Genomic DNA, 72,089 nt, shown 5'->3' with positions numbered 1-72,089 from the left:
TTTTCAAGTGGCTAGGAATTATCTCTTCCTTGAATGTCTTTCCAGAAGTCCTTCCTGCTTGTGGTTAGGCAAACTCCTCCCTTGTGATGTCCTCCGTAATCCTGATCACAGATAGATGTCTACTTGCTGCCCTCTGCCTCTTTTCTACCTTATTTATACCTTTCTTTATGGGCAAAGTGCACCATTTTAGTCTTACGTCTTTACATGGCTCTCTACTCCCCTTCAACTGTTAATGTTTTAGGCAGGCTTTGTGTGTGGCACACAGTGAGTAGTTTGTGTGCCACAGAAGTGATTGCCAACAAGTCAAGAGCAGAGGTTGCCAGATAGACATATCAATCTAGGGTAGAGTTAAGGAATGGGGTCCTGGGTCACTCAGTCTAATTTAAATGCCAGGGATATGAGTAAGAGTGTCTGGGTTCAAATCAGGGCTTGAGTTAATACATAAAACAGAATGCCTGACTAGTATGTAGTAAAAATTCAAAAAATTTTAGCGACTCTAATCATTCTTGTTATTATTACTATCATTCTGTTTGTCAGATCTCATAAAAACCTTTGATTTACTTTTCTGTTCATTAATTACACTGTCTTTCTGAGAGCAGAGGCTAGTCTTATTTAATACAAGATGCCCAGAGCCTTTCAATATACTGGCACATAGTGGATGCCTTCCTCTGACTGTTGAGTAATTTAATTGAATGTATCCAGGTGTGAAGGAGGTACTGTGAGATGAGAGGTCAGAGGCCTCTTTTGAACTGTTTGCTCCAGATGTGTATTTTGCTGGAAGAGTCTGGACAGAGGAAGCAGAGCTGTGCCAGGTGTGTTATAACACGTCTGGCAAGATAAACTGAGGGTACAACTGGATCATATTTGGCAGAAATTTTTCAGCAGTAGTACTATGGGCTTTTATTATGCCTTGTCTCTTGGCATACAATTTGAAGTTTAACTGACCTTCACACACAAAATCCTAGTAATGAATTCAACTCATTTTTGAACAGAAGGTGATAAAAGCAATACTGTGCATCAGGAAAGTAAGAGAATTAATGAAGTAATTAACCTTAGCATGTTATATGACCCTGGCCCAAGGAACAGATAACAAAACAAGGAAAAGTGCCTGAGCCAAGAACTTAGTTTATGATCAGCAGAAAAAAAATAGAGATACTTGAAAACCATGCTAAAAGGGTACTGATAGAAAAAAAGCCTTATGGGACTAGTACTCAGCAACTGTTCTCATTGAAAGGAAGTGGTTTGAAATTTGGGCTAATGACAACCAGAGCATTGCAAGGACAGTTCTGGTAAAAAAACCATGCCCTCCACCCCCAACCTCGAACCCAATAATTCTTTTTTTGTTGTTGTTCCCTCTTCTTCTTTTTCTTTCCTCTCTCTGGTTTCTCTCCTTGTTCCAGCTTGAATATTTGATCTAGCATACAATATTGGAAGCTCTGTGGAGTCATCCTCTCATGCATGATCATCCTTCCCTGGATTCCACACCTCTGCTGGCATGAGTCAAGAGAGAATCCCTGAAGTAAATGTAATTCAGGAAATATCCAGAAATCTGGGTGGTCCAGATATGACCCTCCTTCGACTTCCATGTTCCCATCAACGGATAGGAAGACAGTACCCCTGGGCTCTGTGTGTTCCTAGCTAGATCCCTGACCTTTCTCTACCTGTCTCTTTCTGCCTCACCTTTGTTATCTTCCTTGAGAGCATCATCAGTAGTCTCGGGTTCATTTGAAACACATAGGCAGAATATTTGACCTGGAGGAGCTTTGACTTTCTAAACTTTCTGCTGTTATTAGGTAGTATGGGAATCAGCATATCCAGTAGACATCTTTCAGGCATTCCTATGACTATTCAACAATATAGATTGAGTATCTATAATCCATATGGCCTATTTTGCACTGAACATAATGCTGGGTATATGAGTAAGTTCTCTGCTCACATGTTGTCCACAATGTGGTCAAGGGAGATAGGCATGGAAACAAATGAAATCAATACAGTGACTTTATTGCTGAGCTAGAAATCTCTTCAGGATATACCAGGGGCACAGAGGAGGGAGAAATACCTTCTGCAAGGAATTGGATGGTTAAGAAAAGCTTCTCAAGTGAGGTGACATTCTGAAAGCTGAGAGGTGTTTACCAGGTGGAAAAGAGAGCACAGGCATTCAGATCAGCAGGAGATGTTTGGCTGCATGGCCGGGAAACTTTAAGTAGCTCAAATAGTTCAGTGTGTCTTGAGAGTGCACTGTGTGTGGGTCACTACTAGAGATCAGGGCTAAGGGATGGGCAGGGGCTGGATCATTAGATGTACCTGGCTAAGAAGTCTGGACTTAATTTGGCAGTGGGGAGATATTGAAGGGTATTCAGCAGAATGGCAACATGTTCATTAACTTGTTTATTCATTGTTTTATAGGATAAATGGGTATTAAATATGTTACATGCCAGGGATTCTTCTAAGCATTAAGGACACATAATAAACAAACAGATAACAATCTCTGCCCCTGTGGAGCTTACTTTTTTACTGGGGATGGGGGATATATGTTATCAACAAGTAAATTATACAGCACGTCAAAAAGCCATATGTACCATGGAAAAATATAGAGGAGGTTAAGGGGTGTCAGCACTACTGGGGTAGAGGAAGAGTTGCAGTTCTAAATAGGGCAGCCAAAGATTGGAAAGAGATAAAGGAATAAGTGATGAAAATTGTATGGGAGAGGGGAGAAGATGTCACAAGAAGAGGGAGCTGCTGGTCCAAAGGATCTACAGTAGGAAGAGACTTGGCATGTGTGGAGTATCCTGAAGAGGCTTGAGAGGCTGAGTTAAGTAAACCGCGAGAAGTGGAGGTGGAGGTGACATCAGGAAAGTAAGGGAAAAAAGGTCATTGACTGTGCAGGGCCTTGGAGACCACTGTAAGGACTTTGATGTGTACTTGTAATGACATGAAGAGTTGAGAGAGAGAGGGAAAGAGAGCACAGAGTAGTGACATAATCCAACTTGAAATTCAAAAGGATCACTTGGCCGTTGGGTTAACAGACCAATTCGGAGTCTATTGTAATAATCCAGGGCAGGTGATGATGGTGGCTTGGACCAGAATGGTAGTAGCAGAAGAGATGGGAAGTGGTGGATTCTGGGTGCATCCAGATTTTCACTGTAGAATGATCAGCCTTAGAGAAGCATAGAAGATAAAATTTCATATGGGGTTAACATTTACTGAGAGCTTACTATGTGCCAGACACTAGTCTAAACAGTTTCTATGTAGTCACTCATTTGTTTTTCATAGCAATCTATAAAAGAAGGTGCCATCATTATTCTCTACTTTACATACAAAGGAAGTGAGGCAGAGAAATAATATTGGAGTCAGGAAAATCAGTTAGCAGACTATTCCATGCATGAGATGATAAGGGTGTGAGTTAAATAGCATTGGAAATGAAGTGGGAAGTCAGGCTGTGAAGGGGTGGGGGGCAGAGATTATCTTTTCCATCTTTAGTTATTTCCTTTTTTCTGAGCAGGACATTTCATAAGTCCCTATTAACAGGGTGAAGACAGCTTGAATCTCTTCCCTGGACAGAAGGGCTTTTGGAAACATTTTCTCTGAAAAGCCGTGACAGACATTTATTGTTGGCAGAGCTATCATTTTGATTCATGAGGGAAAGTATTTTAGATGTTAATAAAGGAGATAGTTGAAAATAACTGCAGTGTAAATAATACACTTAAACTGAGAGAAATGATGGAAGTATAAAAATTGAGAGAGTTGAGGGAAGTTTTTTTTTATAATAAATGATTTAATTTCTTTTCCACAATATCTTCTGCTAAGTAAATTTCTAAAGAAGGGCATAATTTTTTTTCTTATCCCTGAGATGTTAGGCAATGACAATTTGCAAGTCTGGATTGACTTGAAGGGTTTTATTAATGAACTTGTCATCCCTAAGGTGGGAGAAGATTGTAGTGTGCTAGATTACATATTGGGTCTGGTCACAAAAGACCTTGATTCTGGTTCTAATGCTGAGACTTCACTTACAAAACTTATTTGTGTCTTATTTATAAAACAAAGGCCAAAGACGGCAATAGAGATGAATACTTCCCAAGCCTTATTGAGGATGAAGAAGATGTGAAATGAATAAAAGGTACATAATGAAAAATTAAAAACCCAAATTATATATATTTGAAGGGAGAGAATTAAGGTTATTTAGTCACTGGTGTATTTTCTGAGGAATTTACCATTTTGACAAGGGATATAGCAGTTAGAAGTTATTTGGAAAAAAGGGATATAGCAGTTAGAAGTTATTAAGATTTATAAATATCATTTGTCATCACAGCTGGAAGTCTCAAAACAGCTTTTCAGTGTAGACTACATTTAAAATCTCATCCTTCATCTTCTTAGGGCATTGATTGAAGTTATTATAGAAAGAATCCTTCCTTTAGATTCCTTTGTTCCTGGGAATATTTACTCTGCTTAAATGCAGTCTTATGTTCTTATTATGGTGTCAAATCTCCATGTTGTGCCCTCAGCCATACATTTAAAAATATATTCTAGATGGCTTAAAGATGTTGATATGGACTGCATCAAAATTTAATGTGATCTAATTCACATTTAAGTGCTTTAATAATTGATATTAGCTTGTAATTGTTGATAGGCTACAGAATGCAGAAATTGTTAAATTGTGTCCTTTATGTCCAGTGATGATGAGCATTTTTTCATGTGTCTTTTGGCTGCATAAATGTCTTCTTTTGAGAAGTGTCTGTTCACATCCTTCACCCACTTTTTGATGGGGTTGTTTGTTTTTTTCTTGTAAATTTGTTTGAGTTCATTGTAGATTCTGGATATTAGCCCTTTGTCAGATGGGTAGATTGCAAAAATTTTCTCCCATTCTGTAGGTTGCCTGTTCACTCTGATGGTAGTTTCTTCTGCTGTGCAGAAGCTCTTTAGTTTAATTAGATCCCATTTGTCAATTTTGGCTTTTGTTGCCATTGCTTTTGGTGTTTTAGACATGAAGTCCTTGCCCATGCCTATGACCTGAATGGTATTACTTAGGTTTTCTTCTAGGGGTTTTATGGTTTTAGGTCTAACATTTAAGTCGTTAATCCATCTTGAATTAATTTTTGTATAAGGTGTAAGGAAGGGATCCAGTTTCAGCTTTCTACATATGGCTAGCCAGTTTTCACAGCACCATTTATTAAACAGGGAATCCTTTCCCCATTTCTTGTTTTTGTCAGATTTGTCAAAGATCAGTTGGTTGTAGATATGCAGCATTATTTCTGAGGACTCTGTTCTGTTCCTTTGGTCTATATCTCTGTTTTGGTACCAGTACCATGCTGTTTTGGTTACTGTAGCCTTGTAGTATAGTTTGAAGTCAGGTAGCATGATGTCTCCAGCTTTGTTCTTTTGGCTTAGGATTGACTTGGTGATGCGGGCTGTTTTTTGGTTCCATATGAACTTTAAAGTAGTTTTTTTTCCAATTCTGTGAAGAAAGTCATTGGTAGCTTGATGGGGATGGCATTGAATCTATAAATTACCTTGGGCAGTATGGCTGTTTTCACGATATTGATTCTTCCTACCCATGAGCATGGAATGTTCTTCCATTTGTTTGTATCCTCTTTTACTTCATTGAGCAGTGGTTTGTAGTTCTCCTTCAAGAGGTCCTTCACGTCCCTTGTAAGTTGGATTCCCAGGTATTTTATTCTCTTTGAAGCAATTGTGAATGGGAGTTCACTCATGATTCGGTTCTCTGTTTGTCTGTTATTGGTGTATAAGAATGCTTGTGATTTTTGCACATTGGTTTTGTAAAAAAAAAAAAAAAATTGTGTCCTTTATGAGACCAATAGACCACAATTTGTAATAAAAACACTTTAGAATTTATTTTATATTTCTTTAGGAGCAGATGAGCATATGAATATTACAGAATATTACAGACCATAAATCAAAAGTACTAGTTTTAAATAAAGTTGCAATTAGAGAATAGTTTAGAACATAGGAAATTCTCAGCCATTAGTATGTTAATGAATTTTAAAAATTATTATTATTTTGCTTTATTTTTAAAATTTGTATAAGTTTAAGGTGTTCAGGTGCAATTTTGTTACATGGTTATATGGTATACTGGTTAAGTCTGGGCTTTTAGTATATCCATCACCTGAATAATGTACATTATGCCCATTAAGTAATTTCTCATCATCCATCCCCACAGTCCCCAAAATTATTTTTTCAGTGGCTGGTTTCATGGGATATTTAAGCAGAAATAATTTATTAATGACCATTTGGTCAGTTTAAAACTGTGTTGAAGGAAGAAATCTTGACATGCATTAGCATTTTAGGGCTGAAAAGACTGTTTGAGGTCCTATAGTCGTGGAGCATCCTAATGTCCAGTTTAGGAGGGAGATGAAATTATTTTAGTTTCCTTTACAATACACAGCATGTGCACTTCCAGTGCCAGGGAACTTACTATTTCCCAAGGGAGTCTATTCTCTCATTAAAATTTTAGACAGACTTTCTTATATTGAATCCAAACTCATCTGCCTCTAAGCGCTAGGTCCTTGTTATAACCACTGGGACTCAGCAGTTATGAATATAATTCATTCTCCACATGACAACTCTTCAAATATTTGAAGACATCTGTCATGCAAGCCACTTTCCCTCCCTCCTTGCCCCGTCCTCTCTGCTTAAGGCTAAACAACCCAGAAAGAGCTGTTACTTGTGAAACAGAGGCAAGAACCCACCCCAGTCTGGTTAAGTTTAGCAACCTATCATTTATAAATACATGTTCTTCCCTTTTGGGATCACTAAAAATATATTTCTTTTCTTCAGTCTTTTGAAACTGATTTCACAGAGATTACTAAGAGCTTCTCACCAGCACCCCCCTTCCCCACTGTCTTTGGAATGTGATCCATAGGAATAAAAAATACTCAAATTCATTAAGGGAGTTGAGAGCAATTTTAAAATCTCTACACGCATCTTGAGTTTTCATACTACTTCAGGTGTTTTTTTCCTGCTCCTTTTGTTCTCCTTGGTAGAAAAAATAAAATCACAATACAGGTGAAAAATTTAAAAATGTATGTGATTCGTGTATGTTGCACCATTGGCATAGAACAGGAGCGCTAGGTCTTTTTTTTGATATTTTCATTATAAACATAATTAGGGTAACCTTTCTGTGGTCCTGAATCATTTTCACACACCTCAGCCCCTTTTGATGCTATTTTAAGAGGTCTGTGACTGCCTCTAACTGAAATTGTTAATAATTACATAATTCGAATCATGTTTTCTTGAGCACTTTTAACTCTTGAAACATTCATTCACCTCTTTTAGCTTCTTGTGTCCTATCATTTTAACATGCCTGTTTTCCCTGATATGCTTTTGCAAGTCTGCCTTCTTTCAACTGAAGCTACAGAGTGGACTACAGCTTTCCCCTATGTGGCCATCACTAATTCTAGGGTTGCATAGTCATTTTTCTTGTATAATTTATTTTGCCTTAACTGTATAACCAATTCCTCCTGTGAGTTTCAATTACAACCAAAGCAATAATTGTCCCATCTCCTCCTCTATATTGTGAAGAGATATGATTCAGAAAGGAAAGTGAAGAATTCATTAGATACACTGTTGTTCCTAAATGCAGCTTTCAGCAGGTGGTCAGAAGGCTGACCTCACCCCACACTATTATTTGAGGTCTTCAAAGTCAGAGTCAGTGATTTACTACTAGGTCATTGGATTTGAAGTGTGTGTTCAGACTTCAGAATTTGCGCATATGTAGCACATATAGCAAAGCTCTGCCACATTTTACCCACGTGATCTTGGGCGAGTTATTCAACTTCTGTTTTAGTTTTTCTCAATGGTGAAATGAGGATAACAATAGTATATAATTCACAATATATGTGGTGAACATTTAAAAAAGTTAATGTACATAAAGTGTTTAGAACAGTGCCTGGTACACAGTAAGTGTTCATTGTTGTTATTATACTAGCAGAGGAATAAGGCACTCACATACTCTTAACTGAAGGAATTCCTTCCCTACCTGTTAAGGTGACCTTCTATGGAATAGCTAGGTGGGCAGGAGCATCCAGTTTGTTCAGAATAAGTGTGTCTACAGTCTAGTGAAAGATGCTACAGGCAGAGGGCCCTCATAGATGATGTTTTCATTTGAGTAATAACAGCACTTCCTAACATAAAGCCTAGTACAAGGTAGGTATTCAGTATATATTTGATGAGCTGGAATAGGGGCAAAAGTAGAAAGAAAATCTTTTCTTTCTAACGATTTTGCCATTATATAGGTTAGGAAACTATTTTTTATCTGGCCAGTAATTTGCAAGATATTTTCACAACACTGTTACTTCTGATTTCTATCCCTCACCATCTCCCCCAGTCCCACTTTTTTTTTTTATCTTCACCGTGATATTTTCCACTGTACTTCATAAGGTCTGCTTTCAGGACCTGAGAGTCTCATACAGGTGTAAATCTCTACATCTTCTAACAAGGCTGCTTCTTTCTAATATACTCTTCCAGTGATTGCTACAATTGCACCAAATCTTGGGATAACTTTGAGGCTATCTTGTGCATAATTATAATAATGAATAGTGAATGTTTGTTATGTACCAGGCACCATGTTACAAGCCTTTAATTTCCCATTTGAATCTTACAAGAACCCTATGAGTAGTTCTGCTATAATTTTCAATTTAGGGCTGTGAAAATTTGGGTTGGATAAAGATAAGTAACTTGCTCAAGGTCACATAGCTGGCAAAGAACAATGCTAAGTTTTGAACCAAGGTTGTATCTTTACTTAAGATTTAAATTTTAAGATTATACTGTCCTCCTTGTTTAACTTTTTAACTTACTTTTCTTATGATATTAGCACATATAAAGTAGTATTTTCTAAAAACTCCTCCCAATTATTTTTTTCCTCATGGGATTTATGATAATGCTTATGAATCAATTGTTGGTCACTTACATTACTCTCTAGGGGGTGCTCTGTGCATTCTTTCTTACATCATTCCAAAGGAGGAATGTTAACATGAGTCAAGGATGTAATGGAATCCTCACAGATCCACAATTGGGCCACTGTGCTAAGAGGAGGAGCAAATAGGGCAATGTTTGGAGGAGCAAATAGGGCAACATTTTCTTCATAGTACTGTGTATTTGCTTGGAGAGGGCTCGGAGGCATTACAGAACCGGAATATGATATGGGATAAATGAGGCAGACAGGATAGGCTAGCTTTGCCCTATGTCTAGGGAATGTGGCTCTCTTGTCCTTAGGCTTTGTCTTCTTACCTCCTCTCAAAACCTGATAAAATCCAGAGAACAGGATCAGGATGTGACCTGGAGGAAAGGCACCAGGGGCAGGTATGACATTCTTTAGTGTCACTCTGCTTGGCTCATTGTAGGTTCTCTAGGAAAATTTGCCAAACAGAATAATGAAATGATGAACTAATTGTTCTGACAATTCAGGTGAACAGGAGTTTAGTGACACTTAGTGTTTTACTTCTACATCTATGTGTTCAAAGTACTCTTCTTTTTCTTGATAATGAATCTAGAAGCTGGGATGGATAATAAACTTTCTAATTTTTTATAGGTTTTTCAGAAATGTTGGTTCTTAATGGAAGAAGAACCAGTCATTGCGATTATTCTTGGTAGGTTCTCTAGATTTTAGTTTTCTTGATTTAGAACATCCCAAGCCCAGATGCATCCAGTTTTGTAGAGTCCTACCCTTTTTGTTGTAGTCTGTAAAGCTGTTCTAAGATTTCTAAGAAGCTTAACTGTTTTTCTATCATGATTGCAGTGGTAGGACGCCATACCACCAATGTAGACCTCCTGCCCTCAGGCTTAGGTGAGCAAGAAAAACATATCATGGGCCTGGAGGATTCCATTGTCACAATGTGTGTCACCACCTTCCAGAATGGAGAACTGGTTATTGCATGTATGTGGTTACCTATAATACCTCCCCTACAATTTTATTTTACCTGCACTGCTTAACATCCCAAAAGAGAAATCTGGCCTTCTGTTAGAAAATTCTACAGTTCTAAATCACAGGATCTGAGAATGAGACCAAGTTGTATCATGTACTGTCTATGTGTCTTCAAGCAAATAATTTAACTTACTTTAGCCTTAGTTTTTCCTCTTTAAAATCAGAGAAATAACATTTCACAGGGTTATGATGAAAATTAAATAAGAAAATATAGAAATAGATTTTTTGTATATTATTTCCATATAGGTGCTTTGTGAAATTATTTAGTAGAAGATATAAGCACAATTGCAATGCTAATCAGATTTTACCTTCATAAATATGAGGCAGAGAGGAAAGGTAGGGTTTGTTTCCTTGAGGTTCACTTCTACCCAGGTCCTCAGGCCAGTGTTATATCACTGAGATTTGTATTTCTAATGAGATTCTACAGATCTTTCTGCAAGAATAGAGGAGCAGAAAGAAATACTATAATGAAGGCCAAAGTGGAGTATAAACAAAATGGAGGGTAAGCAAAAATTGTCTCGGTTTTCCCTCCTTTGCCTTTTGCTGTGATTTTTTTTCCCTTTCTTCCTACTCAGCACATTTGCCTATAGTAAGCTGACCCAGCTTTGAGTTTGATTTCCCAGCCTGTAGTCTTTAATGATACTTTATGCAGCAGACAGAAATTTCCTGTCATATCTCACTAAGTGACTGCCTATCTCTTATACTAAATTAGTTCATATACTATTTAAAGGATGTTAATGTCTTAATGAGTTAGCTCTCTTGGATAACAACTTTACATTTTTTATGAGCTTCTCTAGGAAATATACTTAAGGGAGAAAATAATTTTAGTGAGAATTTTAGCAAACCAAAGAAGGGGGTTTGAGCATATATTTTGGGCCATGGCTTGTGTTGTGGTTGAAATAACACAGCTGAGGCATCAGCCAGCTCTGCCAAGAGTGCCAGTCCAGACTAGAGAATGTCAAGGAGTTTATAATTTTGAGCGCCAAATGCCATACTTTGTCTGATATAAAATACTATTGTTTATATGATGTATCATTACTTTATGGATGTTAAGGAAACATTTTTTTAATTAAAAATTAAATAATGACAAATATTTTCTTATTACTTGGAATTTTAATTTTATCCTAATTGAAAGAAATATTTTAGATTTATACATAGATTATTATATACTGGTATTATGTATGCATAAAAAGAAATAAATAGGCAAATGTTAAATACGAAGTCTTACTTTTCCTAGTTTTAACTTTGAATTATTGCTATTTTTGTTATTCCACACAATTTTTTTCATGCTTTTAAAGGTATTGGTGATATAGCATTACTTAAAAGGGTGTTCCATTTTGGTCTACAGGATTATTTGTTAAGCCTTTGAGAGTATGCTGAAGGAATAACAACTTTATTGTAACTGCTGCGTGACAACATGGAGAGATGCGTCCTGATGTCAATGATGATAAAGCATCAAAAAGTGTGCATCTTAGAATGAACAAATTCTAAGTTAGTTATGATTGTTGGGGCTAACACATTTTCAATATGTATTTTTTTTCAATGCATGAAGCTAAAATGAGAAATAATTATAACACTTCACACTTGTTTACAACTTTACAGCCTCCAAAGCATTTCCCTACACATTATCTGATTAAAATTTCAGCCTAGAACCAACACTAGCAACAGCATCGTTATCTCTGGTGGTAGATGACATTTTTAAAACCACGTCAGTGATGTTATTCTGCAAGTTTGTATTTACACACTTCTTCATTTCATTTACTAGTTGTGGCAGACTGCATGTCCACCAAAATCCATTCTCCCTTTTTTCCTGGTACAACTGGACTATATTTTCCAGGCTCCCTGAAGAGTTATGGCTGTGTGACTGAGTTCTAGTCAATGGAATGTGAACATACAAGGTATATACTACTTTCAGGCCTGGCCCATACAATTATTCAGTACATGCTCTCCCCTCCATTTAAACATTGGAGACATTTTACTGGGAGACAAATGTGAAGATGGTATAGCCTCCATCACTCTAGGTCTTTAAATGGCTTTGTAGTTCCTGTTATCCCCACCCTAAGCAGTTACATAAAAAAGTAATAAACATTGTTCTTTAAGCCATTGAATTATGAAATTTATGTGTCATCATATCTTAGCTTGCTTTTTTAATTAAAAAATTTTTAAACTTTTATTTTAGGTTCAGGAGTACATATGCAGGTTTGTTATGTAGGTAGATTGCATGTCACGGGGGTTTGGAGTACAGATCATTTCATCACCCATGTAGTAAGCATAATTTCCAATATGTAGTTTATTGATCCTCACCCTCCTCCCACCTTCCACCCTCAATTAGGCCCTGGTGTCTATTGTTCTCTTCTTTGTGTCTATGTGTACTCAATGTTTAGCTCCCACTTATAAGTGACAACATGCAGGATTTGGTTTTCTGTTTCTGTGTTAGTTTGCTTAGGTGAATGACTTCCAGCTCCATCATGTTGCTGCAAAGGACACAATCTCATTCTTTACTATGGCTGTGTGGTATTCTATGGTGTACATGTACCACATTTTCTTTATCCAGTCTACCATTAATGGACATTTAGTTGATTCCATGTCTTTGCTATTGTGAATAGTGCTGCAATGAACATACATGTGCATGTGTCTTTATGGCAGAATGATTTACATTCTTCTGGGTATACACTCGGTAAAGGGATTGCTGGGTCAAGTGGTATTTCTCTTTTAAGTTCTTTGAGAAATCTCCAAGCTGCTTTCCACAATGACTGAACTAATTTACATTCCCACCAGCAGTGTATGTGTTCCCTTTTCTCCGCAACCTTGCAGGCATCTGTTATTTTTTTGACCTTTTAATAACAGCAATTATGACTGGTGTAAGAAGGTATCTCATTGTGATTTGCATTTCTGTAACTACTAGTGACATTGAGCATCTTTTTATATGCTTGTTGGCTGCTTGTAAGTCTTCTCTTGAAAAGTGTCTGTTCATGTGCTTTGCCCACTTTTTAATGAGTTGTTGGTTTTTTGCTTGTTAATTTGTTTAAGCTCCTTATAGATTCTATACATTAGATATTTGTTGAATGCACGGTTCACAAATATTTTCTCCCATTCTGTAGATTGTCTATTTACTCTGTTGGTTGTTGCTTTTGTTGTGCAGAAGCTCTGTAGTTCAATTAGGTCCAATTTGTCAATTTGTGTTTTTGTTGTAATAAAATCTTTACCAGAGCCTATGTCCTGTCTTAGCTTACTTTAACAAATACAATAGATCGAGTTGCATGTTTTCCTCCAATGTAACCTGTATTCCATACATGACTGCAATGAAGAGCAAAGGAAAAATAACTCATACTCTATTAAAACGTGCATTCAGCAGGTGGTAACAGAGATCCAAGTTGTTTTGGATTATAGGGCAAATATAAAATAATTCCATTAATTCATAACAATATAAATGAATGATTGAATAAATAAATATAAGAGAATAGAAAAATCTTTGCAAAAAATGCTAAATAATTTATGTTGACACTCCTCCCTCAGAAAGGTGGAGCATAACTCTCCACCAGCAAGTATGGGCTGGACTTAGTGATTTCCCTCCAGAATACAGTATGGGGAGTAGGAGGAGGTAAAGAATTACTTACTATGGAGAAACCTGACAAAATGAACTCAACCAGGTGACCAAGGTCAATATCAAGAATAGTTATCATGTTGACATTATTCACCCTTCATAAAATCAGTAGAAATGATATTTTATCATTGTGGTCTTCTTCCACCAAACCAGAAAAATCTAACCATGAGAAAAACCTCAGAAAAGACACGATTGTAGAACATGCTATAACATACCTGATGAGTACTCTTTGAAACTTTCAAGGCCAGCAAAAACAAAGTCCGAAAAACTGTCACAGCCAAAAGGATCCTTAGGACAAATGACGACTAAAGGTAATGTGGTATCCAGGATGGGACACTGGAACAGAAAAAAAAATTAGACAAAAACTAAGAAAATGTAAGTAAAATATGGACTTTAGTTAATAGCAATGCACTAATGTTTGTTCCTTAGTTTCAACAAATGAGCCTTACTAAGGTAAGCTATTAACAATAGGAGAAACTACATGCAAGATGTACAGAAACTCTCTGTAATATTTTTGAATTTTTCTTTAAATCTAAATGTTTTAAACATAAAAAGATTTATTAAAAAGAAAAAAGTGGCAGAGCTAAACCTGTCTGATTCCCAAACCCAAACTCTATGTTATGAACTGAATGTTTGTATTCCCTCAAAATTTATACATTGAAGCCCTAACCCCCAGGGTGACTTGGATATAGGATTTTTAGGAGGTAATTAAGGTTAAATGATGTCATAATAATGGAGTCCCAACCTGATAGGATTGGTGGCCTCATAAGAAGAGAAAAAGCGAGATCTCCCTATCTCTCTTCATGTGAACATGATGAAAAAAGGCCATGTGAGCTCACAGTGAGAAGGTGGCCATCTGCAAGCCAGGAAAAGAGACCTCACTAGGACTGAATCACCGGATCTCATACTTCCTAGCTTCTAGAACTGTGAGAAAATAAATTTTTGTTGTTTATGCCTCCCAGTCTATGGCATTTCGTTATGATAGCTTGAGCCTTACTGCCTTTAGACCTTGATTCTAGGAGTTACTTTGAAAGTTGGACCAATCACTTGACTATGCAGACATCTATTTCCTCTCATTAAGATGAGAATAATAATACTGCCTGCCTATCTCAGCAGCTACTTTAAATTCAAATCGTTAATATATGGGAAAGTATTGTACAAATGTAGATAATTAATTCTTATTAAATTAAACAGATACTAGTTTTTCTTATCTCCCAAAAGCCTAAACATAGTAAATTTAGAGAGTAATGCTGGTTTTATTTTCTAAGGTTTAAACTTGTTTGCATTTGTGGATTATACTCCTTGGATCTCAAAACTAACTAGTTATGTGGACCATTATTAGGTGGTAACGCTGGGGACAAAATTATTAAAAGTATCTTACAGAGATTCATAGGGACAATAATAAGAACTTTCAATATACCTTAAAGACAAAGGACAGTAACTTCAGAATATTTTGTAAGCATGATATCATATTTTCTGCTAAGTCATTTCTGAAGAGTTTACATTAGTTTTAGCGTTTTAAAAATACTGTATTTATGGACAGATGGCAGGTATATATTATAGGGCTAAAGAAATATTTCCAAAAAAATTACACTATGAGAAATATAAAAGCAATTTAAATGTATCATTAAAGGAAGACATGTAGTTATCGCTGAAAAAATCTTAAATTCCAAGGATTGTTAGACTAAAGATATAACTGAATTGTTTGGGGGAATCATAAGGACCATTAAATTATTTTGAGGTTAATAACATGTATATTGATGTCACCTTAAAACAAAGGAAGGATGAGAAACGAAGATGATACAAAAGGTAGATTTCACCTTTTTTTTAACTCCTTTAACATATCATTCTGCATCTATGAAAGATTTTTCGAAGAATTATTTTAAGCTCATCCTCCCTCTCTTCTCCAGCTTTGCTGCTTCTCATTTCTTACTCTTTCCTGTCACCATTTCTCCTTACCAAGAAGTTGGGGGAAGGAGGGAAAATGACCACGTAAAGCTGTGTTAGTTTGTTGTAAACTCATTAAACATTCATTATTTGGCTGGGTGCGGTGGCTCACACCTGTAATCTCAGCACTTTGGGAGGCCAAGCTGGGTGGATCACCTGAGGTCGAGAGTTCAAGACCAGCATGGCCAACATGGGGAGACCCCGTATCTACTAAAAATACAAAACTTAGCTTGGCGTGGTGATGCATGTCTGCAATCCCAGTTACTCGGGAGGCTGAGGCAGGAGAATCGCTTGAACCCAGGAGGCAGAGTTTGCAGTGAGCCAAGATCGCGCCATTGCACTCCAGCCTGGGCAACAGGGTGAGACTCTGTCTCAAAAACAACAACAACAACAACAACAAACATTCATTTTTTGAGTTAATTTTTGAATTTATTTCTTTGCATTCTGGGAAACTAGGTAGCTCATTTATTTAAATCTTCAAATCACAGTACTTTGTTTATATTCAACACGTTTTTGTATCCTGGGTTACATGCTATCTTGGTCTCTAAAGAGAGTTGAAGGAGGAAGGAGAAATAAAAAGGATGGAGAAGGTGGTCAGAGAGGTGTAAGGGCATATGAAGAGGCAAAATTGTACCCAAATCCATGGAATTTTAGCTCAGTGTTACTTTCCCAGCAGAGCCTTGCTCTGTGCTTTTCTTTCTCTACTTCAACTATTAGTAAGAGAGAGTTAAGGATGCCTTTTCCTACTGGTTCTCTCTATGTACCATGTAAAATTTTATAATGACATAACAAGTATCAGTGGAACATGGTGGCTCATGCTTGTAATACTAGCATTTTGGGAGGCTGAGGAGGAAAGATTACTTGAAGCCAGGAGTTTGAGACTAGTCACATAGTGAGACACCCATCTCTACCAATACTACTACTACTAGTACTCCTACTCCTACTCCTACTACTATCAACTGTAATTCACTGAACAGTTTCTAATACACCAGATTTTTTCCTTGAAGATATGTATTATTGGGAATCATAAAAACTGTGCAAGTCATTACCATCACATTTTATCAATGAGGAAGCTGAGGTTCAGAGAGGTAAGTAGTTTGTGGTTCAGTCATTGGGTGACACAGATCCAAATTGAACAGACTGAACAGATTCCAAAACCAATTGTACATAATATTCCAGCTCTGTTGTCCCACCTAGAGGAGTGTCTACCTTGATGGGAGTCTGGGACCAAGTAGGAAGAGATGAAGCCGCTGTGGCAAGGACTTTAGGAAGAGATGTCTAGGGCCACATAGGTGCTTTCTCACTTAGCCTACAACTAGGGCCAGCACAAAAGCCCAGATTTTTTAAAATCAGAAGTTACTTTTTGAAGTATGTTTCAATATGGCCAAAGAAAAAGATCATCATGGTGAACTGAAACTAACAGGTATAATGTCACAGAGACAATTATTTTTGAGGTTTAATAACATATGTTAAGCTGCCATTTAAAAGAGATAGCAAGTCAGCCGGGCGTGGTTGCTCCCGCCTGTAATCCCAGCACTTTGGGAGGCCGAGGTGGATCTCCTGAGGTCAGGAGTTCGAGACCAGTCTAGCCAACATGGTGAAACCCCATCTCTACTAAAAAAAAAAAACAAAAAATTAGCTGGGTGTGGTGGCAGGTGCCTGCAATCCCCAGCTACTTGGGAGGCTGAGACAGGAGAATTGCTTGAACCTGGAGGCAGAGGTTGCAGTGAGCAGAGATCATGCCATTGCACTCCAGCGTGGGGGACAAGAGCAAGATTTTGTCTCAAAAAATAAAAATAAAAATAAAAATAAAAATAAAAATAAAAATAAAAGAGATACAAATCAAGCACATTGGGAAATACATATAAAAAGTGGATCCCCTAGACTGAAGAGGAAGATACAAGAAAGTAGGCAGGAAAAAAAATAACTACCTCCCTCAGAACAACTAGATTATAAAATACAATTACCTGAATACAACTTTTGAGCAGTGATTTTTCATTGATACATTCTTAGAAACCAATTCAGTAGTTTTAAATAAAATATTTGAAAGTTCTCTCTATGTAACTGTACCACTGATAATCTACAATGCATGATGCTTATCATTACTATAAAAATTACAATTTTAAAAATGCCTTTCATCATTTTCATTCGCCCACTCTTATTAAATTAAATAAAGTTAATGGTCATTTGGAAATTTTCCTATACTACTGAATGCCTTAAAGCCTTCATTTGGAGAATACATGTTGGCCTAGAAGGAATGCATTCCAAAATTTTCCTTTCCATCATGGCGTGTGTCTGTTTATGTATTGTGCCCTATATGTAACTACAAGTTTATTTTGTCCTGTCCAGAAGACGGGGAGGACGGTCCCAGCTCCAGGCTGTTCTGTGTGGGAAGAGAAAAAGGCTGATGCTTTAAGGCCCTCCAAAGGAATCTATTTAAGCCTCATACCAGATTTGGGAGGACTGGTTATACCTGCCTAAATCTGGCACAGGAAGAACAGCACTCAAGCAATTCCTACCTTGGGGTTAACTAGGAATACAAGTTTCACCTTGTGACTCTGGTGTAACTTTGGTTTATTTTTCTCTTAGTAACAGCTCAGCTTGCAAACGAAAGCACTGAGACGCAACTCAGTTACATGATTGAGGACTCAGGAAAATCAATTCTTACCTTCCACTCTTCCAAATGTAATGATTGTATTCCAGCTTTACCATGCCCCATAAGCAAATGACTTGAGAGAGAGTGGTGGTTGGGGGCAGGGGGAGAAAAAGAAGAAGGAGAAGGAGAGGGAAGAAGAGGAGGAAGAACAGAGAGAAAGAAAGTGAGGGAAAAAAAGAAACAAACAAACAAACAAAGACAGGAAAAGTCTCTTAACCTTGAAGAGATTGGATATCCAGTGTCAGAAAATTTGGATTTTCTTGGGAGTACTTATTTTATTTATGGTGGTAAATAAAGCCCTCAAGGAAGGTTATTAATTTATCTGTCCTATTTAGTATATTAAATTATACTACTTCATATTCTAGTGGCCTGAAAAAGTTAATTTACCACTTGAATTGCATAAATGATGAATACTTACACCAAGTCCTGGAATTTTCCAATGCTCAACAAACATTTAGTACTTTTTGTTTAGGTCTCGCTTTTTTTTTTTTTTATTAGTATCTACGAAAAAGGAAAACAAAATTGTAGCATTCTGTTGGGGCTAATAGGACAGCTGTTGGCTAGGCTAAATGCCATCTTGGAGTAAGAGATACTTTAACTTAGGGCACTGGTGCTGAGAGATGGAGAGAATATCAGAAAAGAAAAACGCAGGGTGGAAGTGTTGAGAGGGAGGGAGATGATGTCAAAATCCATTGGCTTCCAGTGTTTCTGCTCTTTTTAGCTGGGGTGCAGTAACCTTCCATCTTACAACTTTGGGTTTCTTTAAACTTCATGCCTGCCCTCTCTACCAATGTTTTATGAGCTGTCATTTGGGACTAGAATGGGATTCTGAAAATTAAGAGCTGATTTTTATTCCACCGGATATATCAGTTGCCTGGGGCAGTAAAATAATTTAGTTTTGAAATGAAATGTTATTCGTGGGAGAAAAGTGCACAACAATTTATTTAATTTAAACGATAGGATGAGGAGGAAGAGGCAGACACCCAAACTACATTTCATATGTAAAATAAGGCTTACATGACTTTTGGATGCTATAGAAATAAAATTTCTGTACTGAGGGGCATAATTATCCACATAAATCTTATATGAGGAACACAGACCAGTACAAAAGCAGCTGTACCTTTTGGTTATCTTGGAGGCAATATATAACCACATAAGGTAAAATTGGATGCTGCTTGCTTTCTCTAAAAGCTGTGAGGATGTCTTTCTGTTCCAGAAATTGCTTAATGCAAGTAAATGAAAATATACTGAATACATGAGTAAATTCATAAACAGAAATACAAATGAAATTTCTAAAGTAGGTCCTGGTGAGCCCCAATTTTACGAATTATTAGAAGACAATGCACCCAGAAACTAAGACACTAGCTTGAAGACTTTTTCATTTCTTTTCTTTTCTTTTCTTTCTTTTCTTTTCTTTCTTTCTTTCTTTCTTTCTTTCTTTCTTTCTTTCTTTCTTTTTTTTTTTTTTTGTTGCTGATGTTGTTGTTGTCGTTGTTTTGAAACAGTGTCTCACTCTTGCGCCTTGGCTGGAGTGAAGTGGCTCGATCTAGGCTCATTGAAGGCTCCATCTCCCAAGCTTAAGCGATCCTCCCCGCCTCAGCCTCAGGGAATGGATGGGACTGCAGGTGCACACCACCATACCCCGCTATTAATTTACTTTTGTATTTTTTGTAGAGACGAGGTTTCGCTATGGCTTCAAGACTTTAAAAGGCAACAATGACTCTTTTGAAATTGCCTGCATTATCAAATGCCTGACAACCACAATGAATGGTGAGTCTGGTTTCTCCATGACACTAGCAATCCTCTGAAATAAAGGAAGTTAGAATTCCAGAACACGTTTGGGTCTCTGACTCTTCCTCGGTGGCTTCCAGGAGTTTAGGTCAGCCTGCAGGCCCGACGGGAACCTCCGACACCCCTCCACGCGGATTCTTTACATCTCCCTCCCTACCTTGTTTACGCCCTAGGGGGGAGGGAAATGAACAGTCAGTCAGGTGAGACCCAGCAGGGGGAGTGGTGAGCTGGTCCGAGGGCAGCCCGAATATGTCCCTGGGTGTGGGTATGGGTGTGGGGCAATTTGGGTGGGAGCAGCGTGGAGGCTCCCAGGACCAAGTCCTGCGCCTCTTTGGCGGGGTGTGTGCAGGAGGAGCGGGGATAAATAGGAGGCTCCCTCCTCCCGGCGACATTCACAGAGCCGGCCGGCCTCCCGCCCTGGGTGTTTCCCTGCCTTGTAGCCAGGGTGCCAGCCTGGGAAGTAGTTTCGTTTCCTTCTGGCTCCGGGATTAGTTTCCAGGCACCCTCTCAGGCGCCCGAGGCCCGGGAAGGGGGCGAAGAAGGAGGGAGACTTGTCTAGGGGCTGCCCGGCCCGGCAGAGCGGGGTTGATGGACCGGGCCGCCCGGGGCAGCGGCGCCAGCTCCCTGCCACTGCTCCTGGCCCTTGCCCTGGGTAAGTGGCCGTGCTGGGCACTGGAAACCAGGAGGAAAGTCTGGGGCTGGAGTCGCGGGGAGGGCGAACCCTGGACCGAGCTGGCATCTGGACAAGAGGGCGCGCTGGGGCTGGCAGGCGCGGGTTGGAGAACTTTGAAGGCTGGGAGAGCGCGAGGTTAAAGATCTGGCAATTGGGCACCTGGGGCTGCACCTGCTGGAGGCAGTCCCTAGACGCGTGAGAAGGCCCGAGGGCGGAAGCGATTCCGAGGTCCTCGCTGCCAGTGCTGCGAGCAGGCCGCCAGCTGCTGCCTTGTGCGCACAGCAGAGGGCCTGGCGGCGCCGGCGGGCTGTCCACCGGGGTGAGGCGCTGTGCTCGCGAGTGAGGGGCGGGGGCGGGGGGGGGGGGGGGGGGGAGCGGGGGCGAGCAGGGAAACCCACTAAAGAAGCTCACGTGGGAGTATAGACCAAGAAGCATATCCTGCAGGAGGCAGAAGAACGGGAACTCTTTGACTGAAGGTGTGATCACCTGGCGTTAGGGAAGAGTGCCAGCGGGAGGAGGAGTAGCAGGATGCCTAGAGCCCTCCAGAGGGTCTCTCCTGCCTCCTTAGGAGTCAGAACTCACAAAGCAGAGCTGGAACTTCAGATGCGGCTGGAAGCAGGCCTCCCCTTCCCCTCCACCGAGGGAAGGTAGTGAGAAGGCTTCTAGGTAGGAAAAAATCCCAACTCTTCAAAGCATGCTCTCTGCATCATGGTCATTTTGCGGGGCAGAGAAGGGAAGGGAAACCAGTAACATTTTCTAATCTTAGCTGGGCCGTAGACACATCTGGGTTTGGAGCATTTATGTGGTAGGAGGAGATTCTCCACAGCTGAAGTGTCACCACGATATCACTCCTACCTTCAAGCCTGGGAAGGGGACACCACAAATGAAAAAGAATGGGAATTCCTCTTGTTGAGGAAAAAGAGGGGGAGCCTAAATGAAAACTTTCATTTGACTGTGTCCTTGGAGTAAGAGAGGTGGCTAAAAAGGTACAGTGAACTTGCTTGGAGGTGGATCAGACTTAGGACCAAGGTTAGAGAAAATAAACTTATTTAACAAACCCTGAAGAGGAAGGAGTCAGTAACAATTTAGTGGTAGAGTGAATGTGTACATTCATGAAGAAGAGCAATGGGGCTGAGACTTAACCCTAGAAATAGTACTGATGCTTTTGCCAGCATTGCTTGCAAGTAGCTCACATTCTCTTCCTCCACCGTGTCTAAACTATCCAACAGTCAAAGTATTCCCTGAGAATCTGTCGTAGTCAGCAAGGTGCTGAGGTATGTAGCAATGGAGGTGGGGAAAGGGCTCATGAGATTCCTAAAATAAAACATGATTCCTGCCCTAGAACTTGCACTGAATTTGGAAATGCAAGCCCAGCAGGGTAACCTGTGAAAAAATTCATGGAATCAGAAAAGGGAGAAAGAGCTCAACAGCGGGGGCTGGAATAGTGGGGAAAGGCTGAATGGAGGACACGAATGCGTGCCTTGAGGCTTGGGTAGAGTTTGCAATAGTAGAGAGGAAAGAGGGAACAGAGACAAGGGAAAAAGCAATTAGTAAAGGTTTGGCGATGTGAATGAGCATGCTTTACTGGAAAGAGTAGAATTTCTGAGAGGCAGACAGATTATGAAGAACTGAAAAAGCCAGATTAGAATATTTGGAAAAGAATCAATAAGCTATTAAACACACACCATCACAGGGCTTGACTGGGAGTGATATGATGCAAACAATGGTTTAAAGGTGACAAATCTGTCAGTGAGGTGCAGTATAGGAAGGGGGGGCACCTGTGGGCCAGAGGACCTGATTGTCTCATAGGTATAATCTGGGCATGAGCTACTTGGGGCCTAAATGAGGGTGATGTTTTAGCAGAAGTGTCATAGTAGAAATGACTATTGAAAGTCGATGGACATTTTTTCCCCTTTACTATCACAAAACTTGTCAAAAGACAGAAATGAAAATCAAAAAGCAAAACTCGAATCCAGTGCTATTGTACACTCAGGGTAACCTAAATGTACAACCGCCCTGTTAAATGATTGGCTTGGGAAATTGAATTTGGTCTCTAGATCCCCTTAAAGCTCTATTTCTTGCAAAATGCTAAAGAACGTAATTTGTTGGCATTGCTGTTTCCATTCAGTGGTCCTATTTCTGTCATACACACTTTACTTTTAAGTCCCCTTCCTAAATTATGTCACATGTTGTTCTATTTACTTTTTGAAAAGAATGTGAGCAATAAGATGCATGAGGCACTAGTGTGTGTGTGTGTGTGTGTGTGTGTGTGTGTGTGTGTGTGTGTGTGAGAGATGGTGGAAATGCGATGAGAGTGGGCATTGAGCAGACATGAGCCCTGGTTCCAGCTCTGCCATTTCACGACTCCGAGATGTCTGTAAGTTACAACTTTCTGGGCATTGTTTTTCTAATTTGTAAAATGAAGAGGTTTCATTAGATGGTGATGCCCTTTCCATGTCACATTCTTTTCAAAAAGTAAACAAAATAACATGTGATTTAAATTAGAAATGGCTTATGTCTATTATAAATGTAGATGCTCCTTAAATACATCTGGCATTTAGTAGATGGATCTTTACCGGATAATTTCCATTCTAACATATGCAAATTAGGTACTACTTTCTTTGAGAAATTTTATAAAGACAGAAGTGGGGTTGGAGATATAAAAAGAAGGTATACCATAAGCAGATTATATGGTACAAATACATTTAATATAAATATAAATTACATGTTTATGTGTTATCGATATTCTTTATATGCATTAATTTGGTTTAATTTTCTAAAACTGTTTAAAGGCATTTGCTAAGTCAGTAGAAATCCTGAGCCATTTAATCTTACTTTCACAAAAAATGAGATTTTCCAAAATGGGCTTGTATTTCTCTACTGTATTTTCTTTTTCTTTTCTTTTTTTGAGACAGAGTCTCACTCTTTCGCTCAGGCTCAGTTACAGTGGCATGATCTCAGCTCACTACAACCTCCGCCTCCAGGGCTCAAGTGACTCTCCTGTTTCAGCCTCTCAAGTAGCTGGGACAACAGGCACTCGCCACCACGCCCGGCTAATTTTTGTATTTTTTGAAGAGACGGGGTTTTGGCATGTTGGCCAGGCTGGTCTTAAACTCCTGGTCTCAAGAGATCGTAGCAGATAAATATTTGTTGCTGAATTAGGTAGGGAGAGATAGGACATTCAAGTGCAGAATGTCCTGTCTAGGGAGAGATAGGACACTCCAGTGCAGAGACGTTGCATTGCATATAACAGGAAAAACCAATACTGGAAACCATTTCTTTTGACTTATTTAAAAAGCATGTAAGCTCATCCTAGCTGTCTCCTACACCTTTGCTTTCCCTACTGCCTACCCATACATCTGTGCCATCCCTGGCTCTGGCTATTCTCTGACAGATTCTTGGACTCCTGGCTCTTCCTTGCTTCCAGGAAACCCTGCTTCTCCTAGCTCAGGGCCAGGCTAGCCTGACTAATAATGTTCAGTTGGTATTGGTCAGACCAGGTGCTTTATTTTGGACTGTGTCTTGCCTGTGTCACTCAGTGTCTATTCTGATTCTATTCTAGTCTGACTCTATCCTTGAATTTGTGGGTGACTCCTGTATATTCTCTAGTCTGCTTAGTGCACCAACACCTAGGGGATGCTCCTTTGGGTAGATGGAGAAGGGATGACATTGCTTCATAGTCTCCCTGATAGAACCCACATGGCAGTTACTGAAAATGGGTAAAAAGAGCATATCTTGAGGCAGGGTCATGTAGTGGTCAAGCCTGTAGACTCTGAACCAGACCTCTGGGGCATGGCCCCCTGGTGCTGTGACTTGCTAGCTCTGAAACTTCGGGCAAGTCTCTTAAAACGCCTTGGCCCAGTTTACTCACCTGTAAAAGCTAATAATAATAGGACCAATGCAATTATGTGAATTAAATGCAATACTATGTAAAGCCACTTAAAATGTGCCCCAAACATAGAATAAGCATGAGTTATTATAATAGACAGTAGGAAAGCACAGGACAAATCATTCATTGTTATCAATACCTCTTAAAATTTTTTGACATTTTGATTCTGGATACTTCCCGAATGTCATCAGGCTTTACTAATTAATGGGAAGACTTTCTGTTGCCTTCATTTCTCAAATTCCTGCTCCCGCTAGTTATGAAATAGGTAATAGATAAAAATCCTCAAAAAAGTTTTATTTTGACTGGGTTTGTCAAAAACGAACAAATGTAAAAAGTAAAGCTGCAAAAGTAAAATGCATATCTACTTTTGAAAAAATAAATGCCTCTACAGATTCTTCTTCCTCTGCCAATTTTGATCCTAATTTTATGCAATGAAGAGCTTTACTGCACTTGCCTAGCATTGATATCAGACACAAAAGTTAGACTGCACTAGCAGAGTAAAATAAAATATTTAGAAGGTAATTTTAATATTTTATGAAATCTCATGAAAATCGAGTTGTCAGATTTATTTGAATTATATAAATAATTGCCTTAATTAAAAATAAATAAAACTGTCATTTTAGAAGAATGGATGATGATGCAATGTCAAAAGTTGTTTCTCTATATAAGAAAAACACATTAATTTAGGAAAGTTTTCTTAGGACAAAATAATTTTTTCAGATGCTCAAGAACAGATAGCCATGCATAAATATTTTTATTCTATAATGGTTGCCTTGTAACATTGAGAAAGTTGCTTAAACTCCTTTTGTGTAATTTTCTCACCTATAGAATGTTAATAAAGGTAACTATCATTTAGAGACACAGAATTATTTCGAGGATAAAATGAGAAAATGCAGAAAAAGATTTTAGAAGAATAATTGGCAGGTAATATTCAATGTATTATTACTATTTTAACTTTGTGAATATTCAGATAACTTTTCAATTATTTCATAGGTATTTGTCTAAAAAGAACTAGAATCAGTGTTTATTAAGCCAATTGGAGTGTTAGAGTTTGTACTTTGATCAAAGGAAACTGCCATAATAGTCACCACTATTATGGAGGCAAGCAAAAGAAAATAGGGCAGGAATTTGCCCACCATGGCCATGCTTTCAAAAGTGCTTTGAATTGTTTCCTTAGAATGTAAGCTCCACGATGGCAGGGATTGTTTACAGCTATAGCCCAGTTCCTATGTATAGTAGGTGCTCAATAAATACTTGTTGAATGAATGAATGTCAGTGGGGATAGTCCAGGAAGTCCTTCCAGGTCAGTAGCTTCTCAGAGTGTATCACAAAGATCTTGATGTGAACTTTTGTGTTTCCTCACATACACACTCACATCCACTCCCTCTCTCCCGACACACACTTTCCTAGCTTTGATAATCAAAATGTAAGAATCGCTTTCTCCCAGAACTCAGTATCCTATTTTTAATGTCTTCAGATTTGCTAACGATGACTTACTTTTGATACACAGCTCCTTGCTAAGATGGCAGCTGACTCTGGTTTTGCCAAATACGCAGACCAGGTATGAGTTTTGTTCATGAAAGTTGGTTGCTGACTATCGCAATTAGCAAAACATTAACATATCCAAATGCATAACTCTTTTGCTCATGGCACGGTGCTTGGCAGGTTGGTGAAAAGTACTATCATTATTTCTAAACATGTGATAGTGAGGAAGGCAGACCTAAAAATTTTTACCATGTTAAATTTTACCATTTTAAAGTATGTCTAATACTGTGTACATTGTGTCTAAAACTGTATTAAACATTAATGAGAAAAGTCTAATTGTAGGCCATTGTCTTTCTAGAAAGACTTACATAGAATAGAAATGTTCATTCCAAATGAAACATTGTATAATAGTTCAATCCTTAAGGAAGTTTAAATTACATAGCACAGATTAAATATGATCTCAGAAAAGGATAATTTATTACAGGCTGGACTGATTAGGGGAAAATTCACTAATAGTGACAATTCTTCCTTGGTAGTGGTGAAGGAAAAAATGGGAGAAGAATTAAAAGGTGGACAAATTAATAGCTACCATTTTTTTTGTGTAGCACTAAGACTCAAATATCTCAAACAAAAAGTTAATTTTGTGCAGTTTTAAAGGAAATATTGTCTGGATAAGAACATGATTTACAAAATGAGGGCATTAGTCGGAATCCTGAATTCTTGATACAGTTCTATCTCTGCAGGATATCCTAGGAATTGGAGGCAGGGGATTTTGTAATTTAGACAAATTCATGCTTTTTGTTACAAGATAGACTTAAAATATTACATGGTCTCCTATCTGGGGAATTTGTTAAAATACTCTGGAGATATCTAGACTTCCTTTTACCTTATTCCCTACAGCTGGGGGACAAGCTGGCCCCACCTTTTATGTAAGGTCCAGATGAGTGGTTTGCTGGTCTGCTTCATGTTTCTTTTTCCCTGTTCCCTAATCATGTATTGCTAGGCTTTCTTAGGTTGGAGATGGCTCGTAATCAGGAGGTCCTCCAGGTCCATCTTAGAGTAGCAACAGCACCTGGGAAAAAAAAGACTTTACAGATGTGGGAACTAACACTGTGAAAGATTAAGTAGTTTCCCTAAAACATAGTATATGCCTAGAACTCAAATTCTGATCTTTTTGACTCCGTATGTGCTGTCAACCCTACCCTATCCTGCTTTTATTCTTATTGATCTTAGGCTGTGCCAGACCCCAGCTGATACTGGATCTGCAAAGAATCACACATAAGTTGGTCAAGAATGCTCACAAGTCAAATTTAAGAGGAAAGCAATTGGATTAAAATTCATATGTTTTATATTGCTCAAGATGGCTAGCCTTTCCAGACATATTTATATATTCAAAAAATCTTAGTATTTCATCTGTATATCTGATTGTTATAATTTAAAGAAACAATGAAAGACCTTTTTAGATGGTTGGAGGGAGATGCAATATTTAATCTTAATTCACATCAATTAAACAAGGTCAAATAACCATGAAATGCTTTCATTTATTCTCTACATTTTCTTTCCTGAGGATATGTGGTATGTTACTTACCTGACTCATAGACTAGAGGTATTAATTACAAAATGGGGATGGGAAGTTTAACAGTATTCATATTCAGCCTCCTTGTTTTAAAGTGATGAGCTAGTTGCATAACAGGATGAACTACTAATATAACATTTTCCTCTTTGCAAGATTGTGGATTTATTCACTTGTTTAACTTTATTTAGTTTTGAAGAGTTGCATAAGGAGTGCCTGACACATAGTAGGACCTCAAAATACATTAATTAAATGAATGAATGAATGTAAGTGGCTATTGGTGGAAGATGCCCGGCCAGTAAAATGACAACAGGTTAAGTAAAAACAAAAAAAAATTGTATTTCTTGTTGGCAAAACACTGAGCCCAGATTCAGAGATGTGGTAGAAGGACAGGTTTCTCCATCCCTTGTTATATGGGACTTGCTGCTGGCAGTGCTAGAGATTCTTTCACAAAAGGCTTTTCTTTTTCCCATAGCATTTCTTCTTTCTCATGTTTTGTATTGAGGATTCAGACTGCTACATGTTTGGTTCAGGGCAGATTTTACTGGTCAAAATGTAAACTTTTAAAATAAGTGTCTAAGTTGGGGAGGGAAGGGCAATGGACTCAGGACACTCTCCAGTGGTTTATTTAAAAATACCCTTGAATTCTGTGAGATGTCAGATGATTTTCTCTCTTGTGTGATTAGAATTGTTTTCAACAGAAATGGTTTTCATTAATGGCGAGTAATCAAATTGTTTTATTCATGGGTTTATGTTTAGTATTAAAAAGAAAAACAAACTTTTGACGGCTGCTATAGAAATGGAGATAGCTTTGCTTTGGAGGCTGACTGCAGCCTGAGTTGTTAGTGTTGAGAATCTCTAACTTATTTAGTATTACATATAACGATTTCATAACAATCAATTGTCTGAACTCTTTAGTGGTTAAATTTAAGCACATTACACACAGATCTTTGTTCTCTACTCTTTGGAGTGAGCTGCATGGTCCAGGCCATCCTAGAATAGGTGAGAACCACTTCCCTCTGTCTTCTGGTGCAGAAAGCCTGTAGCACCACCAGGAAATTGTCATCAGAGCTGAATTAAGCACTTTCAGGACACTTACACTTGATTTGTTCACGATCACCTTCCTACTGAAATGCCATCTGAGTTTCTGACACTCGACTGGTCTCATCTCTTAGGGTGACAGACACAGGATGTTACTACGTATTCAGGTATCTCCTTGACGTTCTCTATAGAATATCAACATAGTTACTTACATTTTGGGGAAGCTTTATAATTGTAAAAGTATTTTAATACCCATTATCTCATTTGATCTTCACAATAAAAATAATAGCAGAACAGTTGTGTAATATGTGCCAGGCACTGTTCTAAGAGCATAATAATTCATTTCATCCACATAACATTCATCTAACATAGGAGCTAGGTTGATATCATTATTATTCCCATTTATAGAGTAGGATATGAAACACAAAGGAATTAAGCAACTTGCCCAAGGTTCTGGCTTTAGGAGAACTATATGTGTGAGGTGATAGTTTTTCCTTAGTCCTGATAAATTTACCACAGTGATATGAGATGATAACATTAGAGGAAGCTGAAAGTGGGTAGAGGGTGTGTGAGAATTCCCTGCACTTTGCAACTTTTCTGTAAATATAAAATTGTTCCAAAATAAAAAGTTTATTACAAAAAAAGACACTGCAGGAAATTCCGATTACTAGCCAGTTTGGCTATTTGCCTGCTTAGAATGTAGGGCTTGACACATCAAAAATCTAGAAAGATCTCAAGTTAACAACCTAACATTACAACTAGAAGAACTAGAGAACCAAGAGCAAAGAAACCCCAAAGCTAGCAGAAGACAAAAAAGTACCCAAGATCAGAGCTGAGCTGAAGGAGACAGAGACATGCAAAAACCTTCAAGAAATCAATAAATCCATGAACTGGTGTTTTGAAAAAATTAATAAAATAGACAGCTAGCTAGACTAATAAAGAAGAAAAGAGAGAAGAATCAAATAAACACAATCAGAAATGATAAGGGGGATATCACCACTGACCCACAGAAATACAACCAAACATCAGAGAATACTATAAACACCTCTATTAACATAAACTAGGAAATCTAAGATAAATGGATAAATTCATGGACACATACACCTTCCCAAGACTAACTCAGGAAGAAATTGAATCCCTGAACAGACCAATAATGAGTTCTGAAATTGAACCAGTAATCAATAGCCTACCAACCAAAAAAAGCCCAGGACCTGACAGATTCATGGCTGAATTCTACCAGAGGTACAAAGACTTGGTACCATTTCAACTGAAACTATTCCAGAAAATTAAAAAGGAGGGATTACTTCCTAACTCATTCTATGAGGCCAGCATCATCCTGATACCAAAACCTGGCAGAGATACAAAAACCAAAAAAGAAAACTTCAGGCCAATATCCTTGATGAACATCGATGCAAAAATCAACAAAAGACTGGCAAACCAAATCCAGCAGCATATCAAAAAGCTTATCCACCACGACCAAGTTGGCTTCATCTCTGGGATGCAAGGTTTGTTCAACATATGCAAATCAATAAATGTGATTCATCATATAAACAGAACTAAAGACAAAAACCACATGATTATCTCAATAGATGCAGAAAAGGCCTTTGATAAAATTCAACATCCCTTCGTGTTAAAAACTCTCAATAAACTAGGTATTGAAAGAACATACGTCAAAACAGTAAGAGCCATATATGACAAACCCACAGCCGGTATCATACTGAATGGGCAAAAGCTGCAAGCATTCCCCTGAAAAAGCAGCAAAAGACAAGGATGCCATCTCTCACCACTCCTACTCAACACAGTATTGAATGTTCTGGCCAGGAAAGAGAAAGAAATAAAGAGTATGTAAGTAGGAAGGGAGGAAGTTGAATTATCTATGTTTGCAGATGACAGGATCCTATATGTAGAAAACCCCATTTCTCAGCCCAAAAGCTTATTAAGCTGATAAGCAACTTCAGCAGGCTCAGGTTACAAAATCAATGGGCAAAAATCACTAGCATTCTTTTTTCTTTTTTTTTTTTTTTCAAGAGAATCTCTCTCTGTCAACCAGCCTGGAGTGCAGTGGCACTATCTCAGCTCACTGCAACCTCCGCCTCCCAGGTTCAAGCAATTCTCCTGCCTCAGCCTCCAGAGTAGCTGGGATTATAGGTGCCTGCCACCATACCCAGCTAATTTTTGTATTTTAGTAGAGACAGGGTTTCATCATGTTGGCCAGGCTCGTCTCGAACTCCTGACCTCAAGTGATCCATCTGCCTCGGCCTCCCAAAGTGCAGGGATTACAGGAGTGAGCCACCATGCCAGCCTAATCCCTAGCATTCTTATACACCAACAACAGTCAAGCCAAGAGCCAAATCAGGAATCAACTCCCATTCACAATTGCTACACAAAGAGTAAAATACCTAGAAATATAGCTAACAAGGGAAGTGAAGGACCTCTTCAGGGAGAACTGCAAACCACTGCTCAAAGAAATCAGAGAGGACACAAACAGATGGGAAAACATTCCATGCTCATGGACAGGAAGAATCAATATCATGACAATGGTCATGCTGCCCGGTGTAATTTATAGATTCAATGCTATCCCCATTAAACTACCATTGACATTCTTCACAGAATTAGAAAAAACTATTTTAAAATTCATATGGTACCAAAAAAAAAAAAAAGAGCCGAATAGCCCCAGCACATTCCTAAACAAAAAGTACAAGGCTGGAGGCATCATTCTACCCAACTTCAAACTACACTGCAGGGCTACCGTAACCAAAACAGTATGGTACTGGCACAAGAACAGACACATAGACCAATAGAAGAGAATAGGGAACTCAGAGATAAGACCACACAGATACAACCATCTGATCCTCAACAAACCTGACAAAAACAAGCAATGGGGAAAGGAATCCTTATTTAATAAACGGTGCCTAGAGAACTGGCTAGTCATATGCAGAAAATGGAAACTGGACCCCTTCTTTACACTATATACAAAAAATAACTCAAGATGGATGAAATACTTAAATGTCAAACCCAAAACTATGAAAACTCTAGAAGAAAATCTAGGCAATGACATTCAGGACATTGGCATGGACAAAGATTTCATGACAAAAACACCAAAAGCAATTGCAACAAAAGCAAAAATTGACAAGTGGTATATAATTAAACTAAAGAGCTTCTGCACAGCAATAGAAACTGTTATCAGACTGAACAGACAACCTACAGAATGGGAGTAAAATTTTGCAATCTATCAATCTGACAAAGGTCTAATATCCAGAATCTACAAGGAACTTAAGCAAATTTACAAGAAGAAAACAAACCACCCCATTAAAAAACAGGCAAAGGACACGAACAGGCACTTCTCAAAAGACATACACGTGGCCAAGAAACACATGAAAAAGAGCTCAACATCACTGATCATTAGAGAAATGAAAATCAAAACCACAATGAGATACCATTTTCACACTAGTCAGATTGGCTATTATTAAGAAGTCAAAAAACTACAGATGCTGGTGGAGTTGCAGAGAAAAGGGAATGCTTTTACAGTGTTGGTGGGGGTGTAAACTGGTTTAACCATTGTGGAAGACAGTGTGGCTATCCCTCAAAGACCTAGAGGCAGAACTACCATTTAACCCAGTAATCCCATTACTGGGTATATACCAAAGGAATATAAATTATTCTACTATAAAGATACATGCATGCATATGTTCAGTGCAGCAGTATTCACAATAGCAAAGATATGGAATCAGCCTAAATGCCCATCAATGATAGACTGGATAAATAAAATGTGGTACATATACACCATGGAATACTATGCAGCCATAAAAAGGAATGAGATCATGTCTTTGCATGGACATGAAAAAGTTGGAAGCCATTATCTTCAGCAAACTAATGCAGGAAAAGAAAACCAAACACCATTGTTCTCACTTATAAGCGGGAGCTGAATGATGTGAACACATGGACACATAGTGGGTAATAACACACACTGGGGCCTGTTGGGGGATAGGGAGAGCATCAGGAAGAATAGCTAATGGACGTTGAGCTTAATACCTAGGTGATGGGATGATGTGTGTAGCAAACCACTATGGTACATGTTTACCTGTGTAACAAACCTGCATATCCTGCACATGTACCCCTGAACTTAAAATGAAAAAAAAAAATAGGGCTGGAAATATACCTGAATCATTTCACTGATTATAATTTCAGAGTCTAGCATAGTGCCTGGCATGCAGTAAATCCTCAGTAAATGTTTGATCAAATATTGATTCCATGGATGTTTTGTGAGACTATGTGACATTACAAAAAAGAAAATGACTGAACTTTTTGGTCATGTCTGTGACTGAGACAAAGTCATAGAGATGGAAAGCAGAATGGGGGCTGGGAGGAGAGGCAAGTAGGGAGTTATTGTTTAATGGGTATAGAGTTTTAGTTTTGCAAGATGAAAAGAATTCTGGAGATGCATGGTGGTGATGGTTGCACAATGTGGATGTATTTAATGCTACCTTAAAAAAGGTTAGGATAATAAATTTTTTGTTATATGTATTTTACCATGACAAAAAGAAGTGAAAAAAAAAGACAGAGGTAGATTATTTGTGGCACACATATTTATGGTGTGGGAGTCAGAAAAAGAGCTGGCAAAGTTGAGTAAAAAGGAGAGAATAAGCCAGGAAGCCAACAATGGGGGTGGATTTTAGATGGAAGATTTGGGAAAGTCAACCATATCAAATACTCTAATGTGGATATGAAGGAGGATGAGGCTAAAAAGAGGCCACGCTTGAGTGAGCTATGAGGAAATTATTGGTGCTCTTGAAAGACAAGGGACAAGACATTGTTGGTAACTGAAGCCACACACACACACACACACACACACACACACACACACACGTGACGAGAGAATAGAAATTGGGGTTGTGGATGGAAAAGAGACAAGCTTTGGCTTATGAGAGTCAACTTCAAATATGTGAAAAGTCGCTTCAACCAAGGTTTCCCCTGTATAGTTCAGAGAACACAGCTTACATTAGTGAACTAAAATTCCAGGAAGGCAGCACTTACCTTCATTTGGAAGAAATTTTTTCCCAAATGGAGCTTTGAAAAAAGTGGAGCCAGCTGCCTTGGGATGTGGTGAGCTTCCCCTGCCTGTACACACATGTGGTCTGGATGGTACATAAATGGAGTTGTGTAAAGGTGATTCTTAAGCTGGGTAGGGAGTGGGCTATGACCATCCAGTTTTCTTATGTTCTTATGAGTACAGGATGATATTACTGCACTTTGGCAACGTTTTTGAGGTTGAAAGAATTTCAAAATAAGAAACTCTCACATTGTGCACATGTACCCTAAAAATTAAAGTATAGTAATAATAAAATTAAAAAAAAAAGAAACTCTCAGTAGACTTCCCTGGGAAGGACAGAAGACTCAGGCCACTTGGAACCTGGGAAACCAATAATGAAGAATTTTTAAAAAGACAATTGAGCTTTTCCCCCAAAATTGAATTCAGTAACTGTGTTCTCTTATGGTCCTCATCTTGGAATATAGCACCAACCCTATGCCCCAGGCTTAGTTTTTGCATTAAAGACATTGCATATTTCATATTTTACCATCTATTAAAGTAAGGATGACAGACTGGTATCTTACTATGAAGGGTAAAAATAAAGCACAACTACAATAGGTAAATGACATTGACAAAAAATTCAAATATTGTTACATCGGGAGATAGTTATTTGTAACATTGCCATCCTGTGATAGAAGATTTCTGTGAGGAAAATCCCTGCTCATTTTTAGGTAAATGACAATCATCATGTAATGGAGGGTCAGAAGAGTGATTGTAAGTTTGGTTGAGATGTGAGATGAGACTACACAAAATAGTAAACTTCACTTCCATTTGCCTTTGCAGAAACATAACAAAGAATACACACCTCATTCTTAGTGATTTCCACACAACAGTTGTCTTCGTTGTTAAATACTTAGTGAGTGGTTTTCTATGCTAGTCAGATTCTTAATTGGGAATCTGTCTTTCAGGATGTGGTGGGCAGTCATTGAGAAGCTTCAACTGGCAATATGTGTTGTGACTATTTCTTAATGAGTCTTCTTTTCATAGGCCACACAATGAAATCAATTGAATTATTTCATAGTCACACAAAACACACCAAGAAGGCCATTGTTTCTTAATCCTTTTTTGTATAATTCGTCACTCCAGCTGAACAGCTTTACTCATTGTCTCCCAAAGACACCAAACTCATTTCTATGTCATTTCCTTTGGTCCTCAGTTTCTAAGTTCTTCTGTGAAACTTTTTGATTTTTCCAGCTTAACACATTGCCACTTTTTGGAATTCCAAGATAATTTGTTCTAAATACCTGATACCTAAGATATTCTGCCTAAGATTTCTTTATTTATATTCCTAGTCTCTGCAAATGGTTTTATTGATAAAAATGATAACAAATTCGATGCTAAGTTGGGTTGGCTTACTCTAACTCATTTAAAGGGTTTAAGTTCTGGGGCTTTTTCAGGTTGGGTGAGCATCTACTCTGAACTCTCATGTTCTTTTCTTTACCATTATTAAAGTTTGATGACTGTTTCCTCATGGGTCAGAGACCATGTTATCACTAGATCGAGAAACCAATGCCACAGTTTCACCTCACTTTGCACTTGGATAATCCTCCTTGAAAACAAATTGTCCTTTTTCCTTGGTTCCTTCACCTCCTCTCTTTGAACTACTATAGAAATTCAGTGAGCCCAAAACTTTTCATTCAAATTGTCACAATGCCTAACTGCCTGGTTTGGCCTTATTATAAAGGAATGGGAATCAAAAAGTCAAGTTTTGACAACTGACGATTTCTGAGAAACTAGCTTCAGATTATTTTGGAGTTCCTATTAAATTTAGTCATTCAATCAATTTGTCACAGATTTAATAATGGTAATAGTAAAAAAAAGGTTGATTTACTGGCAAAGACATTGTCGTGTTGACAGTTTTCAGATACCTGAATTAGTTTGTGTATGACAGGTTGTTAAATTACTTTCCCTTCTGGGCTTTAAAAATATAAGATTGTGAAGTACTTTTATGAGTTAAAAATTGTATTATCAATCACTTTTAGCCTTTCCTAAACACCAAGATATTATTTCTACCATTCAGAATAGGGTTTTACATTGGAGGAAGAAGGAGTTCATATTTTATTTTTCTGAATTTGAATGAACATACACTATTTGTAAAGACCCTCTTCTTTTTTTCTTTGCTCCTGTCTCTGCTTCCCATGCTGGCCCTGAAAACCCAGAAGCCTGTCTTTCAGTTTTAGAGAATAGGCAGTTCTCCAGATGATGTGATTTAAGAAAACTTGGAAAATCCCTCTGTCCTGGAAAATTGTTCCCCAGGAGTTGTCCTGATGCCCAAATTGCTCACTGTGTTAGGACACAAATATTGTGCACCTCCTAAGAGTCTTTCAGCCACCTTCATTGCCTCTTGGTCAGCTCCTCCCCATGCCAGGTTGCTCCACTTTGAGACTTCGATAAAACACCATGCCCCAGGGCATGAGTTCCGGCCTCTCTGTCACCAAGGGGTCAGAACTGAGGGAGTTCATACTCAGTGGGGTGCATTTTGACCAGTGGGAAATTGGTGATGAAAGTGATTGGGTCTGATACATTCTTCCTCCTTTCATTTTTTTTTTCCATTGGACTGCTTCAAGGTATGAATTTTTTTCTTGAGCCATTCATGTGGCCTACATAGTAGTAAACATGCTGTCTGAGCAAATTTCTGTGTTTCTCTGCATCTCACTTTGGAACTACACACTGCATGATAGGTGCACACATTTTATTGTTTTGTCCCTTTCTTTGCTTCATTTCCTTTCTTCCTTATTCTCACTACCCCAAGCTTGTAACTCTCAAATAAAGTGGTAATCCCTTAGTCTGTACATTAGGTTCTGCTTTCTAGGAAACCCAGGTTGAGGCACTCCAGATTTTAGAGTGTTTCTTTTGAGTTAAATAATTTCTCTCCTTGAAGGTCTGCTTTGAAAGCAAATACATTTAGAAAGAAAAATCTGCTCAAGAATTATGTTCTCCTTGGGGCCATGTTAAAGCAGAATGAGGACAATGGTTTAAAGGAGGGCAAAAGACATGAAGAAGAAAAGATAGAAAAGGAGTTAACAAAAAAGGAGAACACTGTCACATTACACCCATTTCACAGTTTTCATCTCAGCTAACCACAAACTCAGTGTTAAACATTATTTTCACTCCCTATTTTTTTTTTCAAACTCCACGTTAGAGAGGGTCTCTTTCTGGACTTGGAAATTACTCTGTGTATAGTATGCATATTTAAGATCCTGTTTTCTTCCTGACAGTGAAGATGTAATAAGAAAGTTTCCCAAATGCTTATTGCTTTTACTCCTAGTGTTGATTTCAACTTAAAAACTTTAATTTTATTTTTTAAAAATTAGAGATATGATTTATAATTCACTTGATTTTTAGTTATTACTGTCTATGATCTGACTTTGTCAGCTATATTTGTATTATTGAATCATTTAACCAACTAACTGCATCAGTAATCCCAACTGACATAAATGGTATGCTGAGTCACTGGCAGAACTCTACTGAAAACACAAAGAACCATGTATGGAGAAGGTGCCATATTTCTATTAATTAGCTGAGGCATATTAACTTCATATTTCTTTCAAAAATTAGAAAGAAAGAACATGCAGAGAGGCCAAAATATAGTTTTGTCTCATTAAGTACATACAAAAAAGCATACTGTAGAAGGTATGCATATATATGTGTATTCATCTTTTGTAGTTTATATCAGAAACATATTTTATACACAGTGAAATCACACCATAAATGTAGAAATTTGTCAGTATCCACTTATGAGGCTGAGAATCTAGTTTTTTACCAGGGTAATTTAAATTTTTGTTATTTTACTTCTGGTCACTTACAGCTACTATTTTTTGAGCGCTTACCCTGTGCAAGGCATTACCTAAGTTAAAAACTCATAATTTCTACCCTCCACCTTCTTTTCAGCACACAGCTACATTTTTACCATGGCTATGTAAGTTAGGTATTTGAGCCTCAGTTTACAGAAGAGGATACTGAAGCTCAGTGGTTGAGAAACTCAATCTTAATTATAAATCTCGTGCATAAAAGGTAGATCTAGGATTCAAAAACAGCTCCATCTGACCCTAAAGCTGCCTTTTCTCCGTTACTCTGCACTGCTTCTCTTTAATATAAATAAAATGATAGAGGTGTGACAATGAAATATTCTTCTAATTTCTGCTTATGTTCATAGGTTGATACATTCTTCTTTGACTTAAAGCTGGATTTTCTAATGAGACATGGAATGTGATTCTGATCTTAAATGATATGATATGGCAAGGAATCACTGGATTTAGTATACATAAGTAGAAGTTTGGAGTGCATCTAGGAAGATGTCCTAAATCATCGGAATATAAATGAGTGGACATTTTGTGATATTATATTTATTTTTAAAATACAAAATGCACTTGGCTCTAAAAATGGAAAATTCAGCTCAGAGATGAGGCAAATACAACACACATGACTGTTTAAGTTGGTCATGTATGATCTTTTTAAATAGTTGACCCAGCTGGTGTACTACTTACCTCAGCATTAGCAGTGACTTTGAGACGGCGTGTCATGCTCCTTGTCAGGCTGCCTCTTTTTGAATGCTTGCATTGTTTACACTGACTTCATTCCCCATGCTGACTGATGGGGATAATACTTTTAATACATTCTGTAATATTTAACTTGAGAATCTCAAAATGCATAAAAATAAATACAGCCTTGATTCACTGAAGTAGAATTGGATTTCTTTTCCCTTTGTCTTTAATTCTGTGAGTGGAGTTGATATTTTAAAACTATCCCCAGAAATAAGGACTAATTTCTAGTCACTTAGCAAATGCAGTTAACATTATTTTATTTTGTTTGTATTGCTTTAATGCACCTGAGAAACTCTTCAGGTCCTGCAAAACAGGGAGGAATGGATGATAGGTTGAATGAAAGGATCAGACAACAAACAGATTGTGAAATATTTGAATGATAGGTGAAATCTGACCCAAAAAACATTTAAAAGGAAAAAGTGTAAAAACTATTTTCTTAAGGTAAAAAAAAAAAAAATGCAACAAAACAGAGCTATAGCAATGAAAAAAAGAAACCATAAATACATTGCTTTCCAGCAGTATAAAAAATAGAGGACCTTCATTTTATGGTAAGGAGAATAAAACCCCAGTATTAATGTGATAGGCAAAAAGGGCTGATATGCTATGGGGAGCTCCCAGTGTAGAGCCTGAAAGCCCCACTTTATTCTGTCTTTGCCAGACCCTGTGGGATGGCACTTTATTTTGACTTTGCATTTAGGACAGGACGACAAGGCTTATGAGGGGTCTTGATGATACCATAAAATATGATTGAAAGAACCAGGATGTTTAGCTTGAAGAAGTGAAATTCTTTCAGGAAGACTTGATAAGCTGGCTTCAAATATATGAGAATCTGTCAAGGAAAAGAGAGCTTAGACTTATTTTAGGTAATTCCAAGGAGCAGAGTAAAATAACAGGAAGGCAAAAACCAGCTCAATATGAAGAAACATTTATGGAGCTTTAGGAGTAGGTGTTTAATTTTTTTCAATGAATGAATGATCATGATTGAAAGAATTGATGAATGGTCTCCTTGAAATGGCATATTTCAGAAGAGACTGAAATTTCTGTACTGAAATTTTAAATACGGGCTTGAGGAACTTTCCCAGGGGATGATTTCTGGGGAGTTGAGAGTTAGTTGGTGGGAAATTTTAATACTTTTAGTTTTTACTAATTCTAAATTTTAACATAAACTATGATCTTTTTGAGTGGAACTCTTACTGTGTTTTCTACACTGAGTATCATATTTTCCTTCATCTTCTTTAAAATACAATTCATGCTTTCCCAGATAAAGATGATTATTTTAATAATGTACGTTCCTTTAAACATTCTTATTTCACTAGATTTTCAGAATTCTGCCCTTAATCAGCATTTTCTTTTCACATTTCCTTTGTTGAGAAGTCTATTCTCATGGAATTAAATTCCAGTTTATTTTCCATGATTCCCCAAAATAGAACCTGTAGCTTGGCTTTGCTCCAAAGTTGTGGATCTATACCTCATCTACTGCCTTCTAGATGAGCCACAGTCATCTCAAACTCAGTGACCCAAACTGAATTCCTCTCTATGCTCAACCTGTTTCCCTTCTTTATACCTTGTATCTTTGTGATTGGTACCACAATCCAGACAGTTATCCAAGCCGTAAACTCTGGGGTCATCCCAGACTCCTTTTTTTCACTTCCAGTCACCAGGTCTTTCATATTTGATTTGTGGCTATCCCTCATAGGCCTTTCTTTTTTCTGCATACCTGGTGCTATCATCTTGGTTTAGGTGTGTCTAAATCACCCATGCTGATATTAAAGTAGTCTTTTCAAAATGGAAAATAAAAAAGATGATTATGTTGCTTCTCACTTAAAACTTTTCAGTGGTCTCAACTTAGCTGCATAACAGAATCCCAACTAATCAACGTGGCATTTAGACCTTTGGTTGCCTACATGCTTGCCAGCCTCCTCTTCCATCACAATCCCCACCCACCCTCCAAACAAGCAGGAAAAGTTGTGCTGTTTCATGCCATGTCTTTTAACAAGTTATTCCTTTTACTTATTACAAGTTGTTCCTCTTTTTTTTTTTTTTTAAAGAATGCCCTGGTTAACTACAACTTTATTTGTCCTTTTCTTAATAATCAGTTATATTTTTAATAAAGTGATAAAAAATCAGATAGTACTAAAAGGCTTATAACAGTAAATAGCAGATCTTTGCACCATACTTTCCTGCCTCTCTACCAACCACTTTTGACTCGTTTTGATGTTTCTTCTGGTATTCAAATGTTTACTGCAATAATTTCCTTATAATGCAACTTCTTGACTTGTCAGGTTGTGACACTGATTAGTCACAACCAATTATCCCATATGGTGTATGTGGGCTAATTACTGGCCCTGAGTTTATGAACATATTTTGTTAAATTATCAATATTGACATTATTATGACCACATAAATATTATCCACTGCTGAAACAATTAACACATTATGATTGTTATCTTGCTTACACATTTTTTTGTTTTTGTAAAAGTTATTAACTGATGCTTTTAAAAATCATTTATTCCTCATTAAGAACTCATGGCAAATCTCAATTTCTCCATGAAGTCTTTGCCACTAGGCAGAGTTGATTCTCTATCCTATTACTTCTGCATTATCATCGTTGTTGTACATATTATACTGTACCTTAAAGATTTGTGTGTCAGGCCGGGCTTGGCGGCTCATGCCTATAATCCTAGCACTTTGGGAAGCTGAGATGGGTGTATCACTTGAGGTCAGGAGTTCAAGACCAGCCTGGTCAACACAGTGAAACCCCATCTCTACTAAAAATACAAAAATTAGCCAGGCATGGTGGCAGGCACCTATAATCTCAGCTACTTGGGTGGCTGAGGCATGAGAATTGCTTGAACCCTGGAGGCGGAGGCGGCAATGAGCTGAGATTGCACCACTGCCCTCTATCCTGGGCAACAGAGTGAGACTCTGTCTAAAAAAAAAAAAAAAAAAAGTTTGTGTCTATCTTACCAGAATGCTATCTCCTTAAGGTTAATGATAATACCTGTGTCTGTTATCTTAGAGCCTTCAGTGTCTTGAGTCTTGCACCAGTGTCAAATACATCATGCTTAATAAATATTCATTGAATTATGAATGAAGAGGAGTGTCCTTTCTCTTTATAGCAGCCTTTATTGTTTAGTAGATAGTTTTGTGAGCATTTATCTGATTTCTGAGTCTCTTTTTACAGATCACAAACTCAAATACCTGTTAGGGCCTGAGTAGTTAAAATAAATAAGTGCAGGAAGCCTCATGGGTTCTGGGGCACTTAAAGGGGTCACCTGCTTCTTAGTTGCAGCCAGTTGTTGCTAGGAAAGCATTTCAGATCTGTCTTGCCAGACCTTCCACTATTTCAATGGAAGAAGAAAATTCAGGTTTAATAGGAACTGCTTTGATTCAATTATTAAAAACTGTGCAGGCCAGGCAAATGCTTATTCTGGCTTGCTTTGGTTCACACCCACCAACCTGTGACCTGTAGGTTGCTGGGGTGGGCAGGAAGAGGAGCAGCTCATGCTCTGCTTGGTTTGGGAGCTGGCTTGGCTGAGGATACCTCCGCCCCAGTACTCTACCTCCACCTGTGAGGACAGCAACCTCCTTTTGCCAACTGACACCAGCATGTGAAACAAAGCTTAGCAGAAGGAGCCCGGGCCATAGCCCCCAGCCTGTGGGGATGTTTGAAGGCCTCTGCAGGGTTTCAAAGGAATTAGAACTCCCTCTGTGAGCAAAATTGGAGAATAATGGGTTAAATTATAAGTGATAGTGAGAAGGCGTGCAACTGGACTGCAAATTGTGTAGTATGTGCCAAGCCACATGCTCTTTTTAAAAATAACATTAAGTTTTACAATAACCTCGAGAAGGAGATACTACCATCCTCAGGTTGCAGATGCGGAATCTCTATGAGATTTAGAGTTTTTTTTTTTTTTTGGTCTCACCATTAGAAGAGATTAAGGTCTCCTATTACTGCCCGGGAAGAAAGCCCATCGATGGGATTTTAGAAATGAATTAAACATATTTTATTATTTTCCAGTAGAAATTGCTCCTGGGATTTTTGAATATAAAGAGTTTTTTTCTTATTCGTTTATAGATTGATTCACTCAGTCTTTTAACATTTGTTGAATATTCATTAAATTCTGTATTAGGCACCAGGATTACAAAGATGAGTAATATAAAATTCCTGTGCTTCAGAAGCCCTAAATGATTGTTTGTTTCTATTTGTTCTAAGTGTGAAGGAAAGGGCAGGTGCTGGGAGTAAACGTGTAAATAATCTAGAAATTTGGTAGCCAAATTGGCAATTTACAAAAGAAATACATGAGTCACTCCTTTCTTGTTGCAACAGATAAAATGTGCTTTTAGAAATATTAGAAAGTACAAATAAGGAAAATTAAGAAAAATGTTGACTTAAGGAAATTGTGAGCAACTCTCTATTTACTTATTCACCTTTTGACTATATGGATAGGTTTTTACACTTATCACACTTAAACTCACATACACAAACAGATGAGTACATACTCCCACAAACAGATCGCGCTATATTATTATTCTGTGGTCTGCTTTACTTAGGAACACAAGATGTTCTATTCATGTTTGAATATCATCTTTTAATGGCTGAATAGTGTTTTATTGCATGAATTCATTCAATGTACTTAATCCTCTATTGTCGGTTATTTAGGCAATCTACATTTTTTTTAAACTCATGCCATTTTGCAGCTAAATCTCTTTATTTATCCTGAATTACTTCCCTAGGAAAAACCATTAGCCATGTAATTACTGAATTTAAGACTTATACATTGTGTGTGTATTTGCTTTTATGTTTTGTATAGTGCTAAATTGTTCTCAAGAAAAGCGGTACTAATTTACCCATCACCAGTGGATTTGAGTTTCCATTTCTCTTCACTGTTACCCATGCTAGGTACATTTCTTTCTTTGAAAACATGTTCCAATTAGATAGGTAAAAAAGAGCCTCTCTTTCAAAAGACCCTTTTGAAAACTCTTGACCTTTGAACTTGCTGGCCACTGTTGCTTTCCCGTACAGTAGTAGCACTTTGTGTTATGGTTAACTGGCTCCACAGCTTGGGGGCAACTTGAGGATCTAGCGATCTAGCACATCCTATTCGCCTGTGTGTTCCTGTATGTTCATGAATGTTTGTTGAACCAAATTGAATTGGAGAACATCCATAAGTTTAGAAATCATTAAATGTATAAATTTCAATACAACTGGTGGACAGGCTATTTTATTCTTGTCAGTTGCATAACAATAAGTAATTTTTATTGCACATTGATTATGTACCAGCACCGTGTTAAGTGCTTTTCATACTTATCTGGCAAAAACAGCTCTTAAACTCAAGACCAGCTAATTCCTAAGCCATCTTTCTCTTCCTTGACTTTCCTCCCTCCTCTCCTTTCTTTTTCTATTCTTCCCTCCTATTATTATGGGCATGTTTAAACATATACGAACTAGAGAGGACAACATAATGAACCTTGATATACCCACCATCAGCTTCAGCAATTATCAATATGTGGCCAACCTTATTTCATCCATGCCTTTTCGTCACTTCTTCGTATCCTCCTTCTCATGTTGGATTATTTTAAAGCAAACCCCAGATATCAATTTTATCCATAATTATACACACACACACACACACACACACATACACGATATAGACCCTGTTTTGTAACCTAAACCACAATATCATTATCATACTTTAAAATATCTATAACAATTTTTTAATATTATCTAGTGTCCAGTCAGTGTCAAATTTCCCTGATTATCTCAGAAGTGACCTTTTCTGGTTGGTTTGTTTGAATCAGTATCTACACAAGGACTGCACATTGTATTCTGAACCATTCTAACCACAGCATGGCATTCTTCTCTCCCTCGTAAAACATGTGGCCTGTCCTCAGAAACAGAGATTCTTAGCTGGAGGAGCCTAAAATTTTTAAAGAATTCTCATGGATCAAATATCTCCCCAGAAAGAAGCACATTCAGTTGTTAACACCTGAGAAACGCTGGCTCTTTGTGGAATGGAGAACGCACTTTGCTTGCGGTGCAGGTTCACCATTCACTCTCCCTGGAAATTCGTCAGTAGTTTCACTCAGGGACTGGGAATTCAGCTGCTCTTACTTCTGCTTTTGTTATAAGGCTCTTTCACAAGCTATGGCCAAGTTTCCTCCTTAAGATCCATAGTTAGATATAAGTGATGGTGGCTTGAAAATTCATTCTTTAGCAATGAGCTGAAAATGTGCAGCATGCTGGCCTCTGTATCCCTTCCTGGGAGTGAGTGACTTGGAAATGGAAACCATAGTCTTGTTATTTTCATAAATGGTTGAAATGGGTGATGACTTTGATAGACTGTTTCACAATAAGCACATTTTCATGTTTGGTTTTGGTTCTGTTTTGAATTTGAAGGTCTAGTGATCCTTCACTGTGTGGTGGCAGATGGGAATTCCACCAGAAGTCCTGAAACTAATGGCCTCCTCTGTGGAGACCCTGAGGAAAACTGTGCAGGTAAACTTTAACAAGTTTTATATTCAAATCTGAGTTTTAATTTTCTGATAATAATAGTACTCATAATACTAGGTAAATATTTGAACACATATTAAAGTACCAGTCACTGTGCTAAGTGCTTTATATACAGTAATTAATCACTACTCACAAGAGCCCCCCGAGCTAGATAATATTTTTTATTTTATTTCAAGGAGAAACCTACAAAGATTAAGTAACTTGCCAAAGGTCATACAGCTGGAAAACAGCAAATCTGGAATTCAAATGCAGGTCTTTCTGATTCTAGAGCCTCCAGTCAGCCACTATATTTTGGGTCACAGATGCATGCTCCAGACTCTAACATGTGATGTCTTGGACTGGATTCAGGAAAAGCTGACATATTCTACCCAAAGTTAAATTCTTTTTTTCTTTTCTATTTCATAGTTAAAAGAAGGGAAGAAGGCAAGGATTTTACATATTTTACCTTGGAGATGCTTGAATTAGTGTTCTCAAACTTATCAGTCTAAGGCAGGATTTGGCCTTAGTAAAGGTTTTAGTAAAGGCCTTAGTAAGAGTTTTAGGCTTTGTGGATCATGATGTCTTTGTCACAGCTACTCAACACTGCCACTGTACTGTGAAAGCAGTCATAGACACTATGCAAATGAATAGGCTTGGCTCTGTTTCAATAAAACTTTAGTTAGAGAAACAGGCTGTGGGCCAGATCTGATCCTTGGACTACAGTTTGCTGACCCCTGGTCTAAGGTTATGTTTGTTCTGTATAGATTGTTTGTTCTGTATAGATTGTATGTTCTGGTCTTCTACAGGGGTTATTTCTGACTTAAAAAAAAGAAAACAAAACACAGACCAATTAAAAAAGTGGGGTGCAGTAGAGAAGAGCGTCCTGTATTCCATGGAAACTTCTATGAACTGGGAGTATGATGACTTGGTGCAAACTGCTCCTTTCCTAGCACCCTTGGGAAGTTGTAACAGAGCCAGGAACACACTGAGCAAGTCTTCCTGATGTGAGTCATCAGTTCCAGCCCAATTTTCCCCTTTCATCCCTCACAGTAGTGGGTGGTCAGAGGGTGCTCATCGGCTGTAGAATCTAATGGTGTCTTAGATCATGTTTGGGTCTTGCCATCCATGTAGGCAGAAGAACAAGGCCAACTTTATGTGTTCATGTGTTTTTCTTCAGTCTGGTTTCAAATGTCTTCAATGATGGCATTTTTTCACATTTCCCTTGGGAAATTATTCCATAATTTGATGACAGACAATGTTCAAAAATCTTCCTCATCATCATCCTAAATGTGTTTTCTAATTTTATTTTTATTGTAGTAAGAACATTTAACATGAAATCTACCTTTTTAACAAATCTTAAAGTGGACAATACAATATCGTTAACTATAGATTAGCAGATCTCTTCAAATTTATTAATGTTGCACTAACTGAAACTTTGTACACATTGAATAGCAACTCCCCAAGCCTCCAGGAACCACCATACTACTATCTGCTTCTATAAATTTGGCTATTTTAGATGCCTCATATAAGTAGAGGCATTCATATTATATTTGTCTTTCTGTGACTGTCTTATTTCACTTAGCAAAATTGCTTTCAGGTTCATCCATGTTGTCACAATGGCAGTATTTTTCTCTTTTGTAAGGCTGAATAATATTCTATGGATGTACCGTACTTTCTTTATCCATTAATCTGTCAGTAGACCCTTGGGTTGCTTCCACCTTTTGACTTTTATGAAATAATGCTACAGTAAACATGGGCATACAAGTATCTCATTGAGATCTTGATTTTTATTAGGTTATTTGTTTTCTTGTTATTGAATTGTGAGAGTTCTTTATGTATTTTGGATATGTGTAATCAATACGTTTTGTATAGTGCTAAATTGTCTTCAGGAAATGCAGTACTAATTTACCCATCACAATGGATTTGAGTTTCCATTTCTCTTCACTATTATAACTTCTAACCCTATCTCTGCACAGCCCAAACTCTGTTTTTTCTTTTGCTGTGAAGAAGCTTTTTCATTTGACATAGTCCCACTTGTTTATTTTGCTTTTGTCACCTGTGCTTTTGGTGTCACATCTAAGAAATCATTGCCAAAACCAATGTCAAGAAGTGTTATCTTATGTTTTCTTGCAGGAATTTTACTGTTTCAGGTCTTAAATATAAGTCTTCAGTCCATTTTGAGTTGATTTTTGTATAACAAGCAGGTCCAATTTCATTCTTTTGCATGTGGATATCTAGTTTTCAAACATCATTTATTCAAGAGATTACCCTTTCCTCATTGCGTATTGTTAGTACCTTTGCTGAAGATCAGTTGTTCATATATTCATGGGTTTATTGCTCGACTGTCTATTCTTTTCTATTGGTCTTTATACCAGTACCATGCTGTATATGATTTAAAACCAGGAAGAACGATACCTCCAACTTTGTTATTGCTCAAGATTGTTTTGGCTATCCAGGGTCCTTTGTAGTTTCCTTTGAATTTTAAATTTGTTTTTCCATTTCTGTAAAAAAAAAGTCATTGGAATTTTGATAGTCAGTCTATAAATCACTTTGGGTAGTATGGACATTTTAACAATATTAAATCTTTTAGTCCAGAAAAACAGGATGTCTTTTTATATATTTTTGTCTTCTTTAATTTCTTTAATTGATATTTTATAGTTTTCAGTGTGCAAGTCTTTCATTTCTTTAGTTTATTCCTACGTGTTTTATTCTTTTTGATGCTATCGTAAATTAGCTTATTTTTTACTTTGCTTTTTGAATAGTTCGTGATTAGTGTGTACAAATACAACTGGTTTTTCATGTTGATTTTGTATCCTACAACTTTTCTGAATTTGTGAATTAGTTCTTACAGTTTGTGTGTGTGTGTATGTGTGTGTGTGTGTGTGTGTAGGCTTTAGAATTTTTTATGTATAGGATCATGTCATCTTCAAACAGAGATGAAATTATTTCTTTTTTTCCAATTTAGATTCCTTTTATTTTATTTTTTCCTAATTGCTCTGGTTAGGACTTCCTGCGCTATGTTGCATAGAAGCGGTTAGACTGGGCATTCTTGTCTTGCTCCTGATCTAGGAGGAAAAGCTTTCTAATTTTTTACCATTAAGTACCATGTTAGTTAAGGGCTTTACATATAGGGCCTATTATTTTGGGGTAATTTCCTTCTATTACTAGTTTGTTAAAAGTTATTATGAAAAGGTGTTGAATTTTGTCAAAATGAATTATGAATGAGTCTATATTAATTAAGGACATTGCCCTGTAGTTTTCTTTTCTTAAAATGTCTTTGTTTAACTTTGGTATCAGGGTAATGCTGGCTTCGTAAAATGAGTTTGGAAGTGTTTCTTCCTCTTCAATTTTTTGAAAGAGTTTAAGAAGGATTGGAATTACGTATTTAAATGTTTGATAAGAATTCACTAGCGGAGGCATCTGGGCCCGGGCCTTTATTTGTGGAGGTTTTAGATTATGACCAATTTCCTTATTAGTCATAGATCTGTTCATATTTTCTGTTTCTTTATGATTCAATCATGATTGGTTGTTTGTTTCTAGGAATTTATCTGTTACTTTTTCGTTATTCAATTTTCATGGTAGTCTAATATAATCCTTTTTATTTCTGTGACATCAGTTTTAAAAGTACAAAAAATAGAAAAAGCTTATAGAATAAGATACAAAGAAAATATTTTTGTAGAGCTGTACAGTGTGTTTGTGTTTTCAGCTGCTATTACAAGAGTCAAAGGAAAAATTAATTAAAAAGTTTATACAATAAAAAAGTTACAGTAAGTTAAAGTTAATTAATTATTGAAGAAATAATTTTTTTATAATACAAATGTATTGTGGCCTAAGAGTACAACATTTATAAAGTCTACGGTGGTTTATGATAATGTCCTAGGCCGTCATGTTCACTCACCACTCATTCACTGACTTACCTAGAGCAGCTTCTAGTCTTGCAAGCTCCTTTCATTCATAGTAAGTGCCTTATACAGATATACTATTTGCAAACTTTTATATCATATTTTTACTGTACTTTTTCTATGTTCAGATATAAAAATACTCATTATTATGTTATGATTGCCTACAGTATTCAGTACAGTAACATGCTGTATAGGTTTGTAGCCTCAGAGCAATAAGCTATACCATGTAACTAAGGTGTGTATAGGCTACACCGTCTAGGTTTGTGTAAGTACACTCTATGATGTTTGCTCAATGAAAAAACTACCTAATAATACATTTCTCCAAACATATCCCTGTCATTAAGTGATGGATGGCTATATATCATCCTAGTCCTTTCTGGCCTACAAGGTTCCTGCTGAGAAATCCACTGAGTGTGATGGAGGTTTCTTTGTGCGTGAAAAGTAATTTTCATCTTGCTCCTTTCAAAATTGTCTGTTTATCTTGAACTTTTGACAATTTGATTGTAAGGTGTCTTGGTGTAGATTTCTTTGGGTTTACGTTTTTGAAATTTGTTGGTCTTCTGAATATGTATGTACATTTCTTTCCTTAGATTTGGTAAGTTTGGGGCATTATTTCTTTGAATAATCTTTCTGCCCCTTTCTATTTTCCCTCTTGGACTACTATCAGATGTATATCGGTCTGCCTGTGTTATGGTATTTCATAAGTCCTTTAAGCTTTTTCACTTGTTAAAATTCTTTTCATTCTTTTTGCTCCTATGATTGTATAATTTCCAATTATCTGTCTCTACGTTTGCTGATTCTGTCTTTTGCTTGACATAGTCTGCTGTTGAAGCCATCTGTTGAATTTTCCAGCTTAGTTACTGAATTATCCAGCTTGAAAATTTATATTTGATTTAAAAAATATTTTCTATCTCTTTGTTGAAAATTTCAATTTGTTCATGTATTGTTCTCCTGTCTTCATTGAGCATCTTTATGATAGTTATTTTAAATTCTCTGTCAAATAAATTATACATCTTCATTTCATTAGTGTTTTTTTTCTTTCTTTAGGATATATTTACCTGTTCCTTCATTTTTCTTAACTTGCTGTGTTGGTGTCTGTGCATTGGAGAAAACAGCTACCTCTCCTGTCTTCATGCACTGGCCTTATGAAGGAGGAGGCTCATTAATCAGTCTAGTTGAAGATTTGGGGGCCCTTCAAGCCTTTGTGCTAGTCCAACTCTCTTTGTTCTGAGACCTGGGAACTTTTCTTCTGATCATATGATGCCGTGTTAGGGGTAAGGATAATGATGAGAGACTGTCTCAGATTTTTTACCTTCTTCAATGTGGCTGCTTTTGCATTTGCTTAGAGGAGCGGAGCTTCTCAACTATTTTCTGAATTTCTTACAAGAGAATTTGCCTGTGTTTTGTAATGTTGACTCAGTGTGTTTGTGGAGGGTAGGATAGTTGAAGGCTTTCTATCCTGTCATCTTGATGACATTACTCCTCTGTTTTCTTTTCTTTAAAACAGTTTTTATTTCAATAGTTTTGGGGGAATGCCCATCAATGATAGACTGGATAAAGAAAATGTGGCACGTATATACCATGGAATACTATGAAGCCATAAAAAGCAATGAGTTCATGTCCTTTGCAGGGACATAGATGAAGCTGGAAGCCACAATTCTCAGAAAACTAACACAGTAATAGAAAACCAAACACCACATATTCTCACTCATAAGTGGGAAATGAACAATAAGAACACATGGACACCGGGAGGGGAACATCACACACCAGGGCCTGTTGAGGGGTGGGTGGCAAGGAGAGGCAGAGCATTAGGACAAATACCTAATGCATGAGGGGCTTAAAACCTAGATGACTGGTTGATAGATGCAGGAAACCACCGTGGCACGTGTATACCTGCGTAACAAACCTGCACATTCTGCACATGTATCCCAGAACTTAAAGTAAAGTTAAAAAAATAGTTTTGGGGGTGCAGGTGGTTTTGGTTGCATGGATAAGTTCTTCAGTGGTGATTTCGAAGATTTTAGTTCACCCATCACCCAAGCAGTGTACACTATACCCACTATGCAGTCTTTTATCCCTCACCCCACTCCCACCCTTCCCTTCTCAGTCCCCAAAATTTATTATAGCTTTCTTGTGCCTTTGCATCTGATATTGTTTGACTGTGTCCCCACCCAAATCTCACATTGAATTGTAATAATCTCCAGGTGTCAAAGGCAGCAGGGACAGGTGGAAATAATTGATTCATAGGGGCGATTTCCCCCATACTGTTCTCATAGTAGTGAATAAGTCTCACGAGTCCTGATGTTTTTATAAATGGGAGTTCCCCTGCACAAGCTCTCTTGCCTGCTGCCATGTAAGACATGACTTTGCTCCTCAATCACTGTCTGCCATGATTGTGAGGCCTCCCCAGCCATGTGGAACTGTGAGTCAATTAAACTTCTTTCCTTTATAAGTTACCCAGTGCTGGGTATATCTTTATTAGCAGCATGAGAACAGACTAATACAGCATCTTCATGCTTATCTCCCACTTATAAGTGAGAACATACACTATTTGGTTTCCCATTCCTGCATTACTTCTCTTAAAATAATGGCCTCTATCTCCATCAGAGTTGCTACAAAAGACATTATTTTGTTCCTTTTTATGGCCAAGTAGTATTTCATGGTGTATATAAACCACATTTTCTTTATGCATTCATTGGTTGATGGGCGCTGTTTTCTAATTTTGTATGTACTACAAATAGATGTGTTTTTTTATGTCTCTCTAACACCCTTTAACAAAAAGAGAGGTCTAAGGAAATCCTTGAACAGAATAATCCCCAGTCTCTCATTCTAAGCCACTTTGTTGTCTTAGGCAGTTTTCTGCTTCCAGCACCAAAATTTTCATTTTGGTCATGCCCATCAATGCAGACCTTCCCATCACACGTCTTCCATAGTAACTCAGTGACAAGTTGCAGCCTGCCTGGTCTTAGCGTGCCACAGGTCTAATCACTCATCGTGTAAAAGCCAGTCTCCCACAGTGTAGAGGCTACAGTACATGATCTTTATTTTTAATTTTTTTAAATTCAAATACTCATTTTTGCATTATTTGCATAATTTTTAGCTTTTACATTTATCTCTAATTTTTCCTCTGGAGGATCACTGAGGAAGTAGTTATTTCTGTTCACCCACTCAAATCCATAATTTTCTCTGAATTAGTTGTAATTTCTTTTCTGAGACTTGGTCTGGGGACATTCCCAGATAATTATTTTTTGGTGTATTTTCTGCTTTCTTTAAAATTTATTATTATCATTTTTAATTAACACAATAATTATACATATTTATAGGATACAGTGGGCTATTTTGACACATGTATACAATGTGCAGTGACTAAATCAGGGTAATTAGCACGTATCTATCACCTCAAACATTTATCATTTTTATGTGTTGAAAATATTCAAAATCTTCTCTTTTAGTTATTTCAAAACGTGCAGTAAATTATTGTTAATTATAGTTACCCTACAGTGTTAGAGAACATTAGAACTTTATTTCTCCTATCTAACTATAATTTTGTATCCTTCAGCCAATCTCTGGCTATCTCCCCACCTCCTCAGCATCCGTGAAAAGTGAAATTCATTAATCCCTGATTCTTTTTTTCTCACTATTGTTGTATGTTCCCTTTCTCTCCCATTCAGGAGGTTAAGCCTGCATTTATAGATCTTATAAATATTTTAGTAAAATTATTGTAAATATTGTAAATTATTTTACAATATTAAATGTAAATGTATTATTTACAAATAATAAATGTAAGAGCCGAAAACTATGCAAATAAGGCAAAAATGAGTATTTGACTTTAAAAAATTAAAAATAGAGACCATATACTGTAGTCTCTACATGGGGCAAACTGGCTTATACACAATGAGAGATTAGGCCGGTGGCACACTAAGACCATGCAGGACGCAACTTGTCACTAAGTTGCGATAATTTTAAGAAAATATTATTTGTAAATTATTTTGGTAAAGTTATTGGCATAATTAAAATACAAATACATTAGTGATTTGGTGGAAGATCACTTTGCTTAAATATCACAATAATAATATAATGTCAAAAAATTATTTAGTATTTTTCTCTATAGGATATAGAATTTTTTCTTGCAAATGGGCTTAAAAACAGTTATACATTTTACTATTTGAGAAATATTATCTAGAGATGGAGAGAAAACAGACTTCAACATGTCTATGTGTGGACAAATGTTGAGAAATCAATGAGAAACCAGAAATACAGAGCAAAAATGCTTAATTATTTCTTGGTTTACTCTTCTTCTCCTAGTAGCCTATTAGAAAACAGAAACAAAGCAAACAAAAAAATCTCAAGAACACAATTCCAGAGGTGTTGAAAATCAACTGATTTGATTTTGAAAATTCTAATTAAGGATTGAGCTTCTTGAAATTTTTGTGGCATTGAGTAGTGTTATTTATGTTACCACTGTCCTTTCACATTATCAGGCTAAAATAACTGCATTACCTTAAAACATCAGGTAAAATTAATAGGTAGACTATGCTAAATATAATTGAGCTTGATCTCTCAGAATCTAAGGTAGATGGGTCTACTCTTATATGATGGTCACAATAGCATTAATTATTTAAATCAATTTTCTTCCCCTTTCCACCCTCCTTCTCATTCTCCTTCCCTCTTTACTTTTTTGTTTCCTTCCTTCCTTCAGCCCTCCTTTCCTTCCTTTATTTGGTGATTTATTTTATTATGCTTTATTCCTTTGGTGTATAGCATCATCATCAACAAGTACACTTTTAATAAAAAGATAGCATCTATCATCTATTTATCTCCTACGATGTGCCAAGGACTGTTCTGAGTGCTTTATGTATATAAATTCATTTAATCCTATGGCGTACCTACATTATTCCCTTTTTTAAATGAAGACAGCGCAGCACAGAGGTAAAGTAATTTGTTCAAGATCACACAGTAAACAAAGTAGCCTGACATGAATTCAGAGACACCATCTCTCTAGAAAGTGTGTTGTTAATCACCATCCTAAAGTGCTTAGAATCACATGGGAAGATCAAAATGTGGAACATGTGAGAAAAATACTAAAAATAATAAGAATAACAATAATTTCCTGAAGGCAAAATGCAAATGAGAACAGTAGGTTCTTGAAAAATAAATAAATAAATACGGTGCAGGAACAGATCTTATGTACTGACTGTATCATTTTCTAACTTGGGTGATGCATTCATTCATCTTACTAATATTTATGAGCACATACTATGCAGCAGGCTGTCATCCAGGTGTCAAGGATGCACAAATGAACAGTGGTCAAATATGAAGTCAGAAAGGTAACAGAGAAAGAGAGGTAATGAGTAATGTATAATAGAGCCTTGCCAAGGAGTATAAGGCCTTCAGCTTTTTTCTCTGAGTGAATTTTAATGGCATTACTCTGGTTGTTGTATGCAGACTTGATAGTCAAGTGGGCAAAGGCAGAAGGAAAGATACTAGTTAAAGGTGTCATCATAGAAGCTATTTCCAGTCTGAGATGCTACTGGGCTCAGACCAGGGTAGTGGAGATCGTGAGGTTATTCTGCATGTATTTTGAATGCAGCCGGTAGGGTTTGTTGATGCATTGGATGTAGTGTAAGAGAGAAATAAGTCAAGATAATTCCAAGATTTTTGGCTGAAATAATAGAAGAATGGGTATGATTTATTGAGATAAGGAAAGACCAAGTTTGAATGGGAAAATCAAATATTCTATTTTGATAGTGTTAAGTTGAAATGCCAGTTAGATATCCAAGGGAAGATGTTAGTTGGACAGTTGGGAGTGAGGGATGATGTAAACTAGGATGTAAACTAAATTTAGAAATTGTTATCATAAAGATGTGTTTAGGACAGGAGTCTTGATGAGCTTACCCAGGAAGGAGAAGAGATGAAAGAGTATCCAGCCCTGCTGTATTTGCAAAATTTTAGAGGTTCAGGGAGGCGAGGAGGAGCCTGCAAAGGAGAATGAGCAATGGATTCATCACGGACACAAGAATTCTATAGCATGCATTCTTGGAAAACAAGAGAAAGATAAGTTTTCTTCCTGTCCCTCCATTTTCATTTGCCTCCAGCCATGAATATTTTTAAACATATGCAAAGATACCCATGCTTCAATATTGATTCTTTTTTTTTTCCTCCAAAGGGATTAAATGAAAAAGGGCAGCTCTGGGTGAAGGCCCATTCCTATAAGCTCAGAAATGGTTGGCAGGGCCCTCCTAGCTAAAAGACATGCTAGGCCAGGCGCATTGGCTCACGCCTGTAATCCCAGCACTTTGGGAGGCTGAGGCGGGCGGATCACGAGGTCAGGAGATCGAGACCATCCTGGCTAAAACGGTGAAACCCCGTCTGTACTAAAAATACAAAAAATTAGCCAGGCGTGGTGGCGGGCACCTGTAGTCCCAGCTACTCAGGAGGCTGAGGCAGGAGAATGGCGTGAACCCGGGAGGCGGAGCTTGCAATGAGCCGAGATTGTGCCACTGCACTCCAGCCTGGGTGACAGAGCGAGACTCCGTCTCAAAAAAAAAAAAAAAAAAATGACATGCTAATCTGTCCATATCATGCTACTGAACTCCTACATAAGCAAATTCTAGTAGCTCAGAAAAAGTTAACATGTACCTCTGTGGGATGTAACGTCCCCTTTCACTTTTCTGTAGGAAATGTCATTGGATGCAAGACAAATGGGAATCCTCAATTTAAATAAATTTTCAAAGTTTGTATTTCTTCAAGGACACTGTGAATTTACATTTCCCTGACCAGAGATAGCTGGCAAGATAAAAAAGAAAATTAACTTTAAATATCTAAAACTTTCTTCTTCACATTTTGGCCTAAGAAATTTGTAAAAGGAGGAAATCCCTACTGGGAAGATGCCTGGAAGCCAAGGAGTAAAATAACAAAGCCCTAGGCTCTACTTCCTATCTGTGTGGGAGGATGAATTTATAGTTGTTTTTCTTCCTCAGTCTCCTTGTTAAGACCTGAGACGTCTATTTCAAAGTTTAGCCTTTCCCTTTACATTTGTACATAGAGATTTAACTATGCATCTAACTACGGAGCTGGAGATACTACAAGGCTATAACCATTGTAACAGGTATTACAAAAAAGCATTGTCATAACAGTTGTAGTATTGATTGCCCTTTGAGTTGACTTCAGAATACAGTAGCTGATATTAATGTCATCTACAAAATTATTGAATACATTTGGATGAACACTGTTAGAATAAATAAGCAAAGGTTTTATGAAAGATACACCTAATGGATCTACTCTGAAGAGTTTTAGTCACAAAGGCATCACAAAGCCTCTTTTGTCTTGAGTACTAGAATCATATAGAGACTAAGGAACTATCCTATGTTTAATCAAAACAACCATCAAATTGAGGAAAATTCCATACGGAAACTAAGTCATTTAGGTGTCTGCCATATTCCTCCACTTTGGCTTAGCCCAAGGGAATCTAGTACATCTCATGTAACTACCCATATGACCCAAAGAGGATGACTACTTCTTGTCTAATTGCTGTGTGATCTAAGAAAGATGTCCTTGCTTCCGATTCCTTTTGCAAACCCTTAGAACTAGGTTTTTACATCCACTGACCTGCAGTAACCCTAAAGGTTTCTTTTTTTTTTAACTTAAATGTTGTGTCTTTATTTATATTTATACTTTATTTATACTTTATCTCCATTAAAGTGACATTTATTTTAAAATATATTTTAAAATTATTTAATTGGTGTTTAGCATCTTTGGAATATAGAGTCCTGTGAAGAAATTGGTATATATTACCCGTGGTGCCCATCCATTTAAATGAGATTGTGTTGCAGCCTGGCCCACTAGTGGATGTACTTTTCCAGTGAAATTCTCTGGGACAGAGGCATATATTTTTTTGGAATTTGAGTTGGAAAAGGGTAATGTGGGAGGAAAAAAATCGATTGCGTCCCACCACCTCTGGGACCAGAGGGATATTTCTGGTTGCTACATTGCTACATTTTCAAGACTATGTCATTCACTTTACAACAGAGAAACATGACACTTAGGACCAATCCCTATTTTGTCATAGGATTAACTTTTCCTTCTTCTTGATAAATATCTCTGGAATGGATGGGTATATTCCCCCTCCCGTGCCCTATATTATCAGGTCTCATGATGGGCAGAAAACACTAGGTTCCATAGTTCAATATTTAGATAACATGAACTTGATGAATACTGGATTATAAGGCACTGAAATTTTAGGTGCCGTTCAAAAAAAAGAATGCTGATAAGCTTTCTCATTTTCACAAGGAAGAGATGATCCCATCTGGGTTTGTGTATGTATGTGTGTGTGTGTGTGTGTGTGTGTGTGTGTGTGTGTGTATTTATGTGCATGTGTGGCAGTATGTGTGATTTATTTTTCTTTCAGGTTTTAAAGTTCCATAAAGAAATCGCTGGACATTTTCTGCCTGGTGACATGGAAATGTTTTAAAATCTAAATAATGCTGGGAATATTTAAGAGCATGCTTACTTGGCAAAGGAGAGAGCTCTGTGAGCGATCAAAACAGGACCTGGCAAATATTTCCTTGGCATAGATTTGTGCTGCTTGGATGAACGAAGGCTGATCAAATCACTGCATTCAGCAGCTGCTGGTTAATTTGCTTTTTGGTATCACACTCTGCATGGTGTTTATCAAAAGTCTGGGTGCATTTAAAGGGGCACAGCAACTAGAGAAATAAAGTTTACGATACATAGCCAAATGACTTTGATATTTAAAGGCAGGTATGCTTTGCAAATCTGGAAAAATCTTTCCGGTTCATACAAGATCTGTCATTAAGTCTTCTGCCTCTTGAGTTAATCTCCTTGCCCTCCCTCTCCTTCGCCCAGACTCACATTGTATGTGTCTGCCCTGGTTTTCTCTTTGCCCCCACTAAGAGCCCAGTCTATACTCTCTTATATAATATGGTGACAAAATGGTCCACAGTTTAAAGTATTTTTATGTATACCATTTAATTTCATCCATAGGAATCATCTTCAGCTCTCTCTTGCTTTGTGTTTCAAGTGTAAACACTTCAGCCTACTGATATCTGAGATTTCTAACTTTCATTCGCAGCCATTCTTTGCTGTTCCCCTTCAGGACCCTTCCATTCCAGTGAAATCTGCCTCCCACTGCCTGCATTAGACCTGCATATTCTTGACTCTGTGCCTTTGCTCTTGACATTCTCCATAACTCAATTGCTTGTTCACCTCCTCTAAAATCTACATTTTCCATACATTTCTCTTTGATTAGGTCAGCATTCTTCATACTTATACGAGATTGCTGTTAGAATTGCCAAGATTTTAAGATTCTGGGATTAACTCATTTACTGAGGAGTTTACTGTCCCAGGAATTCTGCTATGAACTTCTACATATCCTTTTTATCTGCACCTCTCAACAGCCCTTCAATGTAGATGTTATCATGTCTATCTTACAGATGAGGAAACAAAGGTTCAGACAGCCTAATCAGCTTGCCCAGACTCATACAGCTAGTGAAAGGCATAGCTAAAAATTAAACACGAATTTTCTTTCTCTGAATCCAGTGTTCTTTCCACTGTTTCCAGTGTACTAAAACTATTATCTGGTTATGATGGTTGTTTTTGCTGGTTAATTGCTTATTCTTGTTTTTTATTTATTCTATTCTACCAATTTAAATAGTAAGATAGGGTATCCTTTATTTCTTCGATGTTTTCTAATGCCTATTATAGAGCTCTGGAAATGGAAACACTCAACAAATGGAAGTTGACATCAATTGATTTGTCAAAATACAGAGGTCTTTGCCTTTGATACATTTTGCAGTTATTTCTGGAAGAAATTTCAGTCCTTCTGATGAGTCTCATTGGTTGACATGTATCAAGCAAATATCTGGCATGTAGTTCAAGCAGTCAGCATAGGTGGTTATCAAGTCACCAATCAAACCAGGTTAGCCAGTTCCTCAGTGAGATTCTGCCATCCCCTGAAACTCTGCACTGTGACCTGGAATTACGGGAATTTGCAGTATTTAGATCATCCTAAGTCCTTTGAGATTCCTCTCTCTGGTGGCCTGGGGCAATTATATCTACCCTTTTCATAATATTAATTAAGATGTTTAGTAGTCATTGCTATTAATAAAATGATTATTCAATGTCATTGGGATGCCAGGTGCCATACCAAACCTAGCGTGACATGCTCTTCTGACATGAGCACACTATGGTCCTCCTGGCTCCACAGGCATCTGGATCCTGCAAGCTGTCGGTTATACCATGAACATGGAAAGTTTGACCCTGGGCTGGAGCTGGCTTGTTAGTTGTTTTCTGTTTTCTGTGGGTGTGGGCATTATGTCCCTTGTAAATTAACAGACAAAACAGCTAGTTAGTATTTCTGTTCTGTTTCTCTTGATTGTTATTTACTGAAATTTTACATGTCGGTGATGGGGAAATGGCTACATATTACTATTCTCAGTTGAAAAATTAGGCAATCAATTAGGCCTTTACCTAAAAGCGTAAGGCAAGGAAGTCAGTTCAGGATTGAAATCCAGAGCATGAAGTTTTCAGTATTTTCCTCCTCCTTCAGAGCAGCAGAACGAATTCATGGGCCAAATGAGAGACACAGTTGCCCACGGAGGCAGGTGTGACTTGTGGATGCATCAGGCTGAGAGTCGGTGACAGACACCTGGTGAGCAGCTGGCTCAACAAATGCCAGCGTGTATGTAGCAGTCAAGAACGTGGACTCAGTGGCAGACTGCCTGGGTTTGAGTCCCACTTTTTCCACTTTCTATCTGTGTGATCTTGGAAGTTGACTTAGCCTCCATGTGTCGTGCTTTGTGCATCCGTAAATTGGAGATTGGAGTGGTGCTTACCTCACAAGGCTATTATGAACATTAAATGAATAATATACAAAAAGCAAACAGACCAGCATCTAGCACTCAGGAAATACTATGTAAATGTTTAAGTTAAACAACCAAAACCAAACCCCAAAACCAACCAAACAAAAAACCTCTCTTCTCTAGCATGGCTCTGATAACTTTCATGGAATGAAAGCCTTCTCTCTTATTATACTTGTGTTTTACCCTCTAAACGACACTGAAGTTTCTGAAAGGTAGGTTGAAGTCAAATCTTAATTAAAGTAGGAAACATTCTCACCACAATCCCCATTGTCCAATCTCTAGAGCTATTTTGGAGTCACAAAAGTCTGACTTTTATCCCAGTGCAGAGAGAAAGAGAAATGAGAGATTCAAATATATTCTACAGAGAAACTGGCAGCAAGAATATGATTCTATTTACAAGTGAATATTTAAAGAGAGTTGATTTATTGAACTTCTTCTCATTTTCCAGCTACCACCACACAATCAAAGCGGAAAGGCCACTTCTCTAGGTGCCCCAAGCAATACAAGCATTACTGCATCAAAGGGAGATGCCGCTTCGTGGTGGCCGAGCAGACGCCCTCCTGTGTGTAAGTGGAGTGTCCTCAGCCAGCAAGCAAAAGGGTGCAGAATGGTGCCCGCCTGGGTCTTGCCAGGACTGGAAAGTGTGAGCTAACCATGCCATCTGTCCGAACACAGTTCTGCCTGGTCCTGCCCCCAGCCACTTGTTTAGGGGCGCACTCAGCAACTACTTATGGAGAAACTGACGCACACTTTCCTCCTGAAACATGAGTATGTGAGAGTCCAGCTCCACTTCCGGGCTGGGCAGTGTCCTCTGATTTCTTGCGCAAGCAGAACTGATTCTTTTTGGCTCAAATAATCTCCTGGGTGGTTCAAATGGAAATGAATTATTCTGGCAAGTGTTTGGTGGTTTGTAGTTAGTGTAAATACGAGGAAATTCCTGCCAAATTAAGAGCTACTTTTGTAGGTGTCACTTAAGTAGAAGGAATTAGTCCTATTTATAAATAAGAGATTAGCGAAGCCTGTTTAGTATAGTGGGGAATTGGGAGAAAAGTTTTCTTTTCAACTCTTTGTATTTGAGCCTAGCTCAATTTTACTCAGGCATACACAAATTTCTTTTTGCATCTTTTAAATATGTGTTTTCTTCTAAAAATATATCCCACTAATGTGCTTCCTGGGACCTTTCCTTAGAGAAGTGGGAAGAGATTCTTCAAGTGCAATTTTGACTTAAAGTTCATGGAATGTTTATGTTCTTCTGCACAGTTGCCCCAGTATATAAGTTTTCTTTCCATAAGTATCTCAGAAAAATGATTCCAAATCCTAATTTTGTGGAAACTTTAAGGGTCATGAACTTTTTAAAAACTTAAATACATTTAATTTAAAAAAGAAATATGCATGGATAATACATGGAGGCAGATAACAATTGCTAATGTAAGAAAATAAGGAAGTGTGTGTGTGTGTGTGTGTGTGTGTGTGTGTGTGTTGAGAGGGATAGATCTAATTTTTTAAAAAAATTCATTTAATTGCTCCCTGGCTTGGAAGCACATATTGAATTTTAAAAATATTAATGATCTTTAACCCAATACATTTCCCTAATTGGTTCCTATGTCTGCAGATTTATTGTTCTTTGATATTGCTGCCCTCCAAAATGAAAACCACAGTGTGTAATCTACCTGCCTAAGATCAACACATAGATTGTTCCCTTCAATGTAAAATTTAAACTCGTTTTCTTAGCCTTCATAGATCATCTGATCCTGGCTTAATTTTCTAGCTGTATCTCACCATATTCCTAAGTGCTTTTCTAAAATTCTACGTTTCATTTCATGATTTATTATATAAGCTCCTCTAGTAGCCCAGAAAGCTTATTCTTGCTATGGTTTAAGATGCACTGCACTCATCATCTCCTTGTGGACCCCTTCACTGACTTCCTCCTTCTCAGGCATACACTCAGGTCTGAGTTAGATGTCCTTCCCCTGTGATCTAGCCACACCTCTATGAAAGCTCTTATCCACTGGAGCATAACTGGTGGTTTCTTTAAATGTGCCTTCTGTGACAGTGAGCTCCTAGAGGGCAGGGCTCATGGCTTATTCATTTTTGTATTTCAGTGTCAAACACAGTCCTGAGAATTTACTAGGTGCACAAGAAATGACTGATGCCTGAACAAATAGTGCCCCTATTACAGTCCATCTAATGCTATACTAAATTTCCAGACCAAGGCCTTAATCTGAATGGAACATCTTCTTAGTAGAGGAATAATACACAGTCAATGGGAAGCAGAATATCATAGCAGACAGGGCACAGATTTTGGAGTCAGATAGATCTAAAGTAAGATTTTGCTTTTGCCAATTATAAGCAGTGTTAACAATGGGTCAGTTACCTTTTCTGAGCCTCAGTTTTATCATCTACAAGAGAGAGTAATAATACTGTCCAGTCAAGTGGTGAAGATAGCAAAATAATAAATGCGAAAACACTAATTGTGGTACCCAGCAAAGAGCAAGTGTTTCATAATTTTTAAAGTTCCAACTTTTTAAGAACGTATTTAAGTATGCCATAAATAAAAAGTTCCCACTTTTTAAGAACAATATTATTATTTTTTTTTTGGAGAGAAGGTCTTGTTATATTGCCCAGGCTAGACTCAAACTCCTAGGCTAATGTGCCTCTCCTGCCTCATCCTCCCAAGAAGCTATGAGATGAGTGGTAGATAATCAACCTAGGACTGATGTTTCAGGTGATATAGCACAGATTCAGGCAAAACTCTCTTGCTATTGGTGATAACACTGTCTTGAGAAACCAGAAATATCTCCTTTTCTTGGGATCATGGGAGTTTGTGGGTTCTTGTTTTTACATGAAAAACCAAAGTGTGTTTCAAATAATGCAGATCTTCTCCTCTCAGTAATCTTCTCAGTATTTCCTTTGAAAAGGGACAGTTCGTTTCCAGATACATAATTTTTATTTATACATGCAGCACAGCACATTTACTATGCAGTTAAGAGCATGAACTTGAGAGCCAGACTGCCTGTTTGAATCCCCATTCCCTTAACTTCTCTGTGCATCAGTTTCTTCATCTATAAAATGGGGTTAATGATAACACATACCTCAAAGGTGGTAATAAGGATCCAGTTAATATTCATAGATCTTTTACAACAGTTTCTGGTGGTTATTTCAGAATAGTGATCCCAACGCCCAATTTTGCATTGCCCTTAAGGATCATGAACATCTTTAAAAATTAGTTTTGATTTTAAATAGTATAAGATGCTTATTAAATAAAAACCCACTTAGTCACCATTTAATAAAAAAACTTAGAATCTGCTCTCTTTGCCTCCTCTTCTCCTACATGAGAGATACACTCACTGAAAATAAACACCAGCTGATATGTTATTGGTTTGCTGAAGGGCAAAATAACATGAGAACCACTATATCCAGCTATGTTAGGGTTTGACCTTTTAGCATGGATTCACTGGGGTACAACTTACAGGAAGTACTGCTTACTGAGAAATTCAATTAAAGCATTGTTAAGCCACCAATCCCACAGCATATAATTAGAAAAACATTCTAAAAGAGTAGAAAATAATTGCCATGCATTTTATGGGCAAAGCTATTGTTTAAAAATACCACATTTAGTAAATTTGTTAGAGGAATATTTAAGCTAGTTGGAAAAGATTATATTTGTAAGATTTATTTCCAACCTTATAAAAACTCTGAAAAATCTCCCTCCTATACATGCAATTAAAAGTGATTCCCGGCCAGTCACGGTGGCTCACGCCTGTAATCCCAGCATTTTGGGAAGCCGACATGGGAGGATCACGAGGTCAAGAGATTGAGACCATCCTGGCTAACATGGTGGAAACCCTGTCTCTACTAAAAATATAAGAATTAGCTGGGCATGGTGGCGCGCGTGGTTTAGTCCCAGTTACTCCGGAGGCTGAGGCAGGAGAATCGCTTGAACCCGGGAGGCGGAGGTTGCAGTGAACCGAAATTGCGCCACTGCACTCCGGCCTGGCTACAGAGTGAGACACCGTCTCAAACAAACAAACAAACAAACAAACAAACAAACAAAAAAAGTGATTCCTCCATCCCTAGTTTTAGTCTTATGTATGACAGATTTTTGATATCTCAAGATATTTCTAAGCTCTCTTCCTGTAATTTTGACCTCAGAATGAAGATACTTAGCTATCTTGCAGGAAGCAATTTTCTTTCATTCATCCTTGGGTCCTTTTATAATAGATGCCTTTAGTTGTCTTTTCTCCTTTGCTTGCATTAAGCCTCACCTTTCAATTGGTGGCTGTTACTGAGCTTGTTTTTTGTTTATTTGTTTTGAAGCACTGTCTCAGCTACAATATTGGCATTAAGGGATCTCTTCACTTGAGAAATACAGGCTTTGTGAGGATTAACTGCCTTGGCTTTTGTCAAGCATAAACTATAGAACAGCCCAGCCGTAAATCCTTTCTTAAAGGAAAATGGGGTTGCACAGAAGTTTTCTAAGGAGCAGAATTTAATCTTTTTGACGTTTGAACAATTATGTATATGACCAGTATCACTTTGTGTTTTAACTTCATTTGAAGCATTCTCTTAAGGAAAATATTTATTAATATTTTTGATTACTATTTCCCTAATATTAATAAAGGAAAATGTTTATTAATACTAAGGTACTAAGGTTACAACAGATAAGTTTGGTTAAAATGTCCCCAAACTTTTTGTGTACCTTAATTCTCTGATGCAGTTCAGATAATTCTATGGGGAGTACTCAAATCACTGAGTTGTTAGCTCCCTGGGTGTTACTCAGACAAGCCCCAGCTTGGTCAAGTGGATGCATAACTGTAATCTCAGATTAAGGACATCTGTTTATGTTAGATGTATCCTAAGGCAGATTGATAGAAAGCTGAGAGAATGAGGGAAATGAAGAGAGACTGTTGATTTCTGGTCATTCCCTTGAAGAAGGCCATGGAAAAAAGGGAGGGCATTTAGAGGAGAGTGAAGGGAACAGTGAACAGATCTGCAAATGTGGTTTTAGGAATCAGATAAAGGAGCTAAAGAGGACAAGACCTATGTGTTTGCGGGGATGTAATGAAGGAGGCGGTGAACAGAAGAGTAATAGAAGGGCATGACCTAATCTGTGATGCCCTCAAGCAGTAGAACTAGAATCAATGGGTAGAATTTACAGTGGAGGAAAGAGGAAAGAAATTCTGTAGAAATAACACTTATGGAACGTTCTTTCTATCTAACCTTTATGGAACATTGTGTTATGAACTTTCACATGCATTAGCACGTTTGATCATATAAAACCATACAATTTTTATATAATTTATAGGAGAGCATGAGAACATCAAAACTATTTGCGTTATCCTGTGATGAAATGGGAAGTCCTGGGGATTTTTGAGTTCCTTGTCATGGAGGTATTTAAGCACTGGGAATGCTGTGGAGGGAATTTTATCCTCCCTTCCTTTTTGAATTCAGAGACTAAAATTTTAAAATACATTTTAGTTAATTGTCATCATCCTTGTGTATTTATGTTAGACATATTAATAATGTCTAATGATCAAGTGATGACAGGTATTCAGCAAAGCAAAAAAAAATTGAAATTACTGGTCAACAAAGTAGTGCATCTTTTTTAAAAAAGGGAACTGTGTTCTTTATTAATTTCAAGTAATGAGAACTGTTAATTTCTTCAGAAAAGAAGTAGAGATTCTTAAAAGTCTTACAAGTTTTACTTCCTTGCCCTCGTCTTGTTTTATAGCTGTGATGAAGGCTACATTGGAGCAAGGTGTGAGAGAGTTGACTTGTTTTACCTAAGAGGAGACAGAGGACAGATTCTGGTGATTTGTTTGATAGCAGTTATGGTAGTTTTTATTATTTTGGTCATCGGTGTCTGCACATGCTGTCAGTAAGTATTTTTAAACTTAATTTTAAGTAAATCTGAGAAACAGTATTTGCTCATAGTTTTTCTTCTTTTCTTCCTCCCTACATTCTCTTTTGCTTTTTCTTTAATTCAAATAAATCTACTTTTTGAGCTTTGCCATTGTTGATATAGAAGTATTCATAATAAAACACATAATACATGATTTTTATCATTTACTGAATAAAATTGTTGTAATTTAAAATAAAATTTGTATAGTAGGCTACATAAGACTTCTATTTTCTAAAACTGTACCATAACACAATAACATTGAAAGATAAAAACAAAAATTTGTTTTTGCTTTGCCACATTAAATAATAAACTTTATGTGTAGTCCTTTTACTTTCTATTATATACTGAAACTTTGAAAATCAGGAAACATCCTGCTTTTTCTCTGAGACAGAGTGGCTTTGCACAGTTTTTATTTGTATTTATTTATTTATTTTGAGACAGAGTCTCGCTCTTTTGCCCAGGCTGGAGGGCAGTGGTGCAAACATAGCTCACTGCAGCCTCAAACTCCTGGGCTTAAGCGATCCTCACACCTCAGCCTCCTGAGTAGCGGGGAATACAAGTGTGTGCCACCAAGCCAGGCTTTTTTTTTTTTTTTTTTTTTTTTAGTAGAGACTGGCTCTCGCTATGTTGTCCAGGCTGGTCTTGAACTCCTAGCCTCAAGTGATCCTCCCGCCTCAGCCTCTTGAGTAGCGGGATTACAGGAGTGAGCCACTGTACCTGGTCCTGGGACAATTCTTAATTAAATTAGTTAAATTAGTTTCTTTTTGGAAACTTTTTTTTTTTTTTTTTTTTTTTTTGCAGAGCAGGACTAACACCAAGTATGCTACCAAAAAAAAAAAAAAAAAAAAAAACACTATCTTATTAAAGTGGTATCTTTTGGTCTTGAGAAGCTTGCCCAGATTCCTAAACTCTTGCATCCACCCTTCACTGTGGTCCACACAGAAAGAGGGTTCTCGTGATTCCTTTCTTTGCAATGTGCTAGGGAAAAAAGCACTACCGTAGAGGGAGTCTTTGATTATTTATTTATTTATTTATTTATTTATTTATTTATTTATTTATTTATTTATTTTGAGACAGAGTCTTGCTCTGTTGCCCAGGCTGGAGTGCAATGGCGTGATCTTGGCTCACTGCAATGGCGTGATCTTGGCTCACTGCAACCTCTGCGTCCTGGGTTCAAGCAATTCTCCTATCTCAGTTTCCTGAGTTCAAGCAATTCTCCTACGTCAGCTTCCTGAGTAGCTAGGATTACAAGGGCCCGCCACCACACCCAACTAATTTTTGTAGTTTTAGTAGAGATGGGGTTTCACCATGTACACCAGGCTGGTAACTCCTGACCTCAAGTTGATCCACCTACCTCGGCATCCCAAAGTGCTGGGATTACAGGCATGAGCCACCCCGCCCGGCCGGAGTATTTGATTTTTGTCTCGGTTCCTCCATTATGTATCTTTGAGAATCTGGGCAAATTTCTTAACGTCTATGAACTTTTATTTTCTGTAAAACAAGAGTGTTAAACCAAATAATGTCAGATACTTTCTAACTATAAAATTGAAAGATATATTTTTATTTTACCTACTTTAAGGTAGGAAGAAATATTATGCCAGGTTTAGGGCAGAGAATCAGTTGGGCAAAGCTGGGAAACGGCCTATTTTGTTTTATCAACTTGGAGCTGCACTTTAGGAAAACAGTAATGCAGTCTGGAATATCTAACACATTTCTTAATGTATCTAGAAGCTCAGTTAATATATCCAAACGCTGTGTCACTCTTGTTTTTCTTACACCTGTTTCCAATTTGTACTGTTTCTTTTACACTACGTGTACACTACATAATACTCATTAGTCTATTTTGTAAAATAACTTGGCCTGAAAAATTTTCTTCTGCTAACTAAACTCCATCAATATAAGTGACATTTTTTCTATTTAGATAACTATATTCTACCCACACTGTTGCCTATTATACCTATCATCTGAACCTAGAGAAAGAGATGGGTTAAGAGAGAACCCTAATTTTTTTTTTTTTTTTTTTTGAGACGGAGTCTCACTCTGTCGCCCAGGCTGGAGTGCAGTGGCACAATCTCGGCTCACTGCAAGCTCCGCCTCCCAGGTTCACGCCATTCTCCTGCCTCAGCCTCCCGAGTAGCCGGGATTACAGGCGCCCGCCACCATGCCCGGCTAATTTTTTGTATTTTTAGTAGAGACGGGGTTTCAGCGTGGTCTCAATCTCCTGACCTTGTGATCCACCTGCCTCGGCCTCCCAAAGTGCTGGGATTACAGGCGTGAGCCACTGCGCCCGGCCTAGAACCCTAAATATTTTTTTTAAAAAAGAAACCTGATCATAGGATCTCTTGATGGATAATTTTGTGTTCACATGAACTACTAGGCCCATACTAACCTCTAACACGTATTTTCTAAGCCCTCTTCGGAAACGTCGTAAAAGAAAGAAGAAAGAAGAGGAAATGGAAACTCTGGGTAAAGATATAACTCCTATCAATGAAGCTATTGAAGAGACAAATATTGCTTAAAGTAAGTGAGATAAACTTGCTGATAGAAAACTATTCAGGTGACATTTAACTGGTTAGATTGGGCTTACTTGCATCTAGTAAATCATTCATTAGAATTTGATTATATTTAAAAACATCTAAAAATAAATCAATGGTTTTTTTCACAGAATCTGAAGCCAGATAAAATACTTCCTCATATCTTTTTTCTGCATGTTACCACAGAGATAGGCATTCTAATTCTGCATGGTTGTGGGGATATTTATATAATTTTTTCTTTCTCATTGTTGGGCACAGGAAAGAGGTATTTTAATATAGACACTTCACATTGAAAGAAAGTAACAATAGCAATAATAACTACATATATTGAGCATTTACCACAATGCCAAGCACTGTTACAAGCTCTTTAAATGTAGCATCAGTAAGGATTGTTCAGGAATCACAAATCTTCTCAGATGATCCAATAGAGAGATTGTAATGAAAGAACCATGGATCAAGGTTAAGAAAAGGTACACTGAGTCTCCCTGAGCTTGAGAATTGTTGGGAGCTGTTGCCCTTCCTCTACAGGAAGGGCCGAGGTAAATATTACCTTAGCATTCAGAGGCACATTGGAGGAGGGTCCCCTAGGCAGGAGCTGTGGTTGTGGAGGGAATAGCCACTGTCAGATATAAACAAGGACAGAGGGAGGAAATAGGGGAAGAAGTATTCCAAACTTTCTCTCCTTTTGCCTTCGGATCTTCAGCAGGTGCCTCCTACTAGCTAAGCCCACCAGAAACCAGGGGCAATGGAGCCCTGGTGATGGAATCTGAAGTGGTCAGTCTCCTGGAGACAGAGCAGGGCAGAGAAAGGCTCCAAGAAGGCACATGATGCGTAACTAGTACAACAAAGCAGGATAGTTTTGGTTGTAATAACATAAAATTCAACTCAAACTGGCTTAAAATGAAGGCAACGTATTGGCTCACATGAATGGCAGTCCAGAGGTAAGGTGGGCTTCACACTTGTCAAACCAGAGGCTCACACATAAGGAACCAGATTATTTCTCTCTTTCTGCTCACTATTCTGAGTTGGCTTTCATCCTTGGTCAGTTCCTCTTAGGTCCTAAGAAAGGCCAATAGCAATTAGGGCTACAAGCTTCCTCGTTTACATCCAGTATGAGAGAGTAGTGTCTTTCCACAGCTCAGTTGTACAAAGAATCTCTTCCAGAAAATCCCAGCAGCTTAATGGGGTTGGTAAATGCTTGATGAGAAATTATATGTGCTCCTAACTTATTACAAAAACAACATTATTGAATTGAAAACAAAATGGCTGGCTCTGGATTTTTAAATTAGTATTATTATTGCATAGTCCATTTCTTTTAAGTGACGTGCTGTTATTTTCTTCATTCTCAGAGCTATGAAGTTACCTCCAGGTTGGTGGCAAGCTACAAAGTGCCTTGCTCATTTGAAAATGGACAGAATGTGTCTCAGGAAAACAGCTAGTAGACATGAATTTTAAATAATGTATTTACTTTTTATTTGCAACTTTAGTTTTTGTTTATTATTTTTTAATAAGAACGTTAATTATATGTATATTGTCTAGTAATTGGGAAAAAAGCAACTGGTTAGGTAGCAACAACAGAAGGGAAATTTCAATAAACTTTCACTTAAGTGTTGTCACCAGGATTACTAGTCAAACAAAAAGGAAAAGTAGAAAGGAGGTTAGGTCTTAGGAATTGAATTAATAATAAAGCTACCATTTATCAAGCATTTACCATGTGCTAATAAGTTTGAAATATATTATTTCCTTTATACCTTTCAGCAATCCATGAGATAGCTATTATAATCCTTATTTCCTACATATGGAAACAGGGCCAAAGAAGTCAAGTCAAATAATCTAATCCAGATTTAGAGAGTTGGAGATTGGTAGAGACAGACTAGAAATCAAGATTTATCTAAATCAAAATCTATGCTCTTAACCATCATTTTTGTTAATCTGAATCGGTGCAACCTAACTCAGTAATATAACCTGAGGTTTTATACTGAACTGTGTTTTGGTATGACTGTGAGATGTCAAGACCGTCTTCCCACAGGCACACAGAATGAGAAATCCTGGCCTATATTGCTGTTACCATCATGCTTTCTGTAGAATTGACTTTTATTATGTTTCTTTGCTCCTTTATAAATTCTCAATGATGTGACTACATTTTTACATTATTAAAGCAAATAGATTGGCCCCATAACTAGGGAAATGAATAGAGATGGAAAAGTAAATGCTTGGCATTCCTTAAGCCCTGGGTAAGTGTTTATGCTCAATAAAATATAAATAATATTACTGAAAGAGGCTGTTTATACGGGAGTAATGGTCAGTGACAACACTGGAGAGACCAGGTAGAGACCAGCTGTGACCATATCCTCATTTATGTTCTTGATGACAGCATATATGATTGCTCTCAGGTAAATTTTGATGCAGTAAATTCATGACCATAACGTCTATTACTTGGGACCATCTTGCCAAGTGCTCCTTTACTCCATGAAATATTTAATAAACACTGCTTTAAACCTGGAAAAGTACAATCTACATTTAGTGAATATTTCACAGAACATTTAACTCTTTACATTGATTACGTGGTTCACTTACAAAAATCGATGGAAGATGCCCCCCAAATTGTGCCTGTCAGCCAAGCAGCTTCTTTTTTAGAATCTTTGCAAATTTTACTTTGCAATGTAGATTCCATAGCGAAGTGGAGAATTCAGACAAATGCTGAAATCGCATATTACCTTCTAGCATCCACGGTGTTTTGAGTGAAGCTGGGGCTGTACTTACATATGATACAGAAATAGCTCCCCTGTCAGTAAAAGCTAAGCCAAACAACTGATAATTTTCAAAATCTATTTTTTCTCCTGATTTAATGGTCATACTTGAAACACAATTATATCCAACTGATCCATGTTGTATATGCCTTATTTTCAAAAGTCTCATTTAAGCTTATTCATGCCCTTTCTCTTATGTAGTCTTCTTCGATACGAAAGGAGCTTGGAATAAATATCCATTAGAGCTTTTAAAAACACAAAACAATGCTTTAATGTTTCTTTTTTCCTGGACTGAGTTTGTCTGACCAACAAAATCTCTCAAGCCATTTTGTTTTGATCCTAAAATATCAATGGTGGCTCTCGAAATTTGGTAGATCTGATATCAAGAAAGAATTTCAAAGATTTTTATATCTTTTCAAAATGTATTTTATAGTTGCGTTGCATACACTAAATAACTTTGTTTATGTAAACTGTCAATATTATCATGTAATAAAATAAATTTATTTTTAAAACAAAGTAAACGTGTGGTTACTTGGGAATTTTTTATTTTACCATGAATTACTAATGAAAATAAATTTGAACACTATTGCTTTTAAACACTTTATGCTTTGTAAACCCTATCCATTAATGTACTTGAAAGAATCCATCCTGACCATGTGTTTTCTTTAGGAACTAAAGCATCTGGGAATGTGTTGGACATCTATGGGACTGGCTTCCCAATATCCCGGCCATATTTTTGAACTCCACCTCCAGCTGCATTTGATTGGTCTGAAGTGGGCACTTAATAAACTTGGGCCAATTAGAGTCATTCCCAGAGAAACTGGAAACTTGAACTGAAGTCAGTCTTCTTTGGGTTCTTGGGGTGAAAAAATATGCGTTTTGAAGCTATTGGCAGTTACCTTTTGCTTCATGTGGAACAGTAAAACAAAGGAATCTGGTCAGCATATAGCAAGAGAAGATTTAAGCAAACGCTGAGTGAAAAACAGAGACAAGGCACAAATTTCCCGACAGAACATGAGTCCTGATTACAGGCATTCTCAAAGTTTAGCACCATTCCTGTCTATGGGCACGATGAGACATGTTAGTGTCTTCATAATAAATTCTTCGTCTGTCTTAAGCTAGTTCTGTTTGGGTTTCTGTAACCTGGAACCAAGATCCTTACCAACTCAGGTGCATCCTGAGATTGTGGACAATGGTTTCTTAAAGAGGAAACGACATCTTCTGTAAAACAAAATGTCAAATTATTATTTTCAAATAGTGTCTTTTATCATATTAAATGGACATTTCCAGCAACAGCATTCTGTTTGCACCACACAGACATTCATGGGAGCATGGAGAGGGAGCAGGGAGTTCAGCAAGCATTGACTGGGCACCATTGTATTTCAGGTCCTGTTCCACC

At 37.5% G+C, this 72,089-nt stretch overlaps 1 protein-coding gene across 1 annotated transcript; it reads left to right on the top strand.

Moving 5' to 3' along the window:
* The first annotated feature begins 20,173 nt into the window (after positions 1 to 20,173).
* BTC (betacellulin) lies at positions 20,174 to 71,206 on the top strand. Its single transcript, XM_004038834.5, has 6 exons — positions 20,174 to 20,587; positions 44,630 to 44,728; positions 59,953 to 60,070; positions 65,236 to 65,382; positions 67,817 to 67,926; positions 69,290 to 71,206. Exons 1-5 carry the CDS (start codon positions 20,524 to 20,526, stop codon positions 67,923 to 67,925), a joined length of 537 nt encoding a protein of 178 aa, XP_004038882.1. The 5' UTR covers positions 20,174 to 20,523; the 3' UTR covers position 67,926; positions 69,290 to 71,206.
* The last annotated feature ends 883 nt before the right edge of the window (positions 71,207 to 72,089 follow it).

The sequence above is a fragment of the Gorilla gorilla genome, chromosome 3 (genome assembly GCF_029281585.2).
Source record: "Gorilla gorilla gorilla isolate KB3781 chromosome 3, NHGRI_mGorGor1-v2.1_pri, whole genome shotgun sequence".
NCBI lineage: Eukaryota > Metazoa > Chordata > Mammalia > Primates > Hominidae > Gorilla > Gorilla gorilla.
This window is presented reverse-complemented; position numbering and strand designations above follow the sequence as displayed.

Bases quoted from the DNA above. Each gene is read 5' to 3' on its own strand.
- BTC (XM_004038834.5), top strand. From the start codon at position 20,524: ATGGACCGGGCCGCCCGGGGCAGCGGCGCCAGCTCCCTGCCACTGCTC. The intron at 20,588-44,629 runs GTAAGTGGCCGT...TTGAATTTGAAG, and splicing joins GCTCCTGGCCCTTGCCCTGG to GTCTAGTGATCCTTCACTGT. The intron at 60,071-65,235 runs GTAAGTGGAGTG...CTTGTTTTATAG, and splicing joins GAGCAGACGCCCTCCTGTGT to CTGTGATGAAGGCTACATTG.